Source organism: Macrotis lagotis, chromosome 1 (genome assembly GCF_037893015.1).
Source record: "Macrotis lagotis isolate mMagLag1 chromosome 1, bilby.v1.9.chrom.fasta, whole genome shotgun sequence".
Lineage (NCBI taxonomy): Eukaryota > Metazoa > Chordata > Mammalia > Peramelemorphia > Peramelidae > Macrotis > Macrotis lagotis.
The window spans coordinates 62,232,504-62,302,369 of NC_133658.1; the positions used below are offsets into that span (position 1 = coordinate 62,232,504).

The window sequence follows — 69,866 nt, forward strand, 5'->3', positions numbered from 1 at the left end:
GTCATGGACCAGATGCTCCAGACCAGAGGCCAGCTCTAAGACTGGAACCGGAAGAAAACGACCTTTAGTACAAATATAGATCTTTTTTAATGAAACCAGAACAGATGGAGACTGGAGAAAGGGAGGGGTGTTAGAGGTATGGGACAGTGCCCAGTTCTGGTACAAGGGTCCCCAGGCTTTGTGGAACTCAGGAATCCTTCAAAAGAGGTGGGAACTAGATGGAGAACAGGGCCTAGGGTATAACAAAATGACTTTCAATCCCTTGTTTTTGGAGAGAACTCTGGAGCTCTCTACCTTGTGCCTGGAGCTCCAGTCAGGTCTGTCCTTGGTGAGCCCCACAGAAGCTGGGGATTCCTATTTTTCCCTCTATGTAGATACCAAGGAGAGAGTCATGGGACCCAAGGATTCCCCTTCCCCCATAAAGGGCCAAGAACTCTGGGAGATATTCCTTCACACCCTCTCTTTGGAGAGGGGAAGGTAGGGAGAAGATGGACAACTCCTTTAGATCAGAAGGACTTACGACCAAGTAGAGAGAAGGAAGGGCTGGACCCAAGAAGGGAAATTTGGTCCGGGTAGACCCAGCCCCAACACAGTGCTTTGAGCATAACAGGAGTTTAATCCAATCACTGGATTGAACTGGAATAGGTCTCGGGCTTCTCCACTGGATGAACTGTGTGGATTAGGCTCTCTCCTTGGAGAGCTAAGCCAAGGGTCCCAGGATGCAGGCAAGGGCCAGTGCTGCAGCCAACAGTGCTGGGGCTGGGGTGGGGGAGTTAGGAGATGAAGACCCCTGCAGAGTCTCCTGGTTGGTCTCCTCACCGGCCACACCCCTGACATTGCTTGGGGGGAAGGGCCGAGAGCTGCATAGGTCATGTAGGTTGCCTGGGTATTGGATCTTTCGGGATTCTTCTGTCAGTGACGCCCAGATGGCAGTTGCCTCCTGTGGGCAGTTGGCCAGGACCCCATTGGCACAAATCTGAAAGTTTTCCCATGACCTGGAAGGAGATGAGGTAGGTCAGAAGTGAGCCAGGCCAGAAAGGTGAGTTGAGGGGGGCAGGGGATAAGGGTTATTTTATTATATTATAAACATGGGAAAGTGATGAGTCAGAGACTTCATGAGAATTGGTCAGTTGGGGATGGGGCAGGATTGAGACTTGGGAATGAGGGAAGCCCCTGAGGGACAAAATGGAGAATGGAGTGCAAGGAGGATGAAGGTAGAGATGAAGTTAGCAAAGAGGGACCATTGTCCAGGACTTTGATTCTCACCTGCAGATGGATTCAAGTTCAGGGGGTGTGAGGTCAGCCCCCTTGTCAGGTTTCCCACTCTGGGTCATACTATTGCCCAGTTTGATCAGACAATCGGCAAAACCCTTGTAAATAGTATCACATCTGTTCGAGGTGGCAGCAGTCCCAGGACATGGGGCTAAGACTGCAGAAAGAGAAAGAAAAGAGGTGGTAAGCTGAGCACACACACACACCCTCAATTCCCCAGGGAGCCAGCCCTGTTTACCAGAGCAACAAACAGCTCAGCCCAGGGGAGTCAACTCAGCTAGAGTCCCTGGCAGTGTCACTGGTGACTTGCGGAGGGAAGTAGTTTCACAAACCCCTGGGTCCCCGCAATTCAACATTTATAATCACTTGCTGTATACAGTGTGCTAAAATTGCTGGGGTAGGTATGAAGATAAAACTGAGCTTCTTTCGGGTAGCTAACAAAGCAGTGGGGAAATCCCACTGCAACATGCATACACACACTCACAAATGATGGTCATTTGTCCTTCATTTTCAAAGGAGACCATGACATCAGGAAGGTGATGCCATGACATGCTCATGAATTGGATGGGGGGGAGGGGCTGTGCTAAGTACACTGGTCTCACTTCCTCCTCCAGAGCCATCTAGGTTCAATGACCAGATAAGAAACAGGACAAGGCCCTGGATGTGAGGCAAGCAGGGTTAAATGACTTGGCCAACAGTAAAGCTTGATGGAGGTAAAGTAGAGATCCAACAAGCCTTATGAAAATTTTAGGAGAAAATTCCTTTCATTTGGAGGGAGTGGTTCATGGAAACTTCACAGAGGTATCTAAGTTGGGAGCTGAAGGAACAGAATTCAGCAGGTGATGAGGCAGGAGTGGATTTTAGGGAACTGGGGTAGCCTTCTACAAGGGGTGCCTCAAACCTGCATAGGGCTGTGAGATTAAGGATTGCCAGGGAGAGAAAGAGGAAGGCTGTTACTTGATAATCTCCATCTTTCTTTTTTTCAATCTCCATCTTTCAATCTACCAGACTCAGCTGATTTTCCAAATTGAGGGTGAGAAGGGTGGCAAAAACAATTCTAAGTCATCCTCCTGTCTCTTCTTACATCTGTCCCTGGTTCCTTGTACTAGGTCTGAGTTCTTCTCCAAGAAACATGGTCCTGAGGCCCAGTGGGAGACTTGAGCTACTTCTGCCTAAGGAATCTGTCTGCATCTCCACTGTCTTCCTGTTCCAGGAACATGGTTCACAATCATCCATCTAATGAGTTGGAGAAGAACAGGATACCCCCTAAGTGGACTATCTCCAAGCAGGAGGTGGTCAATTCCCCTTCCCTTAGCCTGAGTATGAATGACTTCCAAGCAAAGAATATAGCCAGACCCAGGAGTAGGGAGAAGACCACGACTTTATAGAGGATCACAGACTTTATTACTGAGTTCAGCCAGGCCTCTATCTCCCCCTGCACCTCCTCCCACCCCCAATTTGGCCAGGGTCATCTGATTTGCTGGCTACAGCTCTATAGACCCCTCACTTCTGCCCTCTCCCCTCACCCAGGAGCTTAGTGGGGAAAGGTCAAAGATCATTTCTTAGAGAGGTTTGTCCAGCTACATAACAGGTAACCACTGGGGCTCTCCAGGGTACAAGCTGGCCAAATCCTTTTTTTCTTAAATCTCCTAACCTAGATTATGTTCCTGACCCTCAGGGATACCTTTACTTAACTCTTTGAGGCCATTATGGGGACAGAGCTGGGAAGGATGATCATGCCCATCTGTGGCCAGAAATAGATGGAAGCCTAGGGGTGTAGTTCATCACAAAACATGCTCCCTGCCAAACTTGGATCCAAAGGAAAGATGCTTTGCTCCCTGCTTTGCAATAGTGAAAGACTAGCCTTGAACATTGCATACATTGTTGAATTCAACATGCTGAACTCTCCTTACATGGGATGGCTGACTGGGGCAGGGGAGAAGAGGGATATTTGGAAATGAAGGTGATGTTAAAAGGTATTAATAACTATTAAAAAAAACTGTTCCCTAACTCTTAGGGCCACCTCCTCCAACTCTATGCCAATCCAAGCAACCAGTCACGAAAAGCTTCAATCCTCCCCTCTAACAAACATTCTTCTCTCCAGATTTCCAATGTTGGGGAAAGGAGAGAGAGAGAGAGAGAGAGAGAGAGAGAGAGAGAGAGAGAGAGAGAGAGAGAGAGAAAAGAGTGGGAAGCAGATGGGGGCCTGGGTAATGGAAATCAGGGAGGGTAGGGGTTTCTCCTGAACTAGGAGATCCGGACCTTCCTCAATTCTTAGGGATCAGTCCGGGCTCTAGACTGGGGAGCAAAGGGAGACTAGTCACGGGCGGTGATAGATGGTGTTGAAAACTGGTAGGAGGCCAAAAGGAGATCCAGGATCTCCTTCCCTCAAACACTATTGAGACAGTCCCTTCCCCCTGACCTACCCCAGTGAGATCCCAGAACTTTGACAGGGAGGCGGTGGGGCAGGGACCTCCTAAGGGAACTGGAAAGGCAGAGTCCGTAGGCTACAGGATCACAGGACCATTTTTAGATTTAGAGCTGGAAGAAACCTTCCGAAGAGATTGAGACTTGCCCAGCATCACCCGGTGGCATATTTACAATTTGAATTCCATTCTTGCACTCTTCCAAATGTGGCCAGGGGGACGATTGCGGGGTAGGGAGTGGCCAGACCTGCCGTATCCCACAACCCTTCCTGCCTCTCCCCGGACCATGGCCCCCAACCCGCCTCCCCAAGGACAAGGCGGGCACCAGGGGGCAAGAAAGAGGGATCGGTGCCGGAGCCCTTGGGCTCGGAGTTCCCCAGGACTTACGGAGCTGGAGAAGCAAGAACCCCGAGAAGGGGAGTGGTCTCCAGGCGCAGCGGCGGCGGCGGCAGGGGCGCATCGTCCCGGGCGTGCGGCGCCGGCAGCCGGCTCCCACCTGGGTCCCAGGGACTCCGACGCGCGAGTGTGGGAGCCGGGCGCGGAGCAGCCGCCCCGCGCCCCGGAGTCCCGCCCCGCGCCCCGCGCCCCGGAGTCCCGCCCCGCGCCCCGCCCCTCCCCAGGCTCCAGCCCCGCCGCCCCGCGCCCCGCGCCCCGGCGCCCCGCCGCCCCTCGGGCTCTCGGTTTCCGCTGGTCTAGTTCCGGACCCAGGCACCTCAGCAGCGCCCCAGGGGCTGCTCCACCCTCTACGGGGCTGTCCCCCCAACTCCGTGGCTGCGATGCTGGCTCCTCGTCCCCACGGAGGGCAGCGCTGAACACCAACGCTGCCCCGACTCCTGACCCCACGGCTGTTAATTCCGCTGCTCCCCCCAAGTCCAAGACCCTTTCCATCACAGATGTCGATTATTCCCTCCCCACCCCAGCCCCACAGATGTCACTGCTGTTTCCCACCTGCTGGCTCCGATCAAAAATCAATTCTGCCCTCGTTCGGCAGGACAGGAGGTCTGTGTTGGCCCATCACTGTTTCTCCATAGGATGTCAATACTGCTCACCCCACCTCCCAACCAAGCCCCACCTCCCCCTGGTCCACAGAAAGCTAAGAGCCTTAAATTAAGTGCAGGGGAGCTGAACATGAGTATGAAAATTTACCATTAGATCAAAGGTAGAAGCTGGGGAGAGGGGGACTCACAGATTGCCCCATCAGGTTGGAAAATAGGGCAAAGGTGCCCTGTTGCTAATTGGTTGACACTAGATACAAGAGGTTGACCATCCACATCAAAAGGACCAGATTCTCTTATGAAAAGATGTGCTTTCTAAACATCCCCCAGTATGTGTACTTCCAACTGGTCTATGCAAGGGTCCAGCTTGGGTAGGAGGCAATGTGGAGAGGAAAGAAGGGGGGGGGTGAAGACAGTATCTCCAGCTCTGGGAAAGCTCCAGGTCCCTCCAACCTCAAGGTTATCTTGGTGGACAACAGCTTGGGATTGACCCACCCTGGCTAAAGCACAGTAGGGAGAGATACACTGGATACCCTAGCAGAAGATTTTATCTAAAAAGCATTTAATTGAATTTTTGTTCAATGTTTCTCAAAAACAGAAAGATCCAAATTGGAGGTAAAAAGGAACGTGTAAAATTCAACTCAAGTTATAATAGTTGATTCCAGAAACATGCTCCCTAGTGGTGGAGCTGGGGGGAGGGGGGGCATGCCCAGATTCCCCAACCTTCCTAGTCAGAACTGGAAGCCACAGTCCCTTCAGCCTGAGGAGTCAACCTAAGGGGACAGCGGGGAAGAGAAGCCCCTTCTGCTCCGGAGGCATCACGAGAGTGGAACCCCAAAGTTAGGCAAGGCCAAAGAGCTCTTGACTCCTCCGACACAGGATAGAGGAGGGGTTGTCAAAGTTCTGGCTTTAGACTCTTCTTTATCACCAAGTTCCAGTCAAAGAACTCAGTATTCTCTCAGTCCTCAAGGCCCAGAGTCATCCTAGTCGAGGACCACAGGCCCTCCTCCCTCCTCCAGTGGGTCACCCGCGGTGCCTGTGTCCAGCTAGTTGAGCCCAGGAACAGCCAGGCCCTGCAGCATGATGGTGAGACGCCGAGCAGACTTGCTGAGTGAGTTGTGAGGTTCAGCCTGGAGGAACTGGAATAGCTTCTGCCGTACCTGGGCCATGACTGAGCCCATATGGTCCCTGGTGATGGGGTCACTGTGGTCCAGGTGCATCACAGCTTCCTCCAGGTAGCTGTGGGTGAAGAAGAGATGCTGAACTCAGAGGTAAGGAAGGCTCCCCTTGCAGCCCATGACCTCTGGGACCCCACATGCTCTAGGAAGGGAGGATTCCAACCTCACACCTTTGTCTTGCACTGTCCATACTGACCTGAATTTGAGTTCTGTGCGGGTTCCCAGGTCAGAGGAGAGCTGCTGGATGAGGGAAAGCAGGACAGGCTGGGACAGAGGACAAGGTGGCTGGCCAAACACTTGCTGTGGATCCACAGTCTCACAGACAAAGAGCACCAGGTTCAGGTCAGCTGCAGTCAGGGCCTGAGGAGACCGAATAGATGGTGAGAAGCCACCAGAGGAGGGTAGAACAATGGAATAGGAAAGGAGGGTAGGAGATACTTGGGAGGACAGAGAGTTGATGAGAGAGGTAGAGCTAGTGAGACCTGGCAAGGGGAGAGTCAGAAGAGAAGGCTGTTGGGGGGGGGGGCAGGAATCTGTGGGCACATCAGAGGGGCTCCAGGAGGCCAAGAGCTCAGGTCAGGTCTTCTTGCTCCCCCTGCTGGCAGACTGAAGCACAGTCCCCAGCCAGAAACACATCTGTGACTGGTACCTGTTGGAAAGCCTGGTTGAGGTGGCCCTGCTGGAGCATCTGAAGGATGTGTGCCTGTTGGGCCTGGCAATCCAAGTGGGCAGCTGGGATGGGTGTGCCAGCAGCAGAACGCATTGCCTGCATGATGCTGGAAGTGACTGCTGCCTGCTGCTCCTTCATGGCCAGGCTCACTTCTCCCTTGATAATGTGCTGGACCTGGGACAGGATGGACTCCTGCATGCTGGGAGACAAGGAAGGTTGAGGATGAAGGCACAGACCCAGGTCACACACAGTGCCCCACAGAATACTAGGATTAACATTATAAGACTGCCTAGTCTAAATTCAACTGCATAATATTTAAAAGTTTTCATATAAACAAAACCAATGGAAAAGGAAATGTTTAGGGCAAGTTAGGGAAAAAAAATCTTTGTAACAAGTTTCTCTAATACAGGTCTCATTTTCAAGGTGTTTTAAAGAACAGATTCAGATTCAAATTTATAAGAGTAAGACCCTTTCCCCAAATGATAAAATATAAAATATAAATAAGCCATTTTTAGAGGAAGAAATTCAAACCATCAAATGCAAGATGAAAAACTGCTCCTGATCACTAAGAGAAATATAAATAAAAGCAACAGTGAGATTCTACCTCACATCCATCAGATTGACAAAGATGATTAAAAAAGGGAAAACAAACAAATACTAGTGGAACTATAGGAGAACAGGCACATTAACTGGGCACACCCTTTGACCCAGAGATGTTAGGCTTACAACTCAACAAGAGCAAAGAAAGAACAAAAGGATCACTTTACCAAAATATGGTGAGCAGCTCTTTCTGAAGTGGCAAAGAATTGGAAAAATAAGGGGATGCTCATCAACTGGAAAATGGCTGAACAAGTTGTGGTTACATGGATGTGATGGAATACTATTATGCTGTAAGAAGCAATGATGGGGGGAGGCTAGGTGGCACAGTGAATAGAGCACCGGCCTTGGAGTCCGGAGTACCTGGGTTCAAATCCAACCTCAGACACTTAATAATTACCTAGCCGTGTGGCCTTGTGCAAGGCACTTAACCCCATTGCCTTTCTCAATGATGGGGATGGCTTTAGAGAATATTGGGAAGATTCATATGAAATGATTCAAAGTAGAGTGAGTAGAACCAGGAGAAAAAGGTATAAATTAACAAAAGTATCATAAAGACAAACAACTTTCACAAACTTAAAGACTTCTGGTCAATGGAATGACAGCACAATTCCAGAGGATCATTGAAGAGCTGTGCTAGAGAAGTGAGACTATGATGCAGAAGGAACAATACACTTTGGGATATGGTTTATATAATTATTTGGTTTGTTTGACTTTACATATTTGTTACTGCATTTTGGGGGTTTTGATTTTCTTTTTAATTGGAGGCAAGGAAAAGGTGGGAAAGAGAAACTAAATGTTTAATTGAGAAAAAATAGTTAAAAAAGATTTAGCTTAAACTTAGAATTTTACAAGATAAAGGGAGAAAGGGAATGAGCATTTAAGTGATCAATTTAGCAAATTCTAGTCATTGTGCTAATATAAGCTCTTTACAAATGTTATCTCATCTGATCTTCACAATAACAAATCTGGCTTTGAACTCAGGTCCTTCTGACTCCAGAGCCAGTGCTCTATCCACTATGCCATTTAGCTACCTCTGGAAATCTAAGGAAACTGAGGCCCGGAAAGGGGACTACCCAGCTAATCTTCTCCAGAATTGGCACAGAACATACATTTTCCTTCCTACTATGCCCCTCCCCTGTGTACCTTGCACTTGGAGGCCTCCTGGATTCCTCCACCTTGGACCCCATCTAGGCCTGTGGGTCACATTAGAAACCCCTTCTCTCTCATGGGGTGTTCTCTTCCCCAACTCACTTGCTCACAGCAATGTGGAGCTGGTGCTGGACCTCGGCCCGAACACTGCTGCTCACAGTGGCTGCCATCTGCTCTGTGGCACTCTGTAGGGTGCCCACTAGTCCTCGAAGCTGAGCCAGCACTGGCTCTCGTGCTTCCTGTTCTCTGGCCTTCCGACTCTTCATGTGGTTCTCTAACTGCTGCAGGTCTGAAGTTGGAGAGGACAAGAAGGATGAAGAAGGTGCTTGATTATCCCTAAGATCATAGACTAAGAGGACAGATTCTGAATGGGGCTCATGAAAGCTTCCCCTCAGAGTAGGGGTCAACTTCCAAAGGAACAGAAAGCACTACTCACATTCCTGGGTGCCCAGTTTGAAGCTGTCATTGATCTGCTGGAACATGGCCTGGCAGCTCTTCTCAAAAGTGGGCAGCACAATGCTCTGGAAGGCCTCTCGGTAGGCAGTCTGCATGGGTCCCTGTAGCGTATCTGCTGCTGCACGGGCTATCGTATCAGTCAAGTTCTGGGAAAGTGATGGAGAAAAGGCAGAAGTGTGAATTCTAGGAGGGAAACAAATCCTCCCCAACCCAGTGGATCCACTTGAGCTCCAAGAAACCCTGCCAGGCCCCATACCTTGGACTTGACCAGCTTGGTGACATTCTCCTTGAGGGTGCCTTCCACTGCTGTCAGCTTGGCTGCCACAGTGCCACTCAACTGGCTTGTCACTGGCTCCAAGCTTTTGGAGACACCTGGACCACGGTAGAAATACCAAAGGGATGGTCAAAGGTGGGCTTCTTACAAAGGGATACTGAACTGAATTGACAGGATGGGCAGGAAAGGGGGTACCCAGGGTGGTTAAATTCTGCCCCTGCACCTCCCTGTCACTCCCACAAATATCCTTTTACTCACACTGGGGAATTGTTTTTTTCATCTCCTCTCTAACTGTACGCTCCAGTCGGCCTGCCACAGCTGAGGACAGGGCCTGAGATAACTGCTGGGACAAGTGTTCCTGCAGCTGTCCACTCCGCTGCTGCCCCTCAGCCAGGGCCCGCTCTAACCGTCTCTCTGAATCACTGGCTAAGGAACTCAGCATAGATCAAGGAGCTTCTACCACCATCCCTCCACCCGTCTCTAGTAGAGACTATGGAAGAAGCCCACAGGAAGATATGTTTAGTATCTCCTAAAACCTCCTAAGCAAGCATGAGCTTGGATGTTCCCCAAATCAGCCTAGCCTATATGGAATGCAAAGATTCTTGTTTCTATTGTACAAAGGAAGATAACTAAGGCTCAGATGGTCAAAATGGCTTGCCCTGAGTGTCACAGCTGGTCCCCAAAGCTAAGACTCCAGTTCACAGACAGGGTTTTCCCTGCCATGACTCCCTACTGGCAGTTGTTCCTAGTTGACCTCTTGAACCAGCCCCGGGGGTGTGCAAACAAACCTCACCCCCCCCCATTGGCCCCAACTCCCAGAGCCTGCCCCAAGGATACGCTCGTGCTCTTGTCTAGACTCCAGGACTCTCTCTACATGGCCCATGATTGAGCTTTGCACGGAGTCCAGCTGATCTGTCAACCGTTGCAACAGCTCGGCGTGACTCTGCCGCAGCTCAGCAAGCTCCCGCTGCTGCCCTCGAACCAGGGCCAACCACTCTTCAGGAGGTTCTGCTGCCTGGCAATGGGGACATGCATATCATCCTGGGCTGAGGTGTCAGACCCTCTTTTGACTGCTTCCCCTCAGGCATGACGTCAGCAGTGCCCACACAGGCAGAGAAAAAGGTCTCATAAGAGGAAGGCTTGGGGGAACTGTGAGCTTACCTGGTGTTCTACCAGCCAGGGGCCTTGTGCCAAGTCCCTGCAACAAGAAAAGCATCTGATGAGACCTGATCACAAGGGATCTACAGGAGATGGGTGGCTAAAAAAAGCAGTTAAGTCAAGAGACCAGGGCAAAAGGTTGGGATTTTTGATCTCCCTGGGACCCTACCTGCTGCCCTATGACTCCACCTACCCATCATCCTTCTTGCCCTTTCTCTTCAGCTTGGGTGAGGCCCTGGGAGACCCCTTGGTTTTCCAGTCCTTCACTGGTAGTCGTGGGGCCGTTGCTTTGGCAACAAAACCACCTGAGGTTGAGGCTAAGCTGGCCACCTCATCATCATGGTCACTGTGGGGGGAAGAAGGCAGTGAGCACCCATCTACTTTCACTTTCCCACCCACACCACTCAACAATCCCCAGAGACAAAATGAAAGTAGTAAGCAAAGAGGAAAATCAGCCTTGGGGCTTAGGGCATGGTCCTAAGTTAGGTCACTATGGAGATGGGCTAGGGCATGGAAGGTTCCTGGGTGAGTTAGTGGGGTAGGGGTGGTGTACCTCTGCTCAGCACTGGCATCCTGGCTGTCCTGCTGCAGCAGATGGTAGGCATGGCGGTGGTAGGAAGAGCCTTTGTGCTTCTCTTGAACATCATCCCTGGGACTGTGTAGGAAGTGGAGGATAAAGCAGGAGACATTGAAAAGGTCAGAGGATAAAGGATCATGCCCACAACCCATTCATAGACCCTGTGCCAGGGAATAAGGAGGTAGAAGACAGAAGCCCCCTCCCCCTTCCTAGGTCTGTGGAGAAGAGCCAAGGCCAAGAAGGCTGCTGTGTCTGTTCAAGAACAGCATGACTACAAATTGAAGTCCCAGAAACAAGAAGGGCTAGGACTGGGAAGGGGTGGTGGTGGAAAAGAGCAGCCTACTCCCCCTGGCCTTTACCTGCCAGCCAGGCTGTTGCGGGTCTCACGGGTGATATCAGGTGCAGCAGGCCAGGCCTTACTGTCAGGAGCACTGGTATCCTGGCTCAGCGCCGTCTCCAGCAGGGAAGGTGTGCTTCGCCTTTCCCCCTCCCCAGGACTCCCATCCAAGCTGTGTTGGGGGCCATGCTCAGGGCCGGGCCGGGGTCGGGGGGAAAGCAGGTGTAGGGCCGAGGCAGCAGATGCCATGCTGTCAGGCTCAAGGCCCTCTGGAGCAGTGGTGCCAAACCCTCGGGAGAGAGCCTCTGAGGCAATCTCAGGAATGTCCTGGGATAGGGCTGTAGAGGCTGAGGAGATGACGTCGGGGGAGCGGGCCCGGGTCGGAGAGGCTTGTGGCACCACCAGGGGCTCTACCTCCTGCAGCTCCAGGGACAGTGATGGATTCCCTTGTGGGACCTGCCCAGAGAGCTCCCACTTAACCACTGCCCATCTCCCTCCTAACCCCCAGTCATTCCACTTCCCAGAAGCCGCTAACCCACCTGGCTGGGCCCCTTGGTAGCTAGTTTATCAGAGAGGCCTGGGATGAGGACGCTGTGGCCACGGGGACTAGCCTGAAGGCTGCTACTGCTGCTGCTGAGGGTCAGACTGCTGTCTAGCTGCAGCTTGGGGCTCAGGGTCAGCTCCTCAGGTGGCCTGGGGGAGGGGAAAAAGGACAATCTTGTAGAGAAGTCCTCCCTAACTCTGGATCTCTTAATGGCCCTTTGCAAGTTCAGGATCCTTTCTCTTACCGGGACATGGTCGTGTCTGTGGCAGAGGTGGTATTCAAGGATGTCACAGTTGTTAAGGAACCCCCACTGCTTCCTGGGGACACTGTGATCTACAAAGACATGAAAGAAGATGTGGGAACAGTTGGCTTGAGAGTCTGCAGGATAACAAACACTGGGAGTTCTGTGACCTTGGACAAGTCACTAATCTTTCCTGGATCTGAATCCCTTCATCTTTGCGCACTCCAGAGGCTACCTGCTGCAGAGAAGCGCTGGGAGTCATGAAGGCATCAGGAGTCATGAGCTTGGGCTTGACGTCATTAGTCAGGCTGAGAAAGTCAGAAGGGACAGGCAGGTCAGCGATGCGCCGAAGGTCAGGCTGAGAGCCCTGGCCAGAACCCTGGCCAGAGGCCAGATTTTCTGAATTCAGCTCTGGCAGGTGTTCTCCAAACCCTGAGGGAAGAAAGAGCACCCTGAGGCTTGACAACTTCAGAGAAAGACAAACAGAAAATGAAGCTTTACCCCTTCCCCTTCAGAAGGCCAAACCCCACCACTCACCAAAGTCTTCTCGGGTTGAGTGGGAAGGCAGTGGGGCCACCACATCAGGGCTCTGCTGGGGCTGGAAGCGTATCTGGACATCCTGCAGAGCCCTGTCAGGGAAGGAGAGCTCTGGGTGAGTCTTTGACTCCCAGAGACCCCAGGACCATCAACTGAGGCTGGCCCAGAGGTTTCTGAGGGAGGGACTTACTTGGTGTGGACACAGAAGAGCTTGATCAGTACACCAGCTGCTGACTCCACTGCCCCAGCTCCATGGGAACCCTCTGCAAAGAAAGTGACATGGATTGAGAGCCAGCTTTCTTTTCCCCTCTCCCATGTCTGTGGTTCCCAGAAGTAAGCCAGAGCAATTGGGGTGGGGTCTACTCCCTCCCATTATGTTAAATTAGTCTCACCTGTGCTTAAGCTGTCACCCTCCTCCTCCGCTGGGAGAACTTCTGTGTGCCGAAGCCGGCATCGGCTTACCACCTGAATACCAAAACTCAGCACAGGGTGGGTGAGCAGAAATTCTGAGATGGAGCTGAAGTAGGCCCTGCCCTCCTCCTGGTTCTGCAGCAGCTCCATCACATACAGCACCTATGTATGGCAGCTGTCTCAGACTATGTATCCTGGGGACCCAGACCTTCCCCCAGATGGATCCATTTCCAGAGAGGAGGATCTTGGATGGCAACCTCAGGAAGTCACCTACCTCTCTGAAGTTGCATTCCAACTCCTGGATTAAACCTTTGATTTTCCCACCTATTTCCTACCTTTCTCTGCACATCACTGAGGATCAAGTATTCAGCTGAAAGATCCAGGCAGGCCTTGAGGCTGGGAGGCACACTCACTGGGCTGAACATGTCTGGACAAAACCTAAATGGATGTGGAGGAGACAGGTATTAGTATGAAAGGTCAGGACTCACAGCCTCCCAAACTGCCCTTTCTTCTTACTTCTGGTCCCACCCCTCAGCCCCAGCACCCACTCACCGGATGGTTTGCAAGCAGGTCCATGACACAGTGCACCACATCTTTAGTTCCCGGTTTTGGTCAGCTCCTGTGATGAGAAACCTCCAAAAGGGGACTCTGCAAAACAAGGAGGAGCTTGGGGGTGGGGTGGGGGAGTGGACATGGGGCTCTTGGGGTCTTATTTGTCATTTTCCAACTTCCCTCCTCCACTGGCACTATCTCCCTATCTTTCACTCCATGGGACTCACTCTGTGATGGCTCTCCCCACCCAAAATGCCCAGGGTACTCTTACTGCCACCCCTAGTATTCCTGGCCTGAATCTTCAGGAGGGTCCAAAAGTAAAGGAAGAGGGCAGGCTCACTCAGGGTCTTGTTTCTTGTGGTTGTCACAGAATAGGAGACAGGAGAGAGGCCTCCCATCATGAGGCTTCCATTCATGGAGACATCTGCAATGGAAGCATGAGATGGTCCTAATACACAAGCAGTCACCAGAGCAACAGAGATTCTATTTTCCAGACTAAGAGGGTCAAGCCTTTCTCTGTCAACCCCAGGCCCCAGCCTGATGATGCTCAGTCATATTCTTCTATATCACACAACAAAGCCACTTCCAATCCCCCAGTTTGCCTTACCTTGGCTCATCCTGGCCTTCTATATAGATCTGCCAAAACTTGACAAAGCCATCATGACTAGCAGTGGCTAAAACGGTCCCATCCGGGGAGAGAGCTCCTTCACTCAGGCACTAGGAGGAAAAAGATGCAACCACTCACTATCCAGGCCAGGGCCCAGGAGAAGAAACAGCTATCATTAACATGGATACAGCTCCATGCTGAGCCCTAAGCACCAGAAGATGCAGCAGAAGATAGAAGAACAATGTGTGCTTCATGGACCATTTGTTAGGACAGAACCTGGACTCACACACAGAGATATGTCTGCATGACCAACAATAATTCTAAGAGAAGCATGCCTATAGGAGTATAAAGGAAGCCCCATGCTCTTCCTAGCTGATGCATCATTTTCATATTCTCCTTAAGGACATTTTACTTTTATGAGGCACAGATTATGTTTTCGAAGGCAGCCATGGGAAGAGCAAAAATTCAACGCTTTTATTAAAAACATAAATGGTGGGAAACCTGGGACACTATTACATTGTTGGTGGAGCTGTGAACTCATCCAACGTTTCTGAAGAGCAATTTGGTACTACACCCAAAGGGCAACAAAAATGTGCATACCCTTTGACCCAGCAGTATCACTACTGGGTCTATACCCTGAAGAGATGAGGAAAAAGGGTAAAAACATCACTTGTACAAAAATATTCATAGAAGCCCTGTTTGTGGTAGCAAAGAATTGGAAATCAAGTAAGTGTCCTTCAATTGAGGAATGGCTTAAGAAAACTGTAGTATATGTATGTCATGGAACACTATTGTTCTATTAGAAACTAGGAGGGATGGGAATTCAGGGAAGCCTGGAGGATTTGCATAAACTAATGCTGAGTGAGATGAGCAGAACCAGAAAATCACTGTACTCCCTAATAGCAACATGATGATCAACCTTGATGGACTCACTCATTCCATCAGTGCAACAATCAGGGACAATTTGAGACTGTCTGTGATGGAGAATGCCATCTGTGTCCAGAAAAAGAACTGTGGAGTTTGAACAAAGACCAAGGACTATTAACTTTAACTTAGGAAAAAAAAAAAACTGATATCTTATTGTCTGATTTTGTTATCTTATACTTTGTATTTCTTCCTAAAGGATATGATTTCTCTCATCATATTCAACTTAGATCAGTACATACCATGGAAACAATGTAAAGATTGGCAAATTGCCTCTTCTGTGGGGGGTAGGGGGAAGGAAGTAAGATTAGGGGAAAAATTGTAAAACTCAAAATAAATAAAATCTTTTTTTTTTGTTTGTTTGTTTTCTGTTTTAGATTTTTCAAGGCAGTGAGGTTAAGTGGCTTGCCCAAAACCACACGGCTAGGTAAGTATTAAGTGTCTGAGGTAGGATTTGAACCCAGGTACTCCTGATTCTAAGGTCGGTGCTCTATTCACTGCACCACCTAGCTGCCCAATAAAACCTTTAAAGTACAAAAAAACCCAAATCCATAAATGGCCTATGGAGGAAGGCAGGATTATCAGATTTACTAGAAAAAAAAAAAATTAACAGTTTATACCCCAATCCAGAGTCAGGACCCAAGCTACTTTCTGAAGTCTGAAACAATGATCTGACTTTAACAGGATTAAATTTTAAAGGGATGTATATAAAGTATCCTACTGGGGTCTTAGAAAGCGATCCCACAGATATGAGAGACAGGATTAGGAGTTGTTCTGAGAGGCAAGGAGCCAGCCCCTCCAGGTTTGCATCCCAGCACTCTCATGGTCAGTGAACAGCTCCCTACCCCCAGCAGTACAATGTCTGGGACATGCTGATCCTGCCCAAGGACAGGTCACTCCTGCCATACTAGTCTAGCCCAGAATCAAAGTTCTGCCCTCTTCACCAGGGCCTCCCAGTTTGGAAGACTCACTCACCGTGCTATGGCCCTTAACCACTATGAAGCCTTCCTTGATGTCTCTGACATCCACAGGCCAGGAGCTGTTGTTGGCTCGGAGAATGTCCAGGTCCCATACTTCAGCCTAAGTAGAGGAAACAAGATGTGAGCTTCAAGTCTAAGAGTCAGAGAAAAGTCAAAACACTCTGAGGATCTTTCAGACAACTCTAAGGCTTATCAGCCTGATGAGAGAGAATAGAGAGGTAAGGGAGAGGATCACAGAGAGGAAAAGGGAGAGACTGAGAACTGAGCAAGAGAGAGGGAGAAGAAGAGAGATCTAGAAAGGGAGAGACAAGGGAGAGGAGAAAAAGATGGGGGAGGGAAGAAGAGGAAGAGAATGCACCAGCTCTCTAGCTTTGGAGTGACAGGATGAGACAACAAAAATGATCACTGACACAAGCCCTAGTTCCAAGATCCAGCAGAGAAAAGAAAATAAAAGACCTAATTCCAGTCATCTGGGTTTTTCTCTTCACTAAACAATGGAGTTGGAATTAGGCAATCAGAGGTCCTTGGCTGCTAGGAATTTCTACAAGAGCCTGCTTTAGTCTTCACCTAATCTCTCCATGTTGACAATACAACTAGTCAGCAAACCTTTTCTCTCCCCCAAACCCCTACCCCAGGCTGGCCCACAGGCTCTTTTCAGTCCTAGCCCCTTACCCTGTCTTCATGCAGCAGGGCCAGAGTCTGGCTGCCCTCTTCACTGCTTTCCTCATTCTCCTCTGGGATATATGGACACCAGATGATCCTTCGGAAGTGATTCAGTGGGGTACCCTCTGAACGCTTAATGTTCACCACAATCTCCTCTCTGGAACAAAGCTAAGGACTTGGCAGATGTCTGACTCAGAACACAGGTTCCTGGCTTTCTCCTTCTGTAGCTCAGAGCACAGGATATCTCTGAGGAGGTCTGAGTCCCTGGATGTTCACACCACCCTCAAAGCTAAGTCCAGCTGACAGAACCTAGGAGGGAGCTCCACAGAAGTAGAAGAATGAGTGAGAACAGCTGGATTTTCAATTCTGCTAAGTGCCCCAGTCTCAGCTTCCTTAAGTCCCAAGCAGATCCCTACCCACTCAAGAAAGGATACTGGATCTTGTTGTTCTCCATGGCCAGGCGCCACACAAAAAGGCTGCCCGATTCATCCAGGCAGGCCAACTGGGGAGAGTTGAGGTGTGCAAAGGCTAAGTCAGCCACACTTCCTGTGAAGCCCTTTAGCAGTGTGCGCTCTGCTGTGCTGACGCTGATCACTCGCACCATGGCTGAACCATTGCTGGCACCTATGGACATCAGAGGGTCTAACTCCTGGCCAGGCCCCACAAGTATCCTCCAATGCTCTCTCAGTATGGGGCTCAAAAATGAATGACACCAGTCATAGCCTGACTCCAACCTCACTCCATTTAATTTCCAATTCTGCCGGTCCCCAGAAAACACCCCACATAGTTTCTAAAAAGCCCCCTGTGCCATCCCTATGATCCAACAAACAGGGCTCTAGTCTTCCCACTCAATTCCCCCACCCCTTCCAACCCAGACAATTCCTCTACTGTGTCCTAAAAGGTCAAAGCTGGGATGGACAAAGAGCTTGGGGTGTTTCCTACAGTCAAATACTTTTCTAAATCTCAGGCAGCTTCTTGGGGCAAGTAATAGCTCTATTTTACAGGCAGGAGAAATCAGCGTCTCAGAGGGGGCTGCCTTGAGGCCTAGGATCTAAGGAAAGTATCCTGCCTCACAGCTGCTAGATGCCAGGAGACCTGACCATGAGAAGATTGGGAAAATTAAGGGAGTCTCCAGTCCCAAGTGGCAGTAGCTCACCTCGGATGGCATATGCCAAGAAGGAATTAGACACAGCAATCAGGTTGCCATAATAGTATTTCTGTTCCCAGTCATATTTGGCCACTGGCTGGATTTTTACCTGAGATCAAGGATGAAAAAGGTCTTAGATCCTGAATAGCTCATTCTCAGGTCACTCAGTCACTCCTACTCCCTTGTCTCCACAGAGAGAACAGTGACTTTTCCAGGTTTCTCTCCCCCTGACTGCCTCTCCCTGGCCACAAGGGGTTTGCAGGTTCCCAATATATCCAGGGAGATCAGAAGTAGGATGGAGGGGACAGGGGCTAATGAAGTCCTGGTGAAGCTTTGGCTCTTTAACCCTGTAGAAGGGGAAAAGAGTTGCCACAGGCAAGAACCCAGGCAACCATCACCCAGGTTTCATTACCAGAGGTCATAATTAGAGGAGAAGGGAGAGATGACAAGGAATGGTACTAAGGGTGACCCAAGAGGTGGACCTCTCAAAGAAGACGGGAGAGCTGAGAAGGATGAAAAAGAGACTGGAGACACTATCACAGCAGTTCTTGGAGGCCAGGGGCCTCCAATTCCTTCCCAGACCCCCCCCCACTACCGGTTCTTTTGGGCCAAGGGTCCCTGTTTGTACCTTGTTGCTGCCCCGAGCCTTGCTTGAGATGTTGGAGTCAGTGCTAGCCACTATTTCCACCTCCTTTGCTGAAATTCCAATGCAAGTGGAGCTATCATCTCCAGAAAGACGGCTGGATGGGGAAAGACAAAGGAGAGGCCCCAGTTCTGTCTCGTGCAGCAAAACTCTGTAGTGTATAGGGACACCTGCAAAGGGGGCTAAGGACTTCCACCAAGAAAAGGAAGGCCAACCACCTAATCCACCTCATAGCTCTCCTCCAACCCCAGGACCAGTTGCACTTGGGCTGGCCTCAAGAACTGTCCTATCTGGTTCCCACTCCTCAGCTGCCTTATATTCATTCATAGCCCTAATGGGAGGGGGGAGAGGGAATCAGAGTGGACATGTATCAGCTACCCTACTGCCCTAATTTTATAGTCGAGAATGCAGGGTGTGTGAACTTCGGAAACACAGTTGACAGAGCAGCAACTGAAGCTACAGCTACACTCTTACATAAGTACCTTAAAGGGCTACAAAGTCCTTTTTCCAAAATGACCCTATGTGAGATAGTACGAGAATGATTAAGCCTCCCCACCGTGGCAGTGATCCCAGCCCTTCCCTCCCAGATTTTATCTATAACTGGTTTTAGTGCTTCACATAAGAGCTACAAATGAGCTCTTAGTGCATCATTAGCGAGGCCATATTTGGATAGGACAGTGTGGGAAAGAAAAAGTGTTGATCCCTTTAGTATCCATAGGAAGGACCTAATAGACAATGACTCGCTGCTGGCAGCCCACCCAAAGAGAGCCCTCATCAAGTGAGTTGTCTCTGAAAGACTGACATCAATAAAGGTCATTCTCCTCATTCCAAGGCTTCGATTTGGGTCCAGAGTGTGCAGAGTCCAGTTTGTACTTACTCCAATCTCTCCTTCTGGGTCTAAATAAAATGTGTTCCCTCCTAGTGGAGAAGTGTGTTCTCTCACCTGCTGCCTTTCTAGATACACTATAATTCTGTCATGAGTTTCAGGTAACATTGTATAGTTGAGATATGTGGGTAACAACATCACCCACTGTCAGATCTAGAAGGGAAATTGTTTTGTCTTGAAGCTCTGTACATTCCGCCACCACGCCTAACTAGCCTAAGCTCCAGACACAATCTATGTTTATGTCATGCTTTCTGTATTGTGGGGCACAGTCTAAGAAGAGGCAGCCGCCTCTGGATGCTCCCACCCAATCCTCTTGGCCCCAGGCACTCACATGATCTGCTTCTCCTCCAGGCTAGCCAAGGTAGCTGTTCGGTGACTTGGCTTGGACAGGACAGTCCCATCCCCAGAAGAAAGGGGGTCTGGCACCAGAAGCCCATTCAGATCTCCATTGTAGGAGCTGGATGTCCGCTGGCTTTCTGTGCTTGAGCCTAGTGTTAGAAGAAAGGGAATATGTCACCTGTCCCCCGCTCCCAGGCACCGGTCTTCCATTCCAAGGAGGACTGTCCCCTGAGCATCTCCCTTCCACTCTCTTCTGTAATCCTGTGTCCCTGGAGAGCTAGCTGAAATACCATCTCCAGGCCTAGGGCACTTCTTGTCAGCTCCTGTCTGCTGTTATCATTTAACTTTTGAAGTAGTAATCCCTTTCTTATTTGACAAATGAGTTCCATGATTGCCCAGGGTCCCATGGGCTGAGATCTGAACTCAGACTATCCTAGAAGTACCTGACACATAGGAGACATTCAGGAAATATTATGTCAATTCAAAGATAAGGCTCCTGCCAAAAAAACCATGACACCTGACAACTGTATTGGCTCCCTTGAAACTCGACCAACTTAGTGATAGTGCCGCTTTACTTCTCTTTGAGCACCACCCTGTGGTTAGGCAGCTATGGGTTTGGGGCTTGGATTTCTCCCTAACCAGGGTACCTGGTTGCTGTGCTTTCATATTATAGTTCTCCCTCCTAACATATAAAACAAACAAAAAAATCAATTCTCATGGTAATAGCATGAAGAAGGCTACCTTGACTAAGAATTCAGGAGGAAATGAATAGGAAGAAATAAAGAGAATAAATGGAGAGAGGAATGAAGATGAGTTTCCCTAGGGAAACATGCAGGACTCAGAAAAGCTCAGTTGTTGGGTATGGAAATGCACACACATGCATGGAAACTCTTGGGTAATTTGCCTTCACTGTTTCCTAGACACTATCCAACTCTAACAATCTTGAGAGCCAGGTCAGGGACCTAGGGTGCCCAGGAGGTTTTAGGTACTTGCTCACCTAATTCCAAGGGAAAGAAGAAAAGGAAGTAAATGTCACCTATTTTCATGAACAGAGACTAAAGGGGGAAAAAAAATCTAAAAAGACATGAAATACAGGAGCACTGAGGAGGAAACTCTTTGGCATATGGGAGACATTAAAGAGGGCTGCTACTAATTTCTTCCAAGGCAGGAAAAATTACAGGGTCATGTGGGATTTTGTGGGGACCTAAGACTAGTTTCTCTGAAATCTCAGCTGTAAACTTCTTTCATAGAGTTGGAAGAAATGTTTACAGATGGGCCTGCTGCTCTAACCACTGGCTGCCTCACATCCCTTCAACAGAAATTCAAGTTTACCCACTCCAGGTAGTAACCAAGGTAAGGAACAGTTTTCAGAGGTGTATCAAGGGTACCAGTAGCACTCTATGTGCAAGTCAATCTATTATCATCTAGGAAAAGCAAATCAAGCAAACTGAATGGGAGCAAGAGTGGTTCTACCTGGTATTCTGCAAATCCTTCAGGTCAATAAAACCTTAGATCCCTAGCAAAAAGAAGGAAAAAATCAAATCAAATCTAACTAGCCAAGAGGTGAAGCCAAAGCCAGAAATGTCAGCAATGGCTCCAGTGCTACTCAGGAAGAGTAGAAGATTCTTGAGAGCTAACTGGGTATGATCCTATCCATCTCTGGGGCTACATGTCCCAACAGGGATGGTTGGAGGGTTGTAAATGAGAAATAAGTATATTAAATTAGCTGATGGAAGAAGTGGGAAACCCAATGCCTAAAGTCCTTGCCTGATTAATGAGAGGTATTGGGAGGCCCAGGATGCTTTTTTTCTGTGCCACAGACCTGAACCGGTCTGACCTTCATGCTTTGGCAATATCCTAGTTAGGGCCCAAGACTGATCTGTAAAGCTTATCTTGTTCTCTGACTGCCTCAGTTGGCCTACATGAAACACCGGAATGCTGCCTATGACTCTACAGGGAGAGATGAACACTAAAAGGAGCTGGAAAGAGGAGGAGGAGGAGGAGAAGAAAAACTACAGTTCGGTCTGCTTATCCAATTTTGGTTTCCTTGAACAGGCTGCCTTTTCAAAAAAAAGAGAATGGGGGTGGAGATGGAATGGTAAGTACTGCCTGCTAAGAACTACTGGGCCTTATGCTGCATAACCAACTCATATCAGATGTTCATGTTCATATACAAGGTGGGTGAAGGCTATACTCAGCTAGTTGCCTCAACATAAGGTCCGAGGATTTTATGGAGATAAGATAAACCCCTGAATAGTATGAAATGAAAAAGCAGCAAAGGGCAGCCGAACTCCCCAAGCTCCAAAGGCATCTAAAACTACTCAAGAAAAGGTAACTTATTTTCTTCACTCTCCCCTCCCCCATAGGTTCCTTTCAATTCCCGATGCTTTGTCCACTGTAGGGGGTTTAATATGTTTTTCCATTTTATTCCATTCCACTCCCAGAGATGAAAATAACGGGTCAAAACCCGAGCCGGAGGCTGAAGAAACTGGAAGAAAAAAACTAAGAGACAGAAAGCACCTTTAAGAAATCATCTAATCCAGTGTGCTCAGTTTTTGCAGGTGAGAAAACTCAATAGTGCAATGTTCACGATTTATGGGGAAGGCAGGCGGTGCTCCGAGGTCCACAAAGGGCTTCGGGCACGTCTCTCCAAGCCTCACGCCTGGGGGCGAGAGTGATGCTCCGGGTGGTGCAGGCGGGGAGGCGGGGGCGGCTCCCCGGGCCGCGCCTTCCGGCCTCTCCGGGCGGCTCCGGCCCCGCGGGCGGCCGGCGGGGAGCCGCTCCCCCGGGGTCGTGTGACCTTGGCCCGGGCCCCGCCCCTCCCCGGCCCCCTCCCCCGCGCGCGCCCCCTGACCTCCGGGCGGCCGGTCCAGCTTCAGGATGTCCCGCAGGTGCTGCGTGGCGTCCTCGATGTCGATGCTGGCGCAGGAGGAGGCCATGGGGTCGGGCGGCCGGGCCCGGGAGCCGCGAGGGCGTCACCGTCCCCCTCCTCCTCCTCCGGGCCGGGCCGGGCGTGGGCGCGCCGCCCCTGCTGCCCTCGTCCTCCTCCTCCTCCTCGGCCGCTCCGTGCGCCGGCTGCCCGGCTGGCGGCCTCGCTGCCTCGCTCCGCGCTCCCTCCGCCCCGCCAACCCCACCAACCGCCTCCACTTCCGGTCCGCCGCCGCCGAGCTCCCCCCGCGCCCTCGCAGCCCGCGCCGCGCTCCGAAGGTTCCGGGCTGCGCAGGTTCCGGCCGGGAGGCACAACTCCCAGCAGTCCGACGTCAGACAAAGGGCAGCCCCGACTGGGCCGGAAGGCTCCTTCGGGGGGCCAAGTTCACCCCAGCTCGTCCAGGGGAGACTTTTTCTGGATGTTTTCCTCATCCGCAGGATCTTTGACTTTTTTTTTTAGATTTTTTTCAAGGCAGCGGGGTTAAGTGGGCTTGCCCAAGGCCACACAGCTAGGTAATTATGAAGTGTCTGAGGCCGGATTTGAACCCAGGTACTCCAGACTCCAGGGCTGGTGCTCTATCCACTGTGCCAGCTAGCCGCCCTGATCTTAGACTTCTAAAGGCCCGAAGAGGCTCTCGACATGGCCTCAGGGTCAAAAAGTTCTAACATGTATCTATACATAAAAGGCTCCAGCTCAGCAAGAGGAAAACAAGTCTCTTAAGGTCCATGAATTCTGGGAAAAAATGTTCTTTGAAGCTGTGACCTCATCCAACCTTTCTGGAGAGCAATTTGGAACTATACCCAAAGGGCAACAAAAATGAGCATACCCTTTGATCCAGCAATACTACTACTGGGCCTAAACCCTGAAGAAATGATGAAAAAGGGTAAAAACATCACTTGCACAAAAATATTTATAGCAGCCCTGTTTGTGATGGCAAAGAATTGGAAATCAAGTAAATGTCCTTCAATTGGGGAATGGCTTAGCAAACTGTGGTATATGTATGTCATGGAACACTATTGTTCTATTAGAAACCAGGAGGGATAGGAATTCAGGGAAGCCTGGAGGGATTTGCATGAACTGATGCTGAGTGAGATGAGCAGAACCAGAAAAACACTACACCCTAACAGCAACATGGGGGTGATGTTCAACCTTGAAGGACTCAATCGTTCCATCAGTGCAGCAATCAGGCAATTTGGGGCTGTCTGCAATGGAGAATGCCATCTGTATCCAGAGAAAGAACTGTGGAGTTTGAACAAAGACCAAGGACTATTAATTTTAATTTAGAAAAAAAAAAGATATCTTATTGTCTGACTTTGTATAAGAGATAACTTTTATACTTTTTGCTTCTTCCTTAAGGATGTGATTTCTCTCTCCAACATAGAAACAAAATAAAGACTGACAGATTGCTTTCTGTGGGTGGGGGAGGGAAGTAAGATTGGGAGAAAAATTGTAAAACTCAAATAAAATCTTTAAGTAAAAAAAAACACTCCTTGAAAAATGCAGGGTGGAGAGCCCCAGATTGGGAATCAATCAATAACATTCTACAGGTGCTAATTTGTAGTAGGTGCTCGATAAATGTTTATGCCCTTCCCTTTAGAGTGAACTACAGGGGTCACAGACCTGTACAAGAGGTAGCCCAAGGCTTTTAAAAAAAAAGGAAACCAGATCTCAGAAGTGAAAATTTGCCAAAGGCTATGTGGATACCAACAGTGAAGCCAGACCCTTTTGTCTCACAATTCCAGTCCTCTTTCCATTCTTTTCATTCTGAGGGGCAAGGAAGTTTACATCACCTAATGCGCCTCCCCACAGTGAAACTAATGAAGTTGTCTTTCCACACATCTATAAGGGACAGAAAAGTAGAGCAGATCCACTCACTGACAGTCATCTGCTTTAGAGTTAAAAGAATTTAGAGCGGCTAAGCGGCACAGTGGATACAGTACTGGCCCTGGAGTCAGGAGTACCTGAGTTCAAATCTGGCCTCAGACACTTAACAATTACCTAGCCATGTGGCCTTGGGCAAGCCACTTAACCCCACTGCCTAGCAAAAACTAAAAAAAACAAGCAAAAAAATGATTGAAGTAATTTAATAATCATCCACCTGGATTTAATCTCTTATTTTACATATGGGTAACCTGAGGAGCTGGGAAGGGAAATGACTAGCCTGCTCACACAAGGGGAGGAGTTAAGATTCAATCCCTTAACTAGAATCATTGAATATTAGAGCTTAAAGAGACTTTAGAGTACTCTAAAACCTTCATTTTATAGATGAAGAGCCTGAACCTTCAAGGGAAGAGTTAATTTGCTTTAGGTCATATGGCTAGTAACTATCAGAACTGAAACACATCCTTTTTGATTCCAAATTCATTATCTTTTCCACTATGCTCTCTAGGTGTCAAAGGCCAGATGCCTAATCACTCAAAACCCAGGAGCTAGCAAAAAAAGGAAAATGTAGGGACTGATTTGAGGTACAGAGAGCAGTCCAATTGAAACTTCAACCACTCTTTCATGTGCCCAAGAAGTTTTACTTCATTCAACCTGTCACAAGCATTTAAAACAAAAAAGAAAAAAATGAACCCAAAATAAATTAGAGGAAATTAAAGGGCTTGGGACTTGTTTCTTTGAAAATGGTCTGAGAGAAAGCACTGTGTTGGGCTTTTAGAGTATTGGCATCTCTTCCCTCACAGCATGGAAGAACCCAGACAGAAAAGACAAAACACTTTTGAGTAAACCCAAGAAAGGGATCCAGAAAACTCAATACAAAGATAAAGGACCATGAGGCCCTTTTAGTTCCTGCATTGCCTACATACTGGTCATTGTACATGCCTGACAAAGGCCACCAAGCAGGAGACCCTCAAAAGGGGGTCCTTCCTGGAATGAAATTTTCTAGGGATAAGAAGACTCCTAGGTATAGATGTTCCTTTGCCTTATCAAGCAAAACACAGTTTTGTTTAAAAAAAAAACGAACTCTTTATTGATTATACATTTCAGGCACAGGTACAATGTAGTGTGGCTGTCATATTTAGTTTCTATAGTGATTGTATCAGGTCAATTCAAAAGTAACCAGGCACCTGATTTATCCTCTCTTTCTCTCTGTCAAATAGTATCTACAATCCCAAGTTCTTTGTATCAAAGTATATAGCATGTCTGTTCAGATGAGCAGCATGCAGGAGCTCAGAACTCAAACTTGTTATTCTAAGATGACAATTCTCAACCAATACAGAAGGGAAATCATGTTATAGAATTATACATCACAGGCCAAAAACAATTCTGGCCACTGCAGCGACCCTGCAGGTATTAGGCTTTCCAGGCAGAGGTTAGTATTGCATTCCAGAAAAGGTTCTCATCTCCCAAAGTTGGGAGTAGATCTAAGTGTGAAGAATCACATCACTTGGTGTCACCATAAAAAGGACCAACTCAAGGTTGGTTTCTGCCAATGCTGATACTACTGATGCATTGGGAACTAGATTAAGTTGGGCCTGAAAAATCCTTCAAGAGAAACCCTGATGTAGCAAAAAGATCACTGGCTTGGGAGTTCTAGGCTAGGCTCTGCCACTGGCTATCTGTACAGGATGACATGTCTCTGAAAAGAGGGAACCCAATAAGTTGATCTCAGGGCCCCTCCAACTTTAACACTGTATAAAATAGGAGACCAGTTCAAGTCCTGCAACACAGAAATGAACTGAGGTTGGTCCTGGTTCTAAAAAACAGGTCCGATTATTCCTACTTCCTCTTCCATTCTAGTTTAGTAGGGGATTTACCATTTAAACAACAGTCTGGAGCTACTTGCTATAGGGACTAGTGCTTAGAGAATAGAAACACAAAATGGCCTTAATTTGTATCCTCCTATGGCTATAAAATTCTAACCACTCAGGAAAATGGATTTAGAAATATCTAGATTATGTGTAATGGGGTGAGAAAAACCTAGTAGAGAGGGTATATGTGTAAGAATTTTGGAAGTATAAAACTGCTTTCTTCTTTCATGTCTTCAAAACAAAGTTAGATGCCAACAAAATAATTAAGCTTCTGTTGCTATCAGAAAGGTATTTTGCAGACAGCATAAAACATTGGAAAATAGGCCCAATGATGTATTGAGTCTCACTGGAAGGGAGGGGAGGAAGACAAGGGAGCAAATTACCCCAGGTCACCTTACCTCTCCCAATCCCCCTCCTTCAAGAGATTTCCTCTCCTAAATCAAGCTGGTCTTCCCTCTGTAGTCTAGATGATGCAGTTTCCTGGGTATGCAATAAGGGGGTTGACTAGTAATGGCACAGGATCACATGTAACTTAGAAAAAAGAAAACTGTATCTCAACATGGGCTTTCTCCCTTCATCCAGTTCCAATTTAGAATGGAAAAGGAATTTTTAAATTATTACTAAGATAATGAAGCAAATAGCATCTTGAGAATCTATGCCCTGGTAAAGCCAGAACACTTCAGAGATCCTTGGGAGGCAAAAGGAGATTTATTTGCCCTTCATTCAGGTAAGCAAACTAGGCTAGGATGTTACAGGAGTCATTAAAGGGAACCCTGGCTGACAAAATACAGAAAGGTTTGTGTGGGGGTGGAAGACTGGCTCTCCCAGAAACTATCCCCACAAGATTTACTTTGGGAAATAAGTGAAGCAATCCTCTTCTCAGAAGGATTCTCCCAAAAGTCAAAGCTGGGATCCCTCTGGAAAAGGGGTTATTTAACCCACCAAAACTTAATAGCTATTCACATCCCTGGTTCTTTCTGATCCTTTCAGATAAATGCTGCTTCCATGGGCATATTCTAGAGAGAATTCAGTTACATTAAGAACCTACTTCCTTAAAGGAGAAGAGCAGTTCTGGAGGAGGAATTCCCATTCTGTCCCTTTTAATCCACAAGTGGAGCAGCCTTCCCCAAAGATCTTATCTTCTTCCACACCCAGCGATCAGTTAGTTAAAACCAAAGTAAAATCACCAGAGTCCTTCCTGTAAGGCTCTGACAGTTAGGAAGCACAGGAAAATGTGGCCAAGATCTGCCCTCTTGTGGTAAAAATCCTTGACCTCTGGAGGACAATATGCAAAGAGAGAAGTCCAACATGGAGATGAAACATGCTGGAATCAGTGAGATATGCTGAAGAGGTTTGTGAGTGCAGTTGAGTACTCTTGAAGGTCCAGGATCATCCTGACACCCCAAACAAGGTGCGCCCTTTACTCATCCCACTAAATGAAGCGAGCCTCTAAGAAGACAGAAGGAATTTCCCTTCAGAAATTCTCAGGTGCCAGTTCTTCAGGAAGAGGCAAAGAGCAACTACAGAGATTTTTTTCTTTGTATACATTATTCAGGGAAAATTAAGTAAGATAAAAACAAAATTAGAGGATGGCTTGGTGGGTTACGTCCTAAACAGTGAACTGGTTAAACTAATTAAAACAATTTAAACTGTTAAGAAAATTTTCATGGTTTTATTGTATAATGAGGCATTGGAACATCTGAACAAATCAAGATCTGGGCTGCACACGCAGCTGCTGCTTTCTCCTTCGTTTCTTTGGGTTACTAGAGCAACTTGTCAGTACATTAAAAAAAAAAAGACAACCTTTTGCATTACTTAGTCTTTCTAAGGCATGCGCTGGTACAACACAAACTTCTCCTGTCAGATGCAGCTAGTCTAACGTCCAAATATCATGCACAACACACTCAAATAGTGGTGCCACTGCCACCACCGCGGTGTCCACCCACCGCGGCCTTGCAGGCTTGTGTATGATTTTTGGAGTGTTTGGAGGGGCCTGGGGAAAGGAAGTGTGAATAATATCGGGAAGAGGAGAGAGAAGGAAACAGCGTGGGCGCCTGGGGAAGAGGAGGCTCAGCCGAAGTTGTGCAGCGCTAGCCTGAACATGTCATTGGTGCACACCCAAGCATCATTGATGTTCTTTAATAGAAATATCTGGTGGAATCCCATGATGGGGTCTTCATCAGCCTGTTGAAGAGAGAGGAAAGACACACCTTTGAACAATGTGCTGAAAGTAATGCAGGGAATCAGAACCAGTCCGTTCTGGGTTTTTAGAACAAACAACACAATTATGCCACGCTGCCTTCAGGCAATAGAGAGAGGTAGGTCAGTGGATTTAGAGTCCAAGAAGGTACTCTCACCATGGTCAACACACTTCTACTCTCTGGGTTTTAGTTTTCAAAGCTGTAAATCATGGGCCTAGGGACCAGATATTTTCTCAGGTCCCATTCTAGCTCTAAATCTAGGATCCTATTAAATAAGAAAATAAGTAGGCTAAAAGGGGTATATTCCCAATTCTGGTACCCTGAAGCTCTAGATTACTCCTTGGAGAGTCTGGGCCATTTAACACCTGACCTTCTGTTTCCCTGAGAGCACATTCTCCACTATCAATACTGGTTCAGCCACCCTGGGAGACATGGCTTTCTCTGAGGATTAGAGACAGCTCCTTGGGAGAGCTTTTCATTCATATTTAGTTCAGCTGCTGGCTCCAGCTAGAATCACTTAGAAAATATGCACAGATTGTAAATTCCTGCAGGCTGGGATGGGGGAGAAGACCTGAAGTTTACCAACCACTGGCTGTGAATCAAAAATAGCCTATTTCCGAGGGCAGCATGGACTATCATTAGATAAAAGGGAACTACACCCCACAGAAAAGCAACACAGCAGCATTAGATTAGAAAACAAGAGGCCAGAAGCAGCATGCACTGACTGGGCAGGTCAGGATGTTCCCTTCAGTAGAGCTTCCTTCAACTGTGTCTGGGAAAACAGGTACCAACTCAACAGACAGGTCTCTGGAGAAAAGGGCAGGGACCGGAAGAGCTTGACCAAAGTTAAGATGAGAATAGCCAGCAACCAGGTCCTTCCTAGCCCTCTGAAAGGGGTCTACTGGTCCTCTTATTCCCTTCAGGTAACCCAACTAACATGTGTTTCATGGGTATTCCAAGTAATCTTAGTATAAAAGTCAGATACTGAAGAGAAGTAGTAGGTTATGGGCACATCCTCTTGGTCCTCTGCCCTGTGCAAGGAAGTATCCAAGTGGCTCTGAGCAGATACCAATAGAAGTCGAACCATTCCTTGATTGGGGTTTTTTGGCTTGTTTGTTTGGCCTAGAGATGGAAAGCAGTTCTCTGACCTAAGGGAGGATGGCTCGTCACTGACACCTGATACTGCAGGTCTGAAGGTTAACAGAGCCTCACCATGCTCAATTAAGGACCTTTTTTAAAGACTACAGTCTGATCTAAGCACAATAAAATGAGAGAAAATCACTGTAGAAGCTAACCAGGGAGATCTCTTGGGAAACTGAGGGCAAGGGAGACAACTAGGATGAAGGACTTTCAATTTTAGAAGGGACAGAGCAGGGAAGAGCTGGGCTGGAAAAGGAATTCAAGTCACTGAAAAATGGTCAGAGAACTAGCAAGGTTTATATCAATACATGAAGTACTAAGCCCATCAACGAGATCCCTCATTGGATGGAAGGGACAGAAAGGATGGAAGCAAGGCCTTGTCTGCTCCTTCACATGTTACCTGCTCAAACTGAGGTGCTCCCAGAGAAGCCAAGTACCAATAATCTCACATTGAGGTACTGTTTTTAAGGTTTATAAAGCACTTTCCTCACATTAGTTCTATGAGGTATGGAGTGATTTTATCAGTCCTGCTTTACAGATGAGAAAACAGACAAAAAGATGTTAAATAACTTGCCCAAAGTCACAGAAGCAGGAAATGAGAGAGACACAAACTTGATCCCAGTCTTCTGACACCAAATCCAATGCTCTCTGAGCTATGCCCAGGACTGTCTCAGCCAGAGGTGCAATTCTCTCACCCCCAATCTATGTTGACACTTCTACCAAGAGAAGATCCTGTTTGCTCAGAGATGCTCAAAAGAGTCCACCCTGAGACTGGTTCCTTAGCAGGAACCTTCTCCAAGCACCCACAGGTGGAATTCCACTTGTACTTCTTGGACATTACTTCTTCAAGAAGGTATTGATTGTTCATTCTGCCTGATTTCACCAAAATAACTATTTTGAAGTGATAGGAAACACCACAGGTACCCCACTAGAACAGGATGGGAATATGTGACTAGACAATGGAACTTATCTGAGGAGTAGCTTTCATGTGGAAGATATCAGAATTGCTCTCCCTGGTTCCAGTGGACAAAAGTAAGAACTAAAGTAGAAATGGCAGAGAGGTCGATTTCAGCTCTAAGTTTTAGGGAAAACCTCCTCACTGTGTGAGCTCTCTAAAACAGGGAGGGGTTGCTCCTAACTAGAGGTCTCCAAATGAAGGCTGGAGGATCACTGGGGAAGGCCATTGTAAAGGGGGGGTGAAGTATGAGTTAGACTAAAGAGCCAGGAAGGTCCTTTCCAACTGTGCATTTATAGCTCTGAACAGGACCCTTAACCCTAGATCCCCCTTGCTCAGTGGGGATGTGGGCCTGTTCTTCTTGGGCAGTTATGAAGACAGAGGTGGAAAGAGGGAGACATGCCCCAGAGCAAGCTTTAGAGAAAGTCTGATAAGAGCCCCCCAAATGGCAGCTGTTCATTCTATGTACCTCTGAAGCAGGAAACAATGGAGGGCAGGAGACAGAATAACCCTTAAGCCTGTGATCCACAGGCAGCAGCAAGATGTAGTAGAAAGAGCGCTGGACTGGAGTCAGGAGTGACCTGGATTCGAATCCTGCCTCCGACACTTACTTGCGATGTGACTATGGGCAAGTCACTTAACCTCTCTGAGCCTCAGTTTCTTCATCTGTAAAATGGGGATAACAACACCTATAGTACCTACCTCACAGGGTTGTTGTGAAGATCAAATGAGATACTGGTATAAAGTGCCTCAAAGGGTTATATGGCAGCTCTTATTACGCCAAGTTGGAATTTCCCCCACTGTGGCCCATAACTGAACATGGAGGTTCCCGTCCACTCACCTTTAGCTGCCCCACCACCATACTGAGTATGCAGCTGTCAGGGGTGGGCTGGTGGTCCTGAGCTGTGATGCTGTGCTGTATTTTCTGAAATGGAAGGCTCTGAAAGAGAAGGAGAGGTGAACATGAGCCCATGACCAGGAGCAATCACCTTGGAGTCCCAAGGCAGACAGAGGAGGGACTCATACTTACAGACAATTTCTCCACAATGGCTGCTTTGCCTTGGAATTGCTGCCCTTCCCATGTAAGGCAAGATGCATCAATCTGAAAAAATAAAGTTGGAAAAATCTACTATTAGGCTCTAAATGAGTGAGAGTCAAAGCCTCAGGAATGATGACTGAGGAAGCTCCCCCCCTCCTATGGCTCCTTTAATTTTCCCTCTTCAATGGAATCCCAAAGGAAGGTGAGCTGTACCCCCTGCACTGACACCCTAGCAAAACCCGGAAGGCAGCCTGAACCTTGCTTCACCCCTGGGTCTTTCCAAACCAGACTTCTAGACAGTCATTCCACCAGACATCCTGACCCTATAACTCAACAAATTCTGAGAATCATTTCAAGTCTACACTGCTAATCTTCTTATCTTTCCATTTCACACTTTTCACTGAACCTCTGTCATAAATAACATTCAAACCACTGGAAGACAAAGTTGTCTTGGGTCTTCTTTTTCTTAAGTTTTTTTTCCCCTAACTTGACCCATGTTTGGAGAGTACTTCAGTATTGAATAAGGAGAGATTCTACACAATTATAAGAGCCAATGGAAGACAACAGAAATGCTAACTTAATACCACAGTCTACATATGTTTTGTCAACTTAGTTATGATGTATTAAAATAGAATTTTTTAAAATTATAGATTTGGAACTTGACAGAACTCTGAGGCTCTCATGCCTTCACCCCTGGGAGAAGTGCCTGGGAAGACATTGTCAGAATAAAGAGGTAAATCCAGTTCTGGTGGCCACAAATCCAGAGCTCTTTTCATTGTTAAAGCTGTGCTTTGCCAATTCTCCCTGGGTTCTGCTCTATCAATGAAAACCCTGGTTTGACAGCCAGCTACTGACATCAAGCCTGAATGTATCTACATCACAGTTAGTTCCCTAAAGACCAACAATAGCAACAGTTCCTCATTTTATAACTAGCAATTAGGTTAGCAGACTACCCACAAAAAAGTTCATGCAGCCCATGATGCCCCTGAAGGATATTATTACTAGCATTTCATTTACCCATAAGTTAAAACATTGTTTCCAAGAAAAATGTATGAAGTTCTTCCTAATCTAGCAGAAAGAATATGCCAAAGCTTTTATGAATTACATAGGTTAAAAGCTCAATAGATGTTAGGACAGAAAGTAAATTCTCCTCAGACCTTGGAAGCCTCTGAAGGACTGGTAAAGGGGGTGAGTACTTGATGCCAATGATTTGTTCCCTCTTCTTAACCACATAAGAAAAGGAACCTCCTTGGTGTCCCTTTACATTTCTATAAGAAAAACCTCTCTCTCGATTAATTACTCTGCATGTATTCTAAACTGTGCAATGAAGGGCAGATGAGGTCAGAGAGCAGATCTTTCAATTCAGATTGTTTCTCCATCAAGTACACAAGTAACTACAATTTTAAAATATGAGAGGCCTTTCAAAAGGAGAAGAGGGAGATTAGGAGGCTAGAAAAATAGTGTGAAAATATCAAATATGAACAACATTTACAAATACAAACAACATTAATCTCAGAATAGAAAATTTGAAAGGGAGAAAAAGAAAAATCCCAAGACTTTCTCAAGGTCATAGAAACTTTACTGAGTAAGTGGCAACACCAAGATCTGAACCTGTCTGGGCATCTTGCAGCCTCTGGTAAAACTGATTAAAATACACTTAACAGTCTGGAACTTGCTTCCAAAGAGCCCCTGGGGTGGGGTGGGGGGTGCCCAATGGCTAATTCCAGAGCAATTCAGCCACCCTCACCCAAAGGAAACCAACCCCAATTATCCCACTTCCTAAGCACTTACATATATTGCTCCTAATTGGGTTCTGTCATTATCAAATAACTGGTAGTAATGTTGCACAAAGCTGGATCCAATTTGCTCCCAAATCGGTTTGTCTCCCATTCTGGATCTTCACCTAGCAGCAGAAACTGCAAAAGTGTCAAAATAGAGAGAAACATGAGTATCAATGGCCAGGCTCAAGAGTATGAAAAGTTCATCACATCTAAATCAGTGCTGCTCTGCCCTCTCCCACAGTCCTCTCTTCATATATTAGATACAGAGCAGCCTCTGATCAAAAATCCCACTCTAGCTCTAAAATCAAGGAGTTTGGGAACAGAAAAGTCACAGGATGGTCCCCTTGAAAGGCACTGCTACTCAAACACATGATTTTTTACATGAGTATAAATATGCACTCATTGAACATTTGTTGGGGGAATAACCTTTTGGAGGGGGAAGTAGAGGAAAGGTCATACAATCAGAAAACATCTGCCTTTGATAGTCTTACAATCCAGGGAGAACCCACTTGCTAGGAAGAGTACTCTGGGGGAAGGCTTCCTAGGATATCCTCATCAGATCTAGGACATGGAGGAAACCTGCAAGGGCAGCTTCTACTATTTTGGTTACAGGACTAATTTATCTTATATAGTAATCAGGGTCTTCGATGTTATCCCCAAAGGGACTAAGGAACTGCATTCAAAGTGAGCCCAACAAATAACTGTGATAAGAAACAACCCTATTCATCCTGCTAGCAGAGGCTCCATGGCCTAGCCTTTAAAAGCCCTGCTTCGAGAAAGCCTATGTCATTTTTCAGGAAAGGTCAGATCAGAAGGTACTCTGTCCAAGACAATTAGATCTCAAGGTCTTTTCTACCCTCACTTTCACATCTCTATAGGAGAACTGACCAACCCGTACCCAGAAAAAGGATCCCTTAGGGAGAAATGAAGAGCTGACAGCCATTATAGGGGAGCCCTATGCTGGCCTACTTCACAGTCTATGCTACTCTGAGGCATTTCCCTGTCTAATAGGCTAAAGACTATTCCTTGTAGTTCTCTCTAGAGTAACTTTCTTATCCTGTCATGCCTCAGTGGCATTATATTAAATGTGTCAATAGACAGTAGAACTGCAACCCTAATAGTCAAAAAAAGACAGAGATCCTTAAGTCCATGCTGAGCCATAGTAATTGGTTATGCTGCCAGCCAGACATCATGAAGCAAATATAATTGTTCAATCACAAATATAAATAGCTGAGGAGTGGTTAAAAGTCAAATGGGGGTGGGGGGTGGGAGATTGTTCAGTGGTCTACAATTTCCCAAGCAGCAGGCAGATTGCTTCCCTAAATGGGAGTGAAGATGAAGAGCATCTGTATTTGGCTGGGGATGGGGAGGAAGAAAAAGTCAGGATACATCCTTTTTAGCATTCGTTTATATTAAATATGATTCTTAGGTGAGAGAACTCTATTTATAAAGCTGACAAATGGAGTCTCTGAACTTGAAGCTGGGGGAACACAGGGTGGATTTCCTTGCAGTCTGTCTACCTTCCAAAACTTCAGGTGGATTCATTTCAGACCTAGCCAGGAACAAAGGCCTGGACTAGGGTGAGCCCAGGGTGTTTAGATTAGCCCTGGTCATTCTTGGGTCCCAAGCCCTAGACCCAGCTGCTATATGATATGAACTTTGAATTGTGTGAGAAGGGATTGGTCTTCCAGTTCCTAAACAAAGAAGGCAGAAATTTTTCCAGCTCACAGGATTTGAGGTTTGCTATTTCTCAATGAACCAGTGACTTCCAAGAGCACATGTCAGCTTTTGGAATCCCCAAAGACCACCTGGCCTAGAGCTCCCCTCTGTGAAAGCACCAGCAACCATTGGGCAAGTTTCCTCTAAGTGAGCAAAGTACGGGCAAACCTGATTTTCCCTAATCCTGTGGTGCTGCTTGCTAAAGAGGCCACAGGGGGGAGCTGGCTGCATTCTACAGGGAGGTCGTTCACTGCAAACAAACTGGGGAAAGGAACTCAAAGAGATACTCCTTATTTTACAGTGTGGAAACCAAGGCCCAGAGACCTGGTAATAAACAGTAGAGTTCAGATTTCAGCTCATATCCTTCAATTCCAGATGACTTTTTCACCAAACCAAGCTTCCAAATCCCTTCCTTCCCAACCCCTGCCCCCTGCCCCTCAAATAGCTAATTACTTAGGAGGGCAGTTTTATTTTTAGACAACATAAAAATATTTTACCATGCTGGCTGTTCTAAAAATAGCTTCCATGCTTAGATGACTAACAAATCCATGTCTAGGAAGTCTAAAACTAGACACCACTGAATAAGAAATGAAGCAGGATTAGGTAAGTTTTGTTTTAGCTAGCACAAGGTGAGCTCACCCACTGTTGAGCAAAAAGGAAACGGAGTAAGATTTATTTGGTTGAATCCCATAAGTGACCAAGTTCTCTCTCCATCTCTCCTTTTCCTCTTTGGTCAATTCTACCCATTAAAGGAAGGATAACCCTTTTAAGTTCATACAAGTTATATTTGGGAGAGACTCTAGGATTTACTGGTTGCAGCTCCACATTTGACACTAGAGCAGGTTGAGGCCCCAAGAGGCAAAGCCACACTCAAGATTTCACAAGTTATATTTGTAAAGCTCTGCCTTGGGTTCTATGCTAGGTCTCCTATCCCAAGGTTTGTGCTCTTTCTGCACACAGACTGCTTTTCCTCAACCCTTCCTAGTCTGGACTGGAGAAACTCAAAATGGAGAAGCTCCTCTAAAGTCTGCTTCTACCTCCCATTTCCAGGGGCTAGAGAAATGCTTATGTCCTTCCCTTTTATAGGCTAATTCCCAGGCACCAAATTTGAGGCTGCAAAATTCCCTGGATACTACTGAATCAGACTAAATGGGATGTTTAGTTTTTTTTATTAAAAAAATAATACTACATAGATCATGTTGTTGAAGTTTTCCAAGTCACACCATGCAATTGTAGGGATACATTTCTATTGTAATTTGACACCATTGGTCTAATCTATCCACTGAAATCCAAATGAAGGGAGGTCCCCAAAAGATCAACACTGCTGTACCCAGGGCACAGTTCTTCATCTCTATAATTAGGTTCCCTCTAATATTTATGAAATGATAAACACAAGCATGTGACTTTCTGAAAGGCATCTATGACACCCATAACTGGCAGCATCTCAAGCAGAAGGATCACTTTTAAAAGTACAATTAGATAGAAGATGGGGAAAACCCTAAAGCAATCCTTGATCATTTAAAAGAAAATTCACCATCGATAGCACTGTGTTGTGTGAACTCTTGAGGTGCCAGCCCACATCTGTACTAGAGTTCAGTCAAAGCAACATAGTGGGATGGAGCTGAGAGCACCTGCTACATCACACACCTTAATGGGGTCTTTTGAAAGTTCACACCAAGGAAATAATCAGACAGTGAAGATCCCAGAGAAAATGATGGATTCCACCAAAATTAGAGAAAAGTATATAAATCTAATGGATAACAAAGTTCAGGAACAAATCTATCAGTTACTGTGCCAAGTAATGGGAATGGGATCAGAAGCAAATGGCTTAGTATAAGTGTCCAATCAAAGCAATTCTTATAAGGTAGAAAATAATCAGTGATTTCGTCAATATAGAATGAAAATTATAGCTTCAAACTATTCTACAATGGCCATTTTTTGTATATGGCCTAAAATAGTTCTTGAGTAGAACAAGTCTATCACTGATATTTTCGAAGCTCTTGATCTTTACAGAAGCTTCTCTACCTTTTAGAGAAAATAAAGAAAACCCATACTTATTTGGACTAAAAGAGCTTCTAAAGCTTCATAGAAGTTTAGCATCTGCTAGCAAAACCTCTTTAGGGATAAGGTATTTGTTACAATCACATATGAAGAGAAAGAAGGAACGGGCATAATCCAGATGACTGGATAAGTCTGTGCAGACAAAATAAAGACTTTTACCTCTTCCTAATAAAAGTGCAATTATTTCAAGAAAATAAAAGATTTGGATAAAGAAAAAGATCAACTTCCCAATGAGAAAGATAAGATGAAACCGTCCTTGCTGTTCCTCTTCACAAGGGTTCAGAAAGGAGTTAGTCTCCCCAGAAAGAAAGCAAAAAGATCAACTTTTCTAGATTGTCAGCAACCTTTTTTTTTTTTTTTTTTTAAGGTTTTTGCAAGGCAATGGGGTTAAGTGGCTTGCCCAAGGCTACACAGCTAGGTCATTATTAAGTGTCTGAGACTGGATTTGAACCCAGGCACTCCTGACTCCAGGGCCGGTGCTTTATCCACTGCGCCACCTAGCCGCCCAGCAACCTTCTTTCATTACTCAGACTGCATAAAGTGGTAACCTTCTCCAGTTAAAGGGGAAGAAAAAGCTTTCCCTATTAATGTACTTAATCTGTAAAGAGTCCTATGAGCAACCCAAGAATAAAAAGTGAGATCTCAAATCCAAGCCACCCAGTCAGAGAGAACTATATGTTTCATAACCTTTAAAAGACATGATCTCATTACTTCTTAAAACCTTCAAAGTCACAAAGTCTAGTCAAATTACATAGCTAGAACCACATCCAATCCTTGATCTGATTGTCTGTGAGAGGAAGAAAAAGGAAGGCACTTAATTCAATTCCATTTTCCAAAATGATAGGCAGGATCTACATAAACCACAGAACTCAGTAAGACTAAAGGGCCGAGTCTAGCAGTGTGGCTAAGAATGTATAGAAGCAAAACTTAAAATTAAGAGATGGGTCTTCTAAACCCAAAATCCAAAGAAAACAGAAGAGACAGGTCTCTGGAGACATTCAGAATCGAATATATATATTTAAGAAAGGTCTAGTATTCTATCACTTAAAAAGAAAGGAAAGACTCTATTCTTATTGACTGACTTATGGACCATTAAATCAGAGAACAAAAATCTGTCCATCTGGGCCAAATGGGGACCTTACTCTATCCTTCAGGCAGCCAGAATGGAATGATGCTCACCTGACCTCCTGGAGAACAGCTTCTATTTCCCCACTCCCATAAATACCAACAACTAAAGATGAGAAACAGATATGAAAACTGATATAAATATCATATAGATGACAATGTAGTAGAGTCAACTAACCAAGTTTCAAAAAACATATTTTGAGCAACATTCCTAGCTATATAATATAACAATGAAATTCTAAGGATGGAGAAATGTGTTAATACTAGAGCCACTATAGTAGCCTGCGTCATAAGCAGCATATTGTAGAATACATCAGAATACAGGACTGAGCTTTAGGAAGATGTGAGTTCAAATTTCTCCTTAGACCCTTACTAGCTAAAAACACCTTTGAACCTCAGTTTCCCCATCTGTAAAATAAGATTAGATTTGATAACCTCTGATGTCCTAAACAAAGTGGCAAAAAGGATAAAGCACTGGGCCTGGAGTCAGGAAGACCTGAATTCAAATCCTATCCAAGACATTTGCTAGCTGTGTGACCCTGGGCAAGTCACTTCATGCTCTTTACCCTCTATTTCCTCATCTGTAAAATGAGCTGGAGAAGGAAATGGCAAACCATTCCATTATCACTGCCAAGAAAATCTCCATTGGGATCACCAAGAGTCAGACACAACTGAAATAACTCAACAACAAGATCCTTTCAATTATTCTAAATCTAAGATCATGTAGCCCCTGATTAGGAAGCTCTTAAAATAGTTTCACTTACCATCTCCTTCTTCAGATTTCACACAATCTTCTGTACCTCTCCTATATACTTAATGCATTATTTTATATTATAGCTATTTTACAGGATTCTATGATTTATAGTTGAAAGGCACCTTTGAGATTATCTAGTCCAACCCCCTTATATCACAAAAGCTGAGGCCTAAAGATCTAAAGAGACTTGCCCAAGGTAACAGAAACATGGACCCCAATCCCCCACATCTGCTTTCTCTTAAGTGTGTATTTTCCCAGAGACTCAGTTTAAACTCCTTTTTTAAAGGTTTTTTGCAAGGCAAGTGGGGTTAAGCGGCTTGCCCAAGGCCACAGAGCTAGGTAATTATTAAGTGTCTGATGCCAGACTTGAACTCAGGTACTGCGGACTCCAGGGTCAGTGCTCTATCCACTGCGCCATCTAGCTGCCCCTATACTCCACCTTTTGCTAGAGCTCTTTTCTGGTCCCCTCCTCGCCTACCCCCTAGCCTCCTTGGGCTAAGATGACCTCCCACTGAGCCTGAGGTGACTTGGCAGTAGACTAGTGGTCCTTAACAAATGCCTACGGCTCTATACATAGAAGGGGCTTAATGTAAATGGAGCCGGCCCAAAGCAGAGCCATCAGATAATGGAATAAACAGAAGCCAACTGCCAGGAGAACAATGCAATCTCAAATGCTCTTTCAAATAGGGACACTTGTCTAGCTTGGGTCAGCTGACACAAATGTTAATATTGAGAAAAATGTGGTTCACCCAAGGAAACCCCAAGACTGTTAAAAGGCAAAAGCCATGTTCTACTCAGTAAATCCAATTCAAGATGATTCATATAGTGATCTACTTAGGGAATGATATAGCCTAGAGATAGAAAGACTGGAAGACCACCCATTTCAACTCTCATTTTTTTACAGATAAGGCCAACTATATGTAGAAGGGTTCAAGAACATGTCCATGGCCACACAGCTAATAAAACAGCAGGCCTAGAATTCAAACCCAAGCACGAACTTCAAATTGAGAGCCTTTCCAACAATCCTCAACAAGTCCCACAGTTGAAGTTCTCAGAATAGTTCAGAAGAAGGTTGGGTTTGAAGGGAATTGGGCCTTCCTTGGGAGAAGCCTGGGAGCCTGAAGAAGACAAGTTCATTTATCCATAGCCCTAATTCTCTTTTTTCCCTGACCCTGTGACAGTAATAATCTTCTCACCTAACCAAATAGTTTTTACAGCTGAAACAGGTGACTTGGCTTTCTATGTACCGTAACTTAAGTGAAGAGATGTGAAAACAGGCTATTGTGTCACCATTGCTTCCATCCACAAAACAAGAATGAATCAAAATGTATATTAAAGAGAAAATAAAATCCCATCCCAAATTAAACCCTGTCTACAATATACCCTTACCATAAAAACCCAGATGTTGCTAACGGTTCATCCCAACCTGCAAAAGTAAAGTCAAAAAAACACTTCCTACTGGGGGCAGCTAGGTGGCATTGTGGATAGAGCACTGGCCCTGAAGTCCAGAGGACCTGAATTCAAATTTGACCTCAGATACTTAATAATTGCCTAGCTGTGTGACCTTGGGCAAGTCACTTAACCCCACTGCCTTGAAAAAACCTAAAAAAAAGAAAAGTGCTTGGAGTTCTAGCCCACTTTCCCAACCAATACTGGAACCCTCCACATCAATATCAGTGGTGTCAAACTCTGGGTAACATAATGACTTAGAAAATAACAAATTAACTTTATCTATTGCGTATTTTTATTTAGTTTGCTAAATATTTCTCAATAGCATTAAATTATATTTAATGTAGTTTAATCTAGCATGCACTTGGGAGTTCTACAGATCACATGATGCCTGAGAGTCTCTTCCCTATCCAGCATCCCTTTCAGGAGCTTCTCTTAGACTCTCTACTTGAATAGACAAGAGAAGATGCTCACTAGCTAATGCATTACCTCATGCAGCAACTCTTTCTATTCTTGTTCTGACCCTTAGAAGATTCTTCCTGGATCTGAGAATTACGGAGCTGATATTCACAAGGGCCCCTAAGCTACTCCAGTGAAAATTTCATTGTTCAATGCCTACATCAGACCAAGAAATAAGCAGTTAAAGAGATTTCTCACATTTCCCTTCTACTGTACTGTTCATTTGTCTAAGAAGTCCAGACTTCAGCCTCTAGGCTACTATATAATATCTAGACAACTCACTATCCAGCTTGGCTCATTTGTCTCTAGGCAGGGTTGGGGGACTCAATTCCAGAGCCTGGATGTTCTAGTGGTTCTTCTCTAAGTAGCACCAGAGGTTTCCTCCCTACAGTCAATAATGAGTTCATTCAGGGAGTTACATTATTTGCACATTAGGCAAGGTATCAGTCACAGAAATTACACCAGAAAGTACAAAACAAATGCATACATATAACTGTCAAGGTCCAGCCCCTAGGACTAATTTTACACATATTTTTGGTGACCTTTGTCACCAGAGATATGCATGTATTCTTGCTCATTAAATGGATTTGTTGGTTCACCAGTGAACCCTGACCTAAGACATCTGTGGCGCCAGAGGTGTTTGGGAAGCTTTCTGATAAGGAAGTTTACAGACTTCAAAGGATAAATATCATAAACTTAACCAGAGAAGCCATGCAACGGGGTTTCATCTGACCTGTCATGGCTGATTTAAGTTTTGTTATAAAAGTCTGAGTATTCAAGAATAAAGTTAAGGGAGATTGTTTCACGACCTTGAGTGTTGGTACTTTCCTAATATCTAGGTGATTGTGGGACATCTCTTTTCAACCTGGCTCTCAATATTCAACACCAGACCCACACCAGAGCTATACAACCCACAACTTTCTAGCAGCTGGGTTCATTACATGACCGTGGCCAGGTCCTATCTCTCTTTGGGCCTGGCTTCAATGACTATTGTTATTGTTTGATCATTTTCTGTTGTGTCTGAACTCTTGGGGTTTTCTTGGTAAAGATGCTGGAGGGGCTCCCCATTTCTGCATCCAGCTTATTTTACAGATTTTACCCTGAGGCAAACAGGGTGAAATGACTTGGCCAGGGTCACACCGCTATTAAGTGCCTGAGGTCATATTTGAACTCAGGAAGATGAGACTCCCTGACTCCAGGCCAAGTTCTACCCAGCAGCCAATGGAAAGTGGAAAAAAAGCTAGAATGAGTCCCAGTGTTCAGTACCTAAGTGGGTACTGAACCAACAATCCCAACAGAGACAGTCAGAAATCACATTCATTTGGTTTCAGAATAAATTATTTATGGATAAACCTCCAGCTGAAGTTGATAAAGTCTGTATCCCCAAGTCTTTTGGTGAGGGACATGAAGGTAGTTTGGAAGCATTATGAAGCTGACCTAGGGTTATTCTGCAATCAGTCTTCCTATATAGTGGGATTAAGTGTAGGTGAAATAAAAACAAAATCCACAAAACTTTTTTTTTTAGGATATAGTCAAAAATAATTCACACTAAAGACAGACAGTCCATATGTTGGAGCCTCAAAAGCCGTCTCAAGTGGCCACTAGGCACATGAGAATTACTGAGAAGATTACTAACAGTGAAGGCTGCCCTAAAGTGAAACAAGCTGGTTCCATCACTGTAGCTCTTCCTTCCACGTCTGGATGATCCCTTATTTATGGAAGTAGTTCCCCAGGCATGGACTGGGCTCAGTGAACTTAGGGCACAGATTCCATAGCTAAAAGAGATCTCTGAAATCACTTAGTCCAAATCCTGCATTTTAAGGATTTGGAAATTGAAGCCCAAAGAGCAGGTTTACACAGCCATGCTGGGAAATGCTGTTGAACCCCATCATTCCTCAGATTAAGTCCTTGCTACTCTACTGAGCTGTGGATTCTCACTAATTTTACTTGTTTGTTTATTTATTTATTTTATGTTGGGGTTTTTTTTTAGGTAATTAAGTGTCTGAGGTCGGATTTGAACTCAGGTACTCCTGACTCCAGGGTGGATGATCTATCCACTGCACCAGCCAGCTGGTCCAGATCCTTACTAATTTTAAAATCCAACGATTAAACAGATAATCCAGTACCCTCTGAATTTCTCCAAGGAAAAGAGGACAAAAGCTATTCTAAATTTAATCCCTGCTTTAACTTACCAAGCAACAAACCAAAAAAAAATCCCTAACCGCCTCCTTTTTGGTCTGCATATACCTAGAACCGGAATCTCCAAATCAGGGATTTTTTTTTAACCTCTTTTTGGATCATGGATCTCTGTACAAAATTGATTTTAAATCATTGAAGAAAATGCTAAATTTCAGTTAGAGCTGTGTGAAAATAATGATGCAATTTTTTTCACCCCATTCACATTCACAAAGTCCCTGAAATATATCCATGTACTCTTTGGACACCCACAGATCCCATATTAAGAACCTCTGCTCCAATATGACCTAACTACTCAGCTTTAACTTTCACTCAATCTAAGGGTGTATATAAGGCATCTGCTTTTCCCAACACTCATTTCTTCTCTAACATTAACCTCAGAAACCACAATTGCAGCAGCACAGGGACTGGATAGGTCATATAAGAAGCTAAAAGTTTGATTCCTGAAGAAGTGAGTCTTAGCAATATGTCTATAAAATAGGATTCATCTCTACTTCTTTAGGTCAGAGAATACTCTACTAATCAATGAAGCCAGTCAGCTTGCAATCCTTGATCAGTAACTTGGGGAAATACTGATGGGAGAGGTGGATATTAAAATGAAATAGCAAAACCCAATATTAGCCCAGAATAAGAGGAGAAAGAATAGATAAGAGCAAAAAATTCTGTTTTTTGTAACTTTCTAGTTACAATGAGATAACACTGGAGAGAAAAAAGTTGCAAATTTGAAAGTGGATGCCTAAACCTTAAGTCAGAAGAGAGGTTAAAGTGTCTTGACTTTCTAATAATTAGAGCAATTTAAAATAATTGAGGACTATTCACCAAAACCAGGGAATTAAAAGAGGTTGCAAAGCCTAGACTGATTATCTAACTTCAGGCCTCTGACTATAAGTGCTGTGTCCCAGAATTTAGCACATATACTTAATAAATATTTGTTGATCAGATCAAATTCCAGTCCCAACCCTCCTTATTTATTTTTAGGTTTTTTGCAAGGCAATGGGGTTAAGTGGCTTGCTCAAGGCCACACAGCTAGGTAATTATTAGGTGTCTGAGATTTGAACTCAGGTACTCCTGACTCCAGGGCCAATGCTCTATCCACTGCGCCACCTAGTCGCCCCAGGTCCTTCCTAATTTTGAACTCAGGTACTCCTTGAGAAATCAACACCTCAGTTCTGGAATAAAAAAAATTTTGAAGGCGAAAGAGCCTAGCAGCAGCATCCAGACAATTTTCTCTCTTTATAGATTAGGAGATTGGACTAGAGAAGCTAAGAGCCTTGCCTAAGGATCACAAAGCAAGCCAATAGTAGTTACAGTGAGGACAAGAATCCAAAGCACCTGACTTTGAGTCCATTTCCCTTTCCACCATTGCCACATTATCTTTCTGATATTTATTTTTAAGCTGTATGTTAGCCTGGACAGATGAACCCCAAGTTTCATATCTGGAATATGGGAGAACTAAGTCAGAAAAGAGATAAGAACACTTCTCTCTCTCCTACCTAAGCTGAAAAGAACTGATCCTGGGGTCTTTTCTTGGGTTGATTCCATACACAAACTTACAGCTCTGGAGTAAAGGACAGTATTCTTGCCTTAAGATAAAACCTGGAGCTAGCATCAATCTTCAATCCATTCTTGCCAGTGAAAACAAAACTGACCATCAAATACTCAGGAGCTCTTTCCTCCTAGCAGTAAACTCAGAAAGGCCACTTGAGGAAAGACCTCCTAACATGGAAAAAAGACTAGGGGGAAAGGAATAAGCATTTATGAAGCACCAACCATAAGCCCAGCACTATGCTAAACATTTGAGAATGTTATCTCATTGGATCCTTACAACAACCCTGGGAAGTAGCCTGATTCTTGTCCTCTGTTCCGGAAAACCAAAACCACATCACTATGCTAGAGACAAGTTACAGTGTGTCTGACTGTGGCTGATCAGACCAGAGAGCTCAGAAGGCTCTACCACAGGATGGGCACAAAGCATTAATGTAGGCCTGATTATGACTATCCCCATTTTATAGCTGATGTAAATGAGGCAGGCAAAAGTTAAATGATTAGACCAGGGTCACACACAGAGTATCTGACTAGGATTCCCAACTCCAAACCCAGCACTCTTTCCCATTGAACTACCCAGCTTACCTAATGTTAAGAAGCCCCCCTATAAATTTTAGATATAAAGGATTCCTAGGAACACTGAAGATTTGAGACTTTTATTCCTAGGTCCCTGACAAGAAATTATAACTCATTCTATCTGAAATCCTGAATAAAATCTTGTGATCATTGTCATGAAATCTAGAGAGGAGTCTGGAATTTAGATATCACAGGATCACAAAACTAAGAGCTGGAAGGGACACCCTTACAGAACACCTAGTCTTCTGGTTCTTAACCTGAAACTAATGAACTTTTAAAATATTTTGATAACTTTATTTCAATTTAATTAATTCTTTATAATCCTGTGAATATTATGAGAAGTCTGTCAAAGCTATACAGGACAGGGGCGGCTACATGGCGCAGTGGATAGAGCACTGGTCTTGTAGTCAGGAGTACCTGAGTTCAAATCCAGCCTCAGACACGTAATAATTACCTAGCTGTGTGACCTTGGGCAAGTCACTTAACTCCATTGCCTTGAAAAAAAAATCTAAAAAAAAAAGATATCCAGGACCAAGGGAAGAAGACCCAAATTGAATCCAACTGTCATTTCACAAAAGAGACTTTGCCCTAGTCCCAGGAATTCCATTCTGGGTCCTCTGAGTCCAAATCTTGTGTGCTTTTCACTTTTCATACTCTTCTATTTATTCCCAACAGGTTGAGAACAGACAGATTGCTCTGTGGATGTCCACGCATTCTAGATGGCTAGGAAAGGCAGCAGATAAAATATGGGCGATATGGCTCATGAATTCAAGAAATCCCGAATTCAAATTCTGTCACTGGCACTATATAGCTGAGTGTTTCTGGACAAGTTACTTCTCTGTTCCTCAGTTTCCTCATCTGTAAAATGAGGATACTAGTATCTCCTTCCCAAGGTTGTTGTGATGATCAAATAATCTAACATGTAAAATGCTGTGCAAAAGTTAAAGTATTAACAATGTTAGCTTGAATATTCCCCTCATTGGAGCTAGAATCACTCAAGAGACAATCAATGAATGAGGAGGCTTAGTAATAAAAAAGCAATGCATTTGGTGAAGCACTGAGGAGAAAGTTTACCTTTAATTCAAAAGCTAAGATGTATATAGGGCACACAAGAAGGTCCTTTGTTCTATAACATATCCCAAAGGGGTTGATTTGCCAAGAGTTTAAGAAAACTGCTTTCACACCCAGGAATCCATCTTCTGATTTCAGGAACCAAGGCCACTTACCATATAGTACCCATGTTGGACTCTCTGGAGAACAAGCAGAATAGACTGATATTGCCTCCCCAGGCCAGAGAATGAACCTAATTTGTTCTCTATTTAGAGAATAGGGAATTGAGAAGGTAGGGATAAAAGAAAGTTCCCACTAATCTTCTGTTTCCATTCTCAGGTTCCAGGTCATAAGGATCAGACCCTCCCCCCCCCCAGTCAAATTCAAATAGAAACAATGAGTTTTTTTCATCCTGTTTGTTCTCTCTGGATTAAATTATTCTTTAAGGTGGAGGGAGAGAAAAAAAATCATTGTAACTACAGGAAAAAATGCACTAATTGGAACTGATAACAAGGAAAAACAATACATAAAAATAAAAACCAGCAGAAACTTTCTTCTAAAGAATTCATCATCCTTCAGAATTTCTCCTCAGAAAATTCAGCATCCCTCCAGTCATACAGATTATGATTCCTATTAAGCAGATGAGGTAGAAAAGTGGAATGACTGAGACAATGGCGAGCCATGTGGAACCAGACTGGCCTAGCCTGTATTAGTAACACAGAGGCTCTCCAGTAAGAGCTTATCTTTCTAGGGGTGGTGTTAATTTCAATCAGATCAGGTCCAACCTATGCCAGAGGAGTCGTGGCATTACTAGAAGAAATAGGTAGATTTTTGTCATTTTAAACAAACAGAATCATCCAACAAAGGATAATAAGGCAATGACTAAAGTTAGTTACCACATCAAGAGTGATGATGAAGGGGCGGCTAGGTGGCGTAGTGGATAAAGCACTGGCCTTGGAGTCAGGAGTACCTGGGTTCAAATCCAGCTCAGACACTTAATAATTACCTAGCTGTGTGGCCTTGGGCAAGCCACTTAACCCCACTGCCTTGCAAAATTCTAAAAAAAAAGTGATGATGAGTAAGGGTGGCCAGGACCAACTCTTCAAAGCTAATCTTGTAAATGAGGAAGCTCCTCCACGCCCCATTCAATGAAAACCAGTGACCTGGGTCTCAGACACTTAATAATTACCTAGCTGTGTGGCTTTAGGCAAGCCACTTAACCCCATTTGCCTTGCAAAAACCTAAAAAACAAAAACAAAAACAAACAAACAAAAAACAGTGACCAGCTAGCCCTGCGAGCAAAAGGAAATTATGGTATAACAGATTTAGAGCTAGAAGGATTATGAATATAAACTCATTTTGTAAATGAGGAAACTTGAGTTCAGAAGAGATTTGCTCATAGCCAGTCACACAAGTAGTTAAGTAGCAGATCCAGTATTGAAACAGGTCTTCTCATTTAAAATACAATGCTCCTTTTTAAGTCTTTAAAAGGGTGCCCTCCCCACTCCAAAAAAATTTTAAGTGGCAGAACCTACACTGGTTTCTAAGGCTACATAAGAGATGTTGATAAAATTAAAAGGGCTATATATCTATGGGTGCCTTTTATTACCTCCTGGTTTTAGCTACACCAAGTTGCCTCATAGGAGGACTCCTTCACTACAGAACTCAGAAAAACCTGACCAGTCAGGGTGCCCTAGCTGCTCATATCAGGAGACTTTGCTGGACTTGGAAAGAACTAATTGATGAAATTCAGTCATCATACAAGTCCAAGGGAATGAAAGCCTGGCTTCAATCCATCTATCAGGTCACAGTGGAGAAGGAAAGTGATGTAAAGGATCACTTTAACAGGCAGAGAAAAAGAGTGTAATGTGCATATCCCTTCACCAGTTACCATGTTACTGCCCAATAAATCAGATAAATACCAACTGGGAATTTAAAATTCTTAAGTCAAATTGACAGTACTTGGTATCCAAATGGATAAAATTAGTAAGGGTTCTGATTCAAACCCATAAATATTTATTAAGCACCTTGTATGTATGAGCAAGGAAGGGCAACTGGGTGGTGAAATGAATAGAAAGTACTGGGTCTAGAATCAAGAAAATCTAAGTTCAAATGTGACTAGCTGTGTGACCCAAGACCAGTCATTTAACGATGTTTAAATCCATTTGCAGGCAGCTAGGTGGCTCAGTGGACAGAGCACCGGCCCTGGAGTCAGGAGTACCTGAGTTCAAATCCGGCCTCAGATACGTAATAATCACCTAGCTGTGTGGCCTCGGGGAAGCCACTTAACCCCATTTGCCTTGCAAAAACTAAAAAAAAAAAAAAACCAAAAAAAAAAAAAACAAAGAGACCCAAATTAAATCTGTTTGCCTGAGTTTCCTTATCTGTTAAATAATCTGGAAAAGAAAAGGGCAACCCATATTTTCAAGAAAACCCCAAAAGCGGTCAAAAAAGAGCTGAATATGACTGACACCACTGAGCAACAATTCAACAATAAGCAAGGCACTACAAGGCTCCTCAAAAATGGAATACTGGCTAAATAGTAATGCTTTTGGCAGGAACAGGGAAGTTAGAAGGAAAGGCAGGCTAAGGGGGAGAGGTAAGCAGCTGAGTTCTGGAAAGCCGGCTCACGAATCAGATCTAGGTCCCAGTCCTATCTTGCTAAAAGGTCCAGAGGCCTCGGAGAAGTCCCTCCATCAGCCTGGCTCCCGACTGTAAAACGAGAGGGGTCTTTCATGGGCCTTGCGGGTCGGGTCTCACCATTACAGCCCGGCTTCAGGTCCGGGCTCAGCACCTAAGCTCTAGAACTCACCTCTCTAGGATCTACAAAATTCGGGAGCTGGCCTAGCCCTCGACCCCGTCTGAGACCTCTGTGGCCCGGGAAACTCCCGGGATGGGGGTCGGAACCACCCAAGAGACGGGGTCTGAATGGCAGCTCCGCCCCGGGTGACCTTGGTCAGGGCTCCCGCCCCGGCCTCAGTTTCCTCGCCGAGGACACGAGAGAGGAATTGGAGAATGGCCACGTTGGCTCCCGCCGCTCCGGTGTGCGGTCACGCCGCGCCCCGGGGCATGCTCGGGTCGCACACACGCGCGCACACACGCACACGTACACACACGCACACATACACACACATACACACATACACACACACACACGCACACGCACACGCGGGTCCAGGCCAGGCTAAGGGAAGCCCCCACTCCGCGGCCCCGGCCGGCCCCACCCCCACCCGGCGGGCCTGGCGGCCGGGCTGCTCGGGCCGGGGACCGCACAGGCGACCCCGGCCCGGGTCCCTCCAGCCCCCCCAGCCCCCGACCCCGGCCGCCTCCGCCCAGGCCGCGTGACTTTCTTCCGTCTCCCCAAGATCCGCCCCCCGGCCTGGGGGGCCTCGGCCACTCCCCGCACCCGGCCGGCCCCGGCCTCCCCGGCAGCCCCGGGGCCCGAAGCGAGCGGCCAGCCCGGCCCCGGGAGCCGGGGAGGGCGGGGGCCCCGCCGGGCCCGGCCGGAGGTCTCGAACGAGTGCCGGGGCGGGCGTGCGCCGGCCCCGGCGAGAGGAAGCGGGCGGTTCCCCAGGACCCGGCCCCTGCAGCCGAACAAGGCGTTGCACTCACCCGACTGGCGGGCACGATGGCAGCGGCGGCGGCGGCGACGGTGGCGGCAACCGAGCGCGGTCCCGGACCGACTGTCCCCCCCACCCCCCCACCTTCCCTCTCCCGCCCCGAGCCCGCGGTACTCTGGGAAACGCAGTGCGGCCGCGCTAGACTTGAGCCCGAGCCCGCGGGTGCCGAACTACACCTCCCGGCGTGCTGCGCGGCGCGGCCGGAACGCAGGCTCCCTACCCAGGAGATACGGGGAGGGAGCCGGAAGAGGCCAGGCGCGGCGCGACCCCGGGGCATTGTGGGGCAGCGGAGGACCTCGGGAACTTTCCGCCTTGGCGCCTTCCAGGAGTCGGTCCAAACTCCCGGAGCGCCGCGGAGGTCTGCAGCCCGGGCCACCCCGTGGCCTCAGGAGCCTCCCCGCCCCGGGCTCTGCCGGGGAAAGCCCATTCTAGTCCTTTGGGGGCGGCCGAAGGGCCACTCAAGCCCCCCATTTTGCAGTCGAGGAAACTGAGGCCGGCCGGTTCATTTCTTCAAGGTTGGCCAGCCGGCCCACGGCAGGATTGGGGTCCCCTCCGGTGCCGACGGCCGACCCCCAAGCCCCGAGCACGCTCTGGATGTGCGTCCGGTGCGGGGTGGGGGGCGCACAGGGGACGAAACTGCCCCAGGCCCCGTACCTACGTGTGGATGCGGATTGGAACCCAGCTCCACCCCCTGGGTCACTGATCACGAGCGCTCCAGGACAGCCTTTGTGAACCTGGGCTCCCAACAGGGAGTTCAGCCTTGTTTGGGGGAAAAAACTAATCTCTAAGTGAAATGTATCACTTCTTTCAATTTTGATTTTAAAAAGTCAAGTAGCGGCGGCTAGATGGCACAGTGGATTGAGCACAGGCCCTGGAGTCAAGAGGACCCGAGTGCAAATGCGACCTCAGACAGCCACTGAACCCCACTGCCTTAAAAAAAAAATTAAATCTGAAAAGTAAAGTAGGAGTCCGTAGACTTCACTAAACTGCCAAAGAGGTCCAGAACACACACTTCCCTACATTTAGAGAATATAATAATTGGCTGGGAGACTCTGCTTCTATGTCAGTTGGGATACTTTGTGAACAGGAAATAATATGACCACCACTTCCTAAAAAGCAAATAAAGACTTTTTTCAATTTTGCAAGCTAGTAAAACCGAACGGATATTGGGAGATTTTCTATAATCTTCGCTAGCATAGAAGAGCCTACAGATATCCAATGGGAAAGACTAAGGCCAACTGATGAATAATGTCCCTTCATTGCAGAGAATTCACCTCAAAGTCAGAAAGAATGTAAAGGGAAGCCTTGATCATTTGCCATAATAGGTAAAGCAGAGTATTTCTCCTAGTTTCCCTCTGAGATTCCTGCCCCCCCCAGTAAGTTTTAGTGCTAGAAGGTATCTGAAGATGATTTGATCTAAATTCCTAATGTTACATATAACTGCACTTTCATAAATCACTTCGAAGTTTACAAATGGTTTCCCCACAACTCTGAGGTAAATGCAGTTAATTCAAATATTAGCCCAGGTGAGGAAACAAGCTCAAAGGGAAGAAATGATTTGTTCCATGTCACTAAAGTCCAAGCAAGAAAAAGAAAAATTGCAGATCTACCTAATTGCCTCCTATTTTCTCTTGTTAGTATCAATGCCGTCCAACCTAGGTCTTGAGGTCACAGCTATATTAAGGTAACAGCTGTGATGTTAATCTCCTTCCCTTGGTTCAAAAGAACTAGGAGTGGTCTTATCCAGAGTTTTCCTTATAAAGCCCTGGTGTAGGAGAGTAGGGCAAACAAGTCCCACCAGAGGTTAAACGTACATAGGGAAATGACTGGACTGAGAATCCCCCCATCATCTATTCCATATTATTCCTTTCCTCTCCAAATTTCAGGAGAGGATAACATCAGAGACCAGGACTCCGTGACACCAAACTACTAGGCTATTAGGAGGCCTTGTGTCCTCTTCCCTTTACTAATCAGGGAGAAGGGCTTCTGGCAAAAGCAAAGTTAACAAGGAGAGAAATGTGCAGAGACAACAGTTTGTAGAGGCCCAGTAGTAGCAGAGGCTCATTCAATTCTTCCCTGGGTACTTCTCCCCACCAAGAGGATGAAGTGCCAAGGTTTTCCACAGACATGGAATATCAGAATTAGAAGCTATCTTGGAACACAGAATGTTAAGATTTGTAAAGAACTAATAGGCAAGACAGTATTTTTTACTGCAAAGAGCTACATCTGGAGCCAGAGTTGTGTTGTATTGGGTCTTGCTTCCTTGGTTCCTTTGACTCAACCTGATCTACGACATGAAGCTACTGAAGATAAATAGCTCCCAAAGCCACTTTGTTTTTAGCAGAAGCATCTCAAGTGCCTAGATTAAACCAATAGCAAAGGGATTCATAAAACCAAGCAAGGGAACAAAAGGAAAAAGGATAAACTTGTGACATTTGGACACCCAGTTTGAACAGAAAATGCCATGAGGGTAAGAATGAGATAGTGAAGGTTGGAGCCTCAGACCCACAACAAAAGGATCAATTGCCTTTGCCCACCTACTACCCTGACTCCTTCCCCTCAACTCCCCTCTTTTGCTTATCACAAAAAGGCAGATATGTCAACTAGTCTTAGAACTGGAAAGGTCCCTCTGTGAGATTAAACCAGTGAAGACAGGGCCCCACAGCACAAAAGTGGAGACATCCACTAGACTAGGCAGTGCTGCTGCTTCAGATATCAGCTCTACATCCTTAGCACCAACTATCCAGATTCTGCTTAGAAATCTTTAATGATCTCTCCAGGCTGAGATTCCAAAGGCAAAAAAAGCTGTACAAGGAGGAGTGGGACACAAGCCTTTTGTTATTTAAAATGGAAAAAAAATCCAAAACTAAAATATTGGAATTCATTCCATCCAGAATTATCACTCACTCTCTTCTGCCACTGAGTCAACGCTTGCCTATATGTATGTATCCAAATGATCTATTAATAAGTTTTCCAACTAGAATTGCTAGGATGTTGAAAGGGCAGCAGAGAGACAAAAAGAACCTAAAAGGAAGTTTCAGAGTAGCCACCACAGCTCTTCCTTCACACAGGCTTTCATTCCACCCTTCTACGCCCTACCCATTATCTAAAGGCAGGAAGATGAGATTAAAGAGCTGGAAGAGTCCTTGGAAGTCATCTAGCCCATCCCTCTCATTTGAGATGGGAAATAACAGACCAAGGGAGGGAAAGTGATTTGCCCCAGAACCTAGGGGGGGGGTAGGAGGGATAGGGATAGCAAGGAGTAGAACCAGGATTCAAAACTAGGTTCTCATCAACAAAGGTGTCAAACTAGCATTAGTGCAGCAGGAATCAGATTAAAACATAAATGGGAAATACTTAAAACTTCAATAAAATATCGATGCAAACATTAATGTGTGGTTTTCTATGTAAAGCTGTGATCTGTAGAGAGCCTTCTGTACAGTTTAGTCTCTGCTTCTCCCCCCTCCCCCACTGTATTTTTTGACCACACTGCTTTATGGGATCCAAACCAAGGTTATTACTCTCCCAAATCCAGTGCTTTTCTCATATCCAACATCTTGCTCTTCATTTTACAGAAGTCATATTTTAAGTGAAAATAAGCAGAGGCTAAAACAAAAGAGATTTAACCCTCACCCAACTGAATTTCACAGTATTGATTTGTTTTTAAGATTAGAAATGAGGTTAAGCTTTTTGCTTTTTCTACAGGATTTTGCTTGCTAAGAATAAAAATGAGACCTGGGGCTCTCGTTCAGAATGACTTACTCAAAAAGGATATTTCAGATTTGATGAGGGTCAAAGGGGATAAGGTAATAGTTTAGAAATGACAAAAGTTTTATAGAAATGCAAGGAATTGCTGAAAGAACACCCTCATTCCCAGATGAACCCAGCTCTTCTAAATGCAAATCCAGTATAAATTCCAGCTCTGACACTAAATGTGTGATTACAAATGTGTGATCAGGTCAGTTTTCTCCTCTGATAAATGAATTAATGCTTGTACTTTATGCCTCCCAGACAGGATTGCAGGGAGTTTTTCAAATCAAGGCCTTTTTAACTCTGGGACAGGGAAAGATCTACAGTCAAGATCAGGACCACACCTGACTGTCATAAAGGGTTGAAAGAAAATCAACAATAAAAGGCAATAAAGTAAAAAAGAAAATCTGCAACCATTTTGAAGTGGCTCTCCTGCCAGTTTCTCATTGAACAGAAAGCTAAAAGCTCAAATCAAAGCCCTTTCAGATCAAGGCCTACAGGTCTTCAGCCTCGGTTTCATTTGATCTTTCCTGTGGACTTCAGGCTCTTCTCTGTTAAAGGAAAAACATAGGGAGAATGTTTGAAAAGCCCATAAATCTGTGAAGGACTTAGGTTACTTAAGAGTATACCTCCTCAGAGAAGACTGTTGAATGAGCAAAGCCAGGAGTTTGGAGAATAAAACACAGTTAGGATCCCAACCAGGGAAAAAAAGTCAAAGCCCTGACTACTGATTAGCCGGATAAGTCACCTTCTAAGAATAACTCTCATGTCTGTAGTAGTTTATGGTTTACAAACCACTTTCCTCACAATAACCTTGTGCAATATTTTAAACTAAAGCTTAAAGGGGAAGTAATTTGGGAAGAGGAAGCCACACACACCTAGTGTCAGCTGGAGTTTTAACCCATGACTGACTGACTTTAAGTCCAATGCTGTATGCCCTGTGGCAAAAGGCCTTTCCTCCCTTTTACCAAAAAATTTTTCTCCCTCTCTCTGTTGGAGTTCTGTTCTGAAATCCTCCAACACCATACCCCCAAGATGGACTGGGAATTCTATTCCCTATGCCAAACGACCCTCCCATGAGACCTTTGGCATCTCTAGGTAATATTTAGGGTCCTAGTATAGAAACTTTTGTGGACAGATTCATCCCTCTTTAAAAATAAAAATCCCCAAACCCAAATAAAAACCTTACATTTTAATTTGCTTTGCCAAACAGGACACAGTGAAAACTTTAGTCTAATTGTACAGAAAATATAATTTTTTGTAACCAGTAGCAAACATATCACCAGGACAGGTTTTTTTTTTTGGTTTAAAAAAAAAAAACCAAGTCCCTGGCAAATTGGGTCTACCTTAGAAAGGTTACCCAGCTCCCCCTTAAAAGACAAACTGCCAGCCAAGAAGATAGAGAGGGCAACATCCTGCTTACACCACCCAGAGAAACTTAATAGATCTGACTCCAGTTCATCTCTCCCCCCCCCATTGGAATCAGAGTCCAAAACTGGGATAGGAATAGGAAAAGCTGAAGGGAGGAGGAACAGGAGGAGGAGGAGGGGAATAAGCACTGGATGCTTCTTGGGACCCGGGTCCCAACTCTGCCTTTATCACTACACAGAAAGGGACCGTCTCCGATCAACTCCAAGGGCAAGTCCCCCGCATCTGCTTCCGGTAACCCCTAAGGATGAGTTCCAAACAGTGATCGCTTTAAATCCTATGGTCATGAAAAGAGTTCCAGAAGCAGGGAGCGGGTCCGGGGCATACCAGCGGGCGTGCCCGATGCACAAAATGTGGGTGGGGGGCCCCGGCCCCCGCAGGCCCCCGCCCCCCCCAAAGTACAGTAACGTCAGAGTCTGAGGGCCAGGGGCGGCGAGCCAGGGTGGCCGGCCGGCCCCGGCCCAGTCCGGGGAGGGGGTGCCGGCGGCCCGGGCGGCCCTCACATGCCGTGCTTCTTGCGGATGACGGCCATGGCCAGCAGCCGGTCCTTCTCCCGCAGCTCCTCGCGCAGCTTGGCCTCGGTGAGCCGCAGGTGGCGGATGCTGCCCTTCATCTCCTTCATCTTCACCTCCATCAGGGCCAGGATGTCGCGCTGCTCGTTCAGCTTCCGCAGCAGCTCCTCCTCGGTGGTGCCCGAGGACAGGGAGTACGAGTGGTCCGAGCCCGTGTCGGGGAAGCCCTCCTCGCCCACCACCACCAGCCGGGGCCCGGGGGCCGGCGCGGCCAGGGCGGGCGCCGCCAGCTCGGGGGCCGGGGCCCCGTCGGCCGCGGCGAACTCCACCTGCACGGTCAGGTCGATGGGCTTGGCGTCGTCGCCGGCGGGCGGCTGCGGCGGCGCGGCGGCGGGGCCGGCCTCCACGGCGGCCTGCAGGGTGAGCAGCACGGCGGCCGAGGCCGACACGAGCGACGCCTGCGGCGCGGCCGGCGGCGGGGCGGCCGGCGGCTGGGGCGGGGCGGGCGGCGGCGGCCTCCTGCGGGCGGCCCCCGCCGCGCCGCCGGGCCGCCGGGCCTTGCGCTCGTTGACGCCGCGCAGCGGGAAGATGGTGGGGACGCGCACCGTGTAGGTCTTGCGGCCGCCCTGGAAGTGCACGCTGCACAGGCGGTGGCCGGCCGTGGGCTGGAAGGTGGAGAAGCAGCCGCTGACGCCGGCGCGGGACACGTTCTTCAGCCACTGGCGCCGCAGCTCCGCGTCCTTGGGGAAGGTGTAGAAGTGCAGCGCCTTGTCCCGGTGCGAGTTGTTGTAGCAGCCCGGCACGCAGCACGTGAAGCCCGGCATCGCGCCGGCCCCCGGCCCGGGGCCTCGGGACCCCCGCCCGGACCCCCACCCCCACACCCCGCGCCCCCCGCCCCCCGCCGCCGGCCGGGCGTCGGCCGCCCCGCTCCGCCCCGAGCGCGGCCGGGGCCTCGCCGCCGCCGCTCCCCGACGGCCCCGCCGGCGGCCCCCGCAGCCACCGGAGCCTGTCACTCAGTCGGCGTCGGTCCCGGGGCCGCGACCGAGAAGCGCCCGGGAGGTCGGACTACGCCCCCCACAATGCACCGCGCCGCGCGCTTCCGCCGTTGGCCGCACTGCTTCCGGGGTCGAGGCCGGAGGTGAGGTCAGAACGATCCGCCGCCCGTCCGGGGTGGGGGTGGGGGTGGGGGTGGGGGAAGCCCTCCCCGTGACGTTCCGCCGGGGCGACGCTCCGGCTCCGGCCGGCGGAACGAGAGGCGTCTGCGGAGAGGCGAACCCGGGCTTCCTTGCGGGCGGCCGTGCGCCGCGCGGGAACTGCCTTTCCCAGGGTGCACCGCTTCCCGCGCGCCCCGCCCCCCACGCCGGGGCGGGGCACTACAGCTCTGGGCGCGGCCCCGCCCCCGCCCTGGGGAGCGCCTCCGCCCCGTCAACAAACGCACGCCCGGAGGGGCCCGGGGCCCGGGGGGGCCCCCGCGGGAACGGCGCCCCGGCCCGAGGCGCCCAGCCGGCCGAAGCGGCCCGCCGGGCGCGCCGACTTGGGCTGGGCCCCGGGGAGCGCCCCCCCCATCCGTGGCCCTCGCCACTTCCGGCCCTTTCCCCTCCCGTCCGCCCCACCCCCACCCAGCTTTGTCTCCCCGACTCCCTCCTTTCCCGAGGGTAACCCGGGTCTGGGGCCGCAGGAGCGGTGTGGGGCCGCGGGATGGGACACCAAGGCGGAGCCCACTGGGCAGCCGGGCCTGCGGGATTCGCCACATTCCCTGAAAACAGCTCGGGAAGGCCCGAGGCCAAAGGTCATGCCGGGCCCCGGGCCCCGGGCCCCGGGTTACGTACTTCCAAATCCCAGCCCCTCCCCGAAGGAAGCGTAAAGTCTGGTCCCACTCGGCCAGAGCCTAACAAAAGGCTCCAGGAAAGCCGGGCGCGCGCTGCGTGGGGTCCCGAAGCCCCGGCGCGCTGCCGGGCTGAGTGCGCTTCCCTGCCCCGCGCCTCTCTGCTCCCCTGTAGGGGACGAAGTCGGCTTGGAAGACAGCACAGCTTCGAGTTTGCATTTTTAAATCTGTAACAGATCTTGGATTGATTTTAACGGATATAATGCTGTTTTTTGTGGACCCCCAAAGGGGTCGGAAGACTTGAGAAAGTCTAAAGACTCAAAATGGAAGAGAAGGAGATATTCACCCAATTCTTTGTGATTTGTGATTTTATTCATTCATTCCGCTATCTTTTTTTTAAACAGTTAAGGAACTGCTCCAGGCTCCGCAGGGCTGGGGCACTTGATCCTTTACCTTTTCCCTTGTGTTTGGATTCAGCTACTCAACGCTTACAAGATCCGTTTCTGGGGTGGAATCTAGCTTCTAATGAGAGAATTTAGGCTCTCATTTGTATTTATTAAATATTTCTCAATTACATGTAAAAAACTTAATATTTTTAAAAGTTTTGAGTTCCAGATTCTCAACTTTTATACCTTCTTCCACCATCTTTCTCAATTACATGTAAAAAATTTAACAATTTTTAAAATTTTGGATTCCAGATTTTCTACTTTTATATCCTCTTCCACCATATTTCTCAATTATATGTAAAAAATTAAACTTTTTTAAAATTTTTGAATTCCAAATTCTCTACTTTCCTATCCTCTTCCACCTCTTGAGAAAGCAAGCAGTATATCGAAATCATGCAAATCGTTTCCACATTGGACGTCACCAGAAAAAATCCAAAAACTACACGTACAAAAAAAAATCCCCCCCAAAAAAATTATGCTTAAATCATCACTCAGAATTCATCAGCTCTTTCTCTGAAGATGGATGACATTTTTCATCATGGATCCTTTGGAACTGTCTTGAATTATAGTCTTGATCAGAGACTCCTTTTTAAAATCGTTTTTTTCTAGTAAAAAAAATTTCCCTCCTTCCTCTTTCCCAATTAAAAAAAGAAATGAAAAACAAATCCCTGGTAGCAAATATGCATAGTCAAGTAAAATAATTTGCCACATTGACATATCAAAAAATGTATGCCTCATTCTGCATGTTGTGTTCAACTTCTTTCATTCAGGAGTTGACTAGCAATGGTTCCTCACTGAACCTCTGTAGTCAAAGCTGATCATTGCATGAGGACTGTAGCCTTTCAAAGTTATTTGACTCATTATGTCATATATTGTTTAAATTATTCTGGTTCTACTCATTTTCCTATGAATCACTTCTGTTTCTGAAGCTGTCTCCATAATTTTTCCAACAGTAGCATTGTTGGGCTAGTTTTAAGACTAAGGATTTGGCTCTATGTTTTATTCAAGGAAAGGGGCAGAAAAAGTACTCTGTTTAGCACAGGAATCAGATATAGGACAGGTCAAGTCAAAACATGACTGGAATCAGAAAGGGAAGCTTTTTCAGATACCTTATTATGTATTAATTAAATCAACCATCATTTATTATTATGTGTCAATAAGATTATTTAAATAGTTATAGAGATATCGATAGCACAGATTCTCCAAAGATACAAAGATGAAAAAAATAAAACTCAAAGTACCTGACCCCAAGAAGATTATAGACTAATGAGTTCTGCAATGATACTCTGAATTGTAGGGGTAATTTTCATTTTGGTGATTAACAAAGCACCCCAAATAAGTTTATCATGAAAATGGTTATTCATCCTTTGACCCAGCAATACCGCTACTGGGTCTATATCCTGAAGAGATGATGAAAAAGGGTAAAAACATCACTTGTACAAAAATATTTATAGCAGCCCTGTTTTTGGTAGCAAAGAATTGGAAATCAAGTAAATGTCCTTCAATTGGGGAATGGCTTAGCAAACTGTGGTATATGTATGTCATGGAACACTATTGTTCTATTAGAAACCAGGAGGGATGGGATTTCAGGGAAGCCTGGAGGGATTTGCATGAACTGAGTGAGTGAGATGAGCAGAACCAGAAAAACACTGTATACCCTAACAGCAACATGGGAGTGATGATCAACCTTGAAGGACTCGCTCATTCCATCAGTGCAACAATCGGGAACAATTTTGGGCTGTCTGCAAAGGAGAGTGCCATCTGTATCCAGATAAGGAACTGTGGAGTTTGAACAAAGTTCAAGGACTATTCCCTTTAATTTAGGAAAAAAACCAGATTGTTTTATTGTCTGATCTTGTTACCTCTTAGACTGCTTGTCTCTTCTTTAAGGATATGATTTCTCTCTCATCACACCCAATTTGGATCAAGGTACAATATGGAAACAAAGTAAAGACTGACAGATTGCTTTCTGTGGGGGTGGGGTGGGGGGAGGGAAGTAAGATTGGGGGAAATTGTAAATCTGAAATAATATCTTTAATAAAAATAAATTTAAAAAAGGAAAATGGCTATTCATAAGAGGCAAAAGATTGTGTATCCACAAGAAACAGGAAGCAGAGTCTTAGTCTGATTTGGTCTCAACCCCTCAAGATTCAAAAAAGTACCTAAAATAATTTTTTTATATTAACAGTATTTCTTTTTTGCAATTACATGAAAATATTGTTTTCAACATTGATTTTTTTTTTGATTTTGAGTTCCAAATTTTTCTCCCTCCCTCCTTTCACTTCCCACTCCCCAGAGGGCAAGCGATCTGATACAGATTACATACGCACAATCATACGGAACATATTTCCGTATCTAATATAATTTTAAAAGAATCTTGGTGAATCCAGCAGAGTTGTTGGGACCATCTCCATCAGCTCTTTCAGAATGCTCAGAAGAGATTCCTTCAACTTCTATGGTGAGTATTCCCCCCCCAACTGTGGTATTTAGATTCTAAATCCAAATTTACTGTCAATTCCTATGTTTCCCACAAACCAAATTGTTTTTCTACCCCACATCCCCCGGTTATTTTGCTCTGTGGGAACTACATATCATATCTCATTATGCATGCAACTTCCTTAATTTTCCATCCTTAAGGATCTGCCTTTTCCCCAATTAGTACAGAATAACTCCCAAATTAAAGGCTCTATGGGTACTGTAAGAAAAACAAGGAATATCATTTTTATCACCTTCAAAATGATTTCACTAGTCCCAGAAGTTGCTGCTACTGCTGCTAGAGCCACAGAAACCAGGAATGTTCATTAAAATGACCTTGGAGATCATCTGCTCCTATTGGTCAGAGAGGTGAAGGGATCTATCTGTCCTTTGTCACACAGCTAACTAAAGCCCTGTTCCCAGACTCCTCCAGCATTCAATGTTATCCCCATTGAGCCAGATTTCTTCTGTGAAGTGAATCAAATCTATAGGAGGGCTAGAAATTATGTTTAATTAGCATTCAAATATAATTCCCAGAAGCCCCCAATCCCAAAGAATTACAGGGAGTGACTGAACAATTTGCCTCTTGTACTTTCACCTCAGAATTGACTGAATTCTTCTCAAGGGGGTGGGCAGTGTGTTACAGTGAAAAACTGTCCCAAAGAGGACTTGTTTTCCACTGTGCTTCAGATACTACCTGTGTCCTTAGAACAGTTTGTGTCTCAGTTTCTTCAACTGCAAAATGAGGAGTGTTCAACTAAATGGCATCTTGGGTTCTAACTGAAGCCTTCCCCAGATTATCCTTCCCTGACTGGCCCATCTATCTTGGTTCACATGTTCTGGATCATCCTTCCCTCCACCTATTTGACCTCTCAGTTGCTAACTCCTCTCCCTAATTCAGGACCTCTTTATTTCTGGCCTTGGACTATTGTAATTGTCTCCTAATTGCACCTTTCAATCAATCCCCAGAACATTCCCTTCTTCACCTAGCTGTCAAAATAATCTTCCTGAAGTACAAGCCAGACCATATCACTTCCTGGTTCAGAAACTTCGATGTCTCTCAATTACACTGAAGATAAGATAGGAACTCTTCTGCTTAGCATTTAAGTAGTTTCACAATCTGTCTCTGACTTTCCATAGAAAACAGACAAATGCTCCCTGGCTCCCTTTTTGTTCAAAAGAAGTATTTTGAAATGATAAATTTTGTATATTTAAATTATAAATGTCAAATGTGCTTAAGAATAAAAATTAAGGTCCAGACAGTGGATTATGGCACAGATTTAAAATGGGAAACACCTCAATCTAGTTAAGAGCATTGATGAGCCTCATTCCTAAAAGTCTGTAAGGTAGATTGTAAGTAAAATTCTGGACCTAGGGTCAGAAAGACCTGAGTTTGAAGACTAACTCTACCTACTAGCTGTGGGCAAGTCACTTAGCTCCTCTCAGACTCAGTTCCCTCTGTAAAATAGGTATAATAAAAGCAGCTATTTCACAGGATTGCTATGAGCATAGATGATATAATGTGTGTGAATTGCATATGTTAAAGCTATAAATGTAAATGTTTTATCAGACTAAAAGATCCCTTGAATTCCCTTAGACTTGATGGAAAGAAGAACCTCTGAACAGTCCTGAAGGTCAAAGAAAGATTCACTCCCTGGAAGCAGCTAGGGACCACAGCTTCTGGCCTTTGAGTGGGGAGAGGCGGATAGGGCTGGAGCTGAGGAGGAACAACAAATCAAGATAGCCACTTCACCAATATAGGAACAGTGTTATAATAAGACAAACTCTTAGGAACCTTGATCAACTCAAAGACCAAGCACAATTCCAGAGGACTCATATGAAACATGGTATCTACCTCGATATAGAGAGGTGATGGTCCTAGAGTATATTAAGACTTTTTTTTTGGATTTGGCAAGACAAGATTTTTTTTTTTTGTCTTACAATACATATTTGTAAGAGTTTTGTTTTTCTTGCTTTGGGATAAATTACAGAGAGAGATGGAAGGGAGAGAAAATAAATTGATCTGTTGGTTTAGTCTTGAGGTTCTGAGTTCAAATCCAACCTTTGACACTTGCTATTTCCTAGCTGTTTGATTTTGGGCAAATCACTTAACCCTGACTGCCTGCCTTGAATACAGGTCCATCTCCAGTTAGCTTGATGTGTATTTGACCACTGCCCAGATGACCCTGTTTTTGTTTTTGTTTTTGGCAAGGCAATGGGGTTAAGTGACTTGCCCAAGGTCATTCAGCTAGGTAATTATTAGGTGTCTGACACTGGATTTGAACTCAGTTTCTCTTGACTCCAGGATCAGTGCTCTATCTACTGTGGCACCTAACTATTGAGACCCAGATGACTCTGGAGGAGAAAGTGAGACTGGTGATAGCACAGAACTAAAATCCAATTCTCATGCATGTCATAGCATCACCTCCCTGATATCATGGTTTTCTTTGAGAATGAAAGACAAAGGGTAGCTATATGGCACAGTAGATAGAGCACCAGTCCTGGAGTCAGGTGGACTCAATTCCAGTCTCAGACACTTAATAATTACCTTGGGCAAGTCACTTAACCTTATTGCCTTGGAGAAATTGAAAAAAGAGAATGAAAGATAAACACCAAGTGACTGAATCAGGATTTGAACTCAGATCTTCCTAATCCTGGGGCAGTTAGATGGTACAGTGGATAGAGTGGCAGAGTTTAAATCTGACTCCAGATACAAAATAAGGCAAAAGACAGTCCTTTCCCTCAAAGACTTTACAATCTAATGATAACTATCATAGAATGATTCCATGAGATGAAGGAGTCCTTGAATATGTTTCTTGGTAGAACCATATAACTTGATGTTATCTATGAAATATAAGATCCTTTGATTCATTTGAGAATTATATTTTGTTCTATTTAGGAGAGATAATATATTTTATTTTGGAAGAGCCATAATAAGCTTAAACTATATCACTGAAAAATGCCTCAATTTCTTGACATTTTGCTGGTGATGCATGAGAGAACAGTTTTTATATGAACATCCTCACTATTAGAATATGTTTTATATATTTGCAGTGCATGGAAGAAGAGTGTGACTTTGTGCTAAGTTGGAAAGTCAGTATAAATGTTATGACATACAGGCAGCTGATTCAGTAATTAGTGGATTAATAAGTTGGTATGGTACTTTCTGGCACCCATTTTTGGGCCTTATTAGCTAATGTATTGGGCTTTTGGGGGGGGGATGTTTAGAGATTGTTTTTAATGATATGAACTGTATTTGTTCTTCCCAATAAAATGAAGTTCACAAAGGAATTCCAGTTTTGTATGTCCTAGATTCAACTCAATTCAATTTAACATTTCAATTCAACAATTCAACAAGCATTGTAGGTACTGAAACAAAGACAAAAATAAAATACTCCCTGCCTTTAAGAAACTTATTTTTCTACTCTATATAGGATTGTATAAAAATTTAAGGTTATCTCATCTAAGGCAACTCTCCTCACTTACATGTGAAGAAACTGTGACAGGGAAGGATTCAGTGATTTGCATTAGGTTAACAAAAGTAGTAAGAAGAGACAAGATTTAAACCCAGATCATTTGATTAGAACTGTATCCAATATATTTGTTGTTATTGTTTTAAAATGGGAATTCTGAGCTATTTAGGGATTTTGTTGTCCTGACTTATTTGGTTTTGTTACATTCATCCCTTTTTTTATTGAATTTACTGAGTATAGGCCACTGGAGGTATAAGGCAGAATTTAGAATGAACTTCAAGAAACCAAAATTAAAAAATAGAGTATTAAATTCTCAACTGCTCCTCACTCTGATAAAGATCTGAAAACCTTCATTCTTCTTGCTCCCATCCTTTGGCTATATATTCTCAGCACACAAAGTAAATTCTAGGGAGCCACATTACCCTTCTCCATTTTCAAAGTCAGTGGAGGCAAAGGGCAAAGGTTGAGTTGTCCTTGGGTGGAATACCTGCTGGCAGTGATTGCATCGGTATATAACCATTGGGTGTTGTACTTGCAGTCTATGCTGATGGATGAAGCTCTGGTCCTTAAAGATAAGTTGCTGGGGATTTGTAGGAACTAAATTCTCCTTGTCTCTCTCACCTTTTCTTACTTTACCTGGATTCTGCTGGAATCTTTTTTCAGATTGTTTCTCTACACTCCTATGCTGGATTGAGTTTTTTTCCCTCTCCTGTCCTTAATATATGTTTTTCTGATGTCTATTGTGCAATTCGATAATTCTGGTGGTTTTAGCTACACAGATGAAAATTTATTTTATTTTTTTTTAATTTTTCCCAACTATATGGGGTTTTTTTTAGTTTTTTTTTTTTTGCAAGGCAAATGGGGTTAAGTGGCTTGCCCAAGGCCATACATCTAGGTAATTATTAAGTGTCTGAGACTGGATTTGAACCCAGGTACTCCTGACTTTATCCACTATGCCACCTAGCCGCCCCCCAACTATATGTTAATACAATTTTTAACATTTGTATTTCTTCTTTAAGTTTTGAGTTCCAAATGAAATGGTAAAGAATCTGATAATGGTCACACATGTACAATCATGTATAACATTTTCAAATTAATCATTTAATATGAAGAAGAAAAAAATATGCTTCAGTGCTCCAGTCAGATTTCAGATTTCAGTCCTTTTTCATCATGAGTTCTTTGAAATTGTCTTGGATTGTTATATTGCTGAGAATAGCTAATTCATTCACAATTCTTCATCATACAATATTTGTTACTGTGTACTGTGTTCTCTTAGTTCTGCTCACTTCATTTTGCATCATTTCATTTAAATTCACTTTTTTAAATCATCCTGCTTGTCATTTCTTATAGTACAATAATATTCCATCACAATCATATGCCACAATTTGTTCAGCCATTCCCCAGTGGATAGACATCTGCTTGATTTTCAAGCTACCATGAAAAGAGCTGCTTTAAACATTTTTGAACAAGTAGCTCCTTTCCCCCCACCTGTTTTAAACAATCTCTTTGGATATTCATAGCAGCTCTTTTTGTAGTGGCAAAGAATTGGAAATTGAAGGGATACTCTTCAATTGGAGAATGGATAAACAAATTATGGTATATGAATGTTAATGGAATACTATTGTTCTCTAAGAAACCATAAATGGTCAGACTCTAGAGAAGCATGGAAAAAATTACAGGAACTGATGCTGACCTAAGGGAACAGAACCAAGAGAATAATGTACACATTAACATTGTGAGTTGATCATCCTTGATGAATACAGCTTCTCTCAGCAGTTCAGAGAGCTAGGACAACCCTGGAAAACCAAGTATGGACAATGCTATCACTATCCAGAGGAAGAAAAACAAAGCAAAAACAAAAACAACGCAACAGAATCTGAATGAACAATATATTCTCTTTTTAAACAATTTATCTTATGTGTTTATTAAATATCTCATGGTTTTCTTTTCCCTTAATCCTAATTGCTCATACCGAAAATGATTAATCTGTAACATGTTAAAAACAAATGTGTATGTACAATATTCACCTAATGTGGTGAGGGAAGGTGGAGTGGGAGGATGAAAGGAAATTGTGTAACTTAAAATATGCATATGTATGTGGATGAATGTTGAAAAACTTTCATAACATGTAATTGGAAAAATAAAATATCAATTTGAAAAACCACTTTGGGATATAGACCTAGCAGTGGTATAACTGGATTAAAAGGATATGCATAGTTTTATAGCCCTTTGAACATAATTCCAAATTCCTTTCCAGAATGGAAATTGAGGCAAATTCAGTGAATTGCCCAGTTAATAAGTGTCTGAGGCTAGATTTGAGTTCAGGTCTTTCTGACTCTAGGCCTGATGCTCTATCCACTACATCACTTAGCTGCCCATAAAATCATAAGCACAACATTTTAAATACATGTTGCCATACTAGATAATCATGATCACTAAGCAGCATGGAATGAAATATAGCACTCCTCTGGGACCACTTCCCCAGCTCTCATACCCACTTATGCCTCCACAGGATGGCTATACTGTATTGTGCTCAAAGCTCTTTGGAAAATCCTAAGGGTCTGGGTTTCTGGTTCTATTGCTCTAAAACTATCACTAGTGCACTTCTCACTGATGTCAAATAGTCAATAAACAATAAGAAAGCATTTACTATTGCCAATCACTCTGCTAAGCCCCAAAGTTTCCAAGAAAGGGCAAACAATTCTTTGCTCTTGAGAAGCTCACAGTCTAGTGAAGGAGACAGTGAAAATCTCTCTATATAAACAAATTATATTCAAGATAAATTGGAAATAATCAATAGAAGGAAAGCATTAAGATTAAGGGGGATCAGGAAAACCTATATGATAGGTAGGATTTTTAACTATGACATGAAGGCAATCAAGAGACAGAGATGAGTAGGGAGAATATACACCACCAGAGCAGTAATTTCAAGAATTGATGACATAAAGTATAATGTTCTTCAGGGATACAGTTGAAGTGCATCATACTTCTGAACCTTAAATACATGATCTGACTTGGGGAGAAGTCAGATACTTTCTCTTAATGAAAACTGGAAGAGATGTGCCCACAGGGATTATCACCCTCCTAACAATTGACCATGTTATCTGAGATACTAGAGCAGGGACTATGTATCCAGATGACACACCTAGGATAAATATGGACAAATAAGGGCACAGAAGAATACAGAAAGATAGCCAGCCTGGGAAGGACAGTTTTAAGCAGTTTGATCCTTTGCCCCAGGGAAGAATGCTGACTGCCCAAGGACTCAAGAAAGAATTTCTCCCCACCAAGAGGTTGTGAACCTATCCTTTGGCAACATGAGCTGTCTACATCTGTGCATCACTACCATAATTTAAGCTTGAGGCTATTTTTCAGAGCAAAAAATGTGCCCCTAGTTTGAGGGGAATGGTTTCATAATTACCATATTTCTCCATGTATGAGACACACCTAAAGTTTGGAGTCCAAAGTTTGAAAAAATATATTACATAAAGTTATTGAACTCAAGTTTTATCATGAAATTCAATTTGGGCAAGTCTGGTGCATGGACACATCATGCTTTTTCCTTGGACATCAGTCACTTTTTCATCAGCAACTCATCTGGCCTCTTGCTGAGCCATCTTTGTGGACAGAGGAATTCCAATTGCCCTTTGCTCTTCAATCCATCTTTTTTTTAAAGGTTTTTGCAAGGCAGTGGGGTTAAGTGGCTTGCCCAAGACCACACAGCTAGGTAATTATTAAGTGTCTGAGACCAGATTTGAACCCAGGTACTCCTGACTCCAGGGCTGGCGCTTTATCCACTGCGCTACCTAGCCGCCCCAATCCATCTCTTCTCTCTCTCTAACTCAGGCCATTTGGCAGCCTTGCCTCTCATGGCCTTCTATGGCCAGGACATTTTCAGCAGGGTTTCTTCTTTCTGTAGACAGTCTTTTTTTTTTTAGTATTCTTTTTTTTGTAGACAGTCTCAAATTGGAGGAGGACCATTCACTTTTGCAAACTGTATCACTTTGAACTTGAATTCAGCACTGTACAAAAATCTTTTCTGAATCATTTCTGGGCAGAACATAGCAAAATGTAACCTAATATATCAGTAACAAATGTGATACAATGAGTGCAAAGACAACAAACCCAAAAAAGAGGGAAATGCAAGTAAAAACATTTACAACCACTGTATAAGACAATCCCAGTTTTTAGATCCCAAAATTTTCAAAAAAGGGTGTGTCTTATACATGGGGAAATACAATATTGTTCTTGCTACATTGACTTAGGAAATACCTTTTCCTAAAAGGTAATTGAAGTGTAGTTGATCTGCTTGCTCCATGTTCAAGACTCTTTATAACTTACCTTAATTCACCCCCCCACTTTAAGGGTCTTTTTCAAACTTATACTCAGTTACTTGAGAGCAGGGATTGCCTTTTGACTTCTTCTAGGGGGTTACTCCTAGTACTTAGAACAAAGACTGGCACATACAAGTTGCTTAATATATTTTGACTGATTGACATGAAAGAGAAGCACATTAGCAGTGGCTCATGAACAATAGTTCAAGAAAGTTGATCTATTTAATCCTCTCCAAAATCTTAAGCAGAGATTCGAATTAGGGAAGGGGCCCCAGAGAGGGTGCTACATCTACCTCTATGTTGCTTGGAGAGTATGTGTAGTAAGTATGTCAACAACTAGTAAATAAATATATTCAACTATTGGTTAGAATTCTAGGCTTGGAAAACGGAAAGACCTGAGTTCAAATCTAGCCTCAGACACTTACTAGCTGGTGACCCTGGGCAATTCACTTAACTTTCCTTCAGTTTCTTTATCTGTAAAATAAGCTGGGGAAGGAAATAGCAAACCACTCTAATATCTCCACAAAGAAAACCTCAAGAGTTGGGCACAATTGAAATTTAATATATTGTTTTTATGTGTAGCATTCTCAATGATATTTTAAGGTTTGTTTGTAATATGAGGTTTTGTCACCTGTTAAACCATGGAAGATAGAAAACTTCTGATAACCTAGACATGATGTCATTTCTTTTTTTTCCTTTTAGGTTTTTTTTTCAAGACAAACGGGGTTAAGTAGCTTGCCCAAGGCCACACAGCTAGGTAATTATTAAGTCTGAGACCGGATTTGAACCCAGGTACTCCTGACTCCAGGGCCGGTGCTTTATCCACTACACCACCTAGCCATCCTCCATGATGTCATTTCTTGTTAATTTTTTGTAGCTACTAAATTTTTTATATATGTGGCATCCTGATATATGTGGTAATCTCTACTGTTTCCTTAATAATAATAATAATAATAATAATAGTAGTAGTAGTAGGGGGCAGCTAGGTGGCACAGTGGATAGAGCACCGGCCCTGGAGTCAGGAGTACCTGAGTTCAAATCCGGTCTCAGACACTTAATAATTACCTAGCTGTGTGGCCTTGGGCAAGCCACTTAACCCCATTGCCTTGCAAAAAAAAAAAACTAAAAAAAAATGGTAGCTAGTATTTATACAGAGCTTTATGGTTTAGTAAGTACTTTGCAAGTATTATTTAATTTTATCCTCACAATAACCCTGAGAGACTTTACAGATGGGTAAACTGAGGTCACATAGATGGCAAGTATCTGAGGCAGGATTTGAACTCAGGTCTTCCTGACTCCGGATCCAGTACTCTTTCTACCTAGTTTTCCTTAATGGATCACTAAATTCTGTTTCTTTCAGGATACCCTTTCTGTAATTGCTGGGTGTTGATGACCCAGTCTTTAATTGAAATCACAAATCCATTTCTTCAAACAATCACTACTACTTAACTATTTGTTGGATACATACGTGTGTGTGTATATATATATATATATATATATATATACACACATATATAAAATTGAATTTAGGTGTATATTGCCCTTGTAAGATATTTCAAGTTCTTTCTTAGATATATCAAAAAATATACATATTTATACTGTACTTTTAGTTTGAGGTAAAATTCTGTCAAAAACAATTTGTCTTAATTTAAAATTATTCTAAATCCAAGTATTTTCCAGCTTAAAAAGAGAGACCTATGCAAACT

The 69,866-nt window shown here is 45.2% G+C and overlaps 4 protein-coding genes and 1 long non-coding RNA gene across 7 annotated transcripts; 1 reads left to right on the forward strand and 4 right to left on the reverse strand.

Moving 5' to 3' along the window:
- Positions 1–596: 596 nt before the first annotated feature.
- Positions 597–4,260, reverse strand: NRN1L (neuritin 1 like). The gene is made up of 3 exons (XM_074223194.1): positions 4,086–4,260; positions 1,267–1,429; positions 597–995 (listed from the first exon to the last, which is right to left on the reverse strand). The coding sequence occupies exons 1-3, from the start codon at positions 4,156–4,158 to the stop codon at positions 701–703; spliced, it is 531 nt and encodes a 176-aa protein (XP_074079295.1). The 5' UTR covers positions 4,159–4,260; the 3' UTR covers positions 597–700.
- Positions 768–3,299, forward strand: LOC141513427 (uncharacterized). Its single transcript, XR_012475799.1, has 2 exons — positions 768–1,039; positions 2,382–3,299. It is a non-coding gene; the product is annotated as an uncharacterized LOC141513427 (long non-coding RNA).
- Positions 4,261–5,233: 973 nt separating the features above from the next.
- On the reverse strand, positions 5,234–22,712 carry EDC4 (enhancer of mRNA decapping 4). Of its 3 annotated transcripts, none has more exons than XM_074202159.1 (29): positions 22,421–22,712; positions 19,559–19,715; positions 18,327–18,438; positions 17,708–17,807; positions 16,986–17,175; positions 16,561–16,708; positions 15,884–15,988; positions 13,985–14,094; positions 13,718–13,801; positions 13,378–13,473; positions 13,161–13,263; positions 12,807–12,987; positions 12,605–12,677; positions 12,415–12,506; positions 12,113–12,309; positions 11,881–11,969; positions 11,632–11,785; positions 11,115–11,548; positions 10,732–10,833; positions 10,372–10,524; positions 10,182–10,218; positions 9,858–10,035; positions 9,279–9,434; positions 9,003–9,118; positions 8,727–8,892; positions 8,393–8,579; positions 6,521–6,740; positions 6,068–6,231; positions 5,234–5,932 (listed from the first exon to the last, which is right to left on the reverse strand). In XM_074202159.1, the coding sequence occupies exons 1-29, from the start codon at positions 22,503–22,505 to the stop codon at positions 5,740–5,742; spliced, it is 4,182 nt and encodes a 1,393-aa protein (XP_074058260.1). In that variant the 5' UTR covers positions 22,506–22,712; the 3' UTR covers positions 5,234–5,739. The 3 variants fall into 3 exon arrangements, with proteins under 3 accessions (XP_074058260.1, XP_074058264.1, XP_074058257.1); XM_074202163.1 differs by having other exon boundaries at positions 11,115–11,509; positions 13,378–13,491; XM_074202156.1 differs by having other exon boundaries at positions 13,378–13,491.
- A 5,187-nt stretch (positions 22,713–27,899) lies between these two features.
- On the reverse strand, positions 27,900–50,000 carry NUTF2 (nuclear transport factor 2). The gene is made up of 5 exons (XM_074202170.1): positions 49,910–50,000; positions 33,374–33,498; positions 31,574–31,645; positions 31,385–31,483; positions 27,900–28,431 (listed from the first exon to the last, which is right to left on the reverse strand). The coding sequence occupies exons 2-5, from the start codon at positions 33,470–33,472 to the stop codon at positions 28,318–28,320; spliced, it is 384 nt and encodes a 127-aa protein (XP_074058271.1). The 5' UTR covers positions 33,473–33,498; positions 49,910–50,000; the 3' UTR covers positions 27,900–28,317.
- A 496-nt stretch (positions 50,001–50,496) lies between these two features.
- On the reverse strand, positions 50,497–56,494 carry THAP11 (THAP domain containing 11). Its single transcript, XM_074202176.1, has one exon. It carries the CDS (start codon positions 56,429–56,431, stop codon positions 55,595–55,597), a length of 837 nt encoding a protein of 278 aa, XP_074058277.1. The 5' UTR covers positions 56,432–56,494; the 3' UTR covers positions 50,497–55,594.
- Between the last annotated feature and the right edge of the window lie 13,372 nt (positions 56,495–69,866).

Excerpts from the sequence above, each read along its gene's own strand:
- NRN1L (XM_074223194.1), bottom strand. The coding sequence starts at position 4,158 with ATGCGCCCCTGCCGCCGCCGCCGCTGCGCCTGGAGACCACTCCCCTTC. Across the intron at positions 1,430-4,085 it reads GTTCTTGCTTCTCCAGCTCC|TCTTAGCCCCATGTCCTGGG; the intron begins GTAAGTCCTGGG and ends CTCTTTCTGCAG. Across the intron at positions 996-1,266 it reads GAACTTGAATCCATCTGCAG|GTCATGGGAAAACTTTCAGA; the intron begins GTGAGAATCAAA and ends ATCTCCTTCCAG.
- EDC4 (XM_074202156.1), bottom strand. The coding sequence starts at position 22,505 with ATGGCCTCCTCCTGCGCCAGCATCGACATCGAGGACGCCACGCAGCAC. Across the intron at positions 15,989-16,560 it reads CCCTGCTGCATGAAGACAGG|GCTGAAGTATGGGACCTGGA; the intron begins GTAAGGGGCTAG and ends TCCTCTACTTAG. Across the intron at positions 12,678-12,806 it reads GGGTGACAGCTTAAGCACAG|AGGGTTCCCATGGAGCTGGG; the intron begins GTGAGACTAATT and ends CTTTCTTTGCAG.
- NUTF2 (XM_074202170.1), bottom strand. The coding sequence starts at position 33,472 with ATGGGAGACAAACCGATTTGGGAGCAAATTGGATCCAGCTTTGTGCAA. Across the intron at positions 31,646-33,373 it reads CCCAATTAGGAGCAATATAT|ATTGATGCATCTTGCCTTAC; the intron begins GTAAGTGCTTAG and ends TTATTTTTTCAG. Across the intron at positions 28,432-31,384 it reads TGGTGGTGGGGCAGCTAAAG|GCTGATGAAGACCCCATCAT; the intron begins GTGAGTGGACGG and ends TCTCTTCAACAG.
- THAP11 (XM_074202176.1), bottom strand. The coding sequence starts at position 56,431 with ATGCCGGGCTTCACGTGCTGCGTGCCGGGCTGCTACAACAACTCGCAC.